Source organism: Ictidomys tridecemlineatus, chromosome X, assembly GCF_052094955.1.
Source record: "Ictidomys tridecemlineatus isolate mIctTri1 chromosome X, mIctTri1.hap1, whole genome shotgun sequence".
Lineage (NCBI taxonomy): Eukaryota > Metazoa > Chordata > Mammalia > Rodentia > Sciuridae > Ictidomys > Ictidomys tridecemlineatus.
Window position 1 is genome coordinate 76196835 of NC_135493.1, and position 72089 is coordinate 76268923.

At 37.8% G+C, this 72089-nt stretch overlaps 1 pseudogene; it reads left to right on the forward strand.

The window, feature by feature from the left end:
- Nucleotides 1–19399: 19399 nt before the first annotated feature.
- Nucleotides 19400–40603, forward strand: LOC101969999 (WW domain binding protein 1-like pseudogene; annotated as a pseudogene).
- Nucleotides 40604–72089: the final 31486 nt, after the last annotated feature.

A 72089-nucleotide genomic window follows, 5' to 3' on the forward strand; every position in this document is an offset into this window, starting at 1 on the left:
TACACTTATCAAAAAATATATACATATATATACATATGTGTGTGTGTGTGTGTGTGTGTATACCCTATTGTCATGTATGTCTTAAAGGAACCAATAAAACAAAGCAAAAAAAAGGACCATGCAGTACAAATTGCCAGGTGGGCATACTGAGTTTGGAGATATCATATAAAACAAATTAGAATGTGTTGGGATTTTACAATCTGCCTATGGTGCAAAACCCTGTCTCGCCAGTAAGAAATTCAGACAGAACTTTGAGAATGACATTAACTATAGAGAGTTAAACAAGGTGATATCTCCTCTTTATGCTGTGGTGCCTAACATTACCCAAGTACTGAAAAAATTCACATCCTCCCTTGTTTCTATGTATGTTGTTCTGAATTTAGCTAATGCCTTTTCCAGCATTCTTCTAAAACTACACCCACAAGACCAGCTCACTTTCATGGGAGGAAAGGCAATGGGTATTCCCTGCTGAAATTATCTGGTTCTGTTATATTAATGATACCCTGCTAACTGGTAAAGAGTATAGTCTATTAGAGGACACAGAAAAACCATGATCTCATCTGTGCATTAGGAGATGGGCTGTCAATCCCAGTTAGAGGCCCTGGATCATCAGTGAAGTTCCTAGGGGTGGTCTGGTCAGGTAAGACCCATTTGATTCCAGGCACAGTATGAGATAAAATGCAAATCTTCCCCATTTCTGGGAAGAATGTATAAGCTTTTGTAAGGTGTCTTGGTTATTGAAGGGCTTTTATTCCTCATCTATCTCAATACCTATCCCCAATATATTGGCTCATTAATAAAGGATCCATATGGTGCTGGTAAATTCCCCAGCAGAAAGCATTTGAAAAAAAAGATTTTGATAGCCCAGGTGCAGGCTCTAAGCACCCCTCTATCATGTTCACCAATGCAAATAGATGTCACTTGTACAGCAAATGTCACAAGTTGGGCTCTCTGGTAAGAACGACAAAGATAAAAAACCTCTAGGTTTTTTGTGGATGGCCTCAATCTGCTATAGTGCAGACCCTGACTCTAAATAAGTGGCTTGCATATTTTCAATAATGTATTGTCCTGTATGACAGCTTATTGACTACCAAGCTATTGATAGTGTTACACTTGGTTCCCTATGAAACTGCCTCAACACCTCAAGTGGCTGCCCCAGTGCCTATGATCTCCCAAGTGCAAGGCTTGATACATAGATGGACTAGAAGGAAGAACTCAAATGTCTGGACTGCTGACAGTACAACCTGCCTCTGATACTCTGATTTGAGATAGGAGAAAATCAGAGCAGCCAATGCACAGAACTGTGGGCAGTGTAGTTGGTAGTAACTCATGAACCACGGTCTGTGGTTATTTGTACTGAAATTGAGTAGTGTACTGAGGCCTCACATTGTAGATGACAAGTCCAACAATAGTCTATACTAGAAAGGGCCCTCTGTGAAGTAGTGATGTCATAACAAATGTGAGAATGGTTATACAAATCAGAGGCACAATTAACTTTGTAATGTTCCCACTCACATTAACACCTCCACTTCTAGAAATAAGGAGGCAGATGCTTTGACTTAGGTGTGGGTCATGACCCTAGCCCAAACAGCATTTCTTCCCTGTGAGTACATAAAAAGAATGGACAAGGTTTGCCCCTAAAAGAATGACTTGGTGGTGGCTCCAACCGAACATCAGGTGTGCTCCCAGTTTTGGTCCTGTCACTTGCCCTGCATTTAAGGACATATATACTAGGCTGTACAACCAGTACAAGACTGGAAGAGGATTACATTGGCCCTTTGCCAAATACTAAAGCACATAAATGTCCTTTAACTTGTATAGATACAGCTCCTGGCCTTATTCATGCCTTTCCCAGCAAGAGAAAACCAAACTGCCACTATCAAAGGGTCTTGAAAAGTTAAACAGAACCTGTGCCAGATTAACAGGGACTGGGGCACCCATTCCACAAGACATGCTACTATCCAGGCTTGGGCACAAATACCTATTGTCACTTTCATTTGATATACAACTCTCTAGCAGCAAGTGGGTGGAAAGAAAGGCTTATAAAAGCAACAGATATGGGTCCTTACTAGGCAAACTGATCTTTGCTAGTTGGACTGAAATCCTTAAAGCATTTATAAATTTGAATACTATATGGCTGGCATACTTGCTCCTTATGAGTACCTTAAGAGCTCTGGCCCCTGCCATCTATGTCCAAGCTTTGCATGGAGACACTATGCCTCCAGAGTTGGTACGTGGACAGAAAGTGCTACTGTTTCACACATAACAAGCATTAAATTCAGGGAAGAGGACAATTCGGTAGGGGCTTCCCCCCAGATGTCAGCTATTTCTTTCCATAGGGTGAAGAGCCTCTGGCCCTCCTAACTTCAGCCTCATTGATCCTGCTGGACTCTGGACCTGTATATGGTTATGGTGTAGGCCCTGAGTGAGCTAAAAGAAGCACCTCAGGGCACTACAGTTGGCCTCCTTGTCTGGCATACATTTCAATATTCATTTTTTATAATGAATTTTTTATAATGCATTTGGGGGATTTTTCACCTGGAGAATTTGACCTGATACTTGGAGCTGACATCATATATTTAGAAGAGACATTCACAGATCTTCTTCAAACACTGGAACATCTCTTAGCAACCACTCAGTGATTCTTTTAGCTTTCCAAATGTGCTATGAATGGGATAACAACTTCTTAGTGATGCTGGAGAAGCGATTTAGTGTGAGTAAGGTTCACTATGATCCTGAAAAAGATGTACATATTTACAAAGCACAGAAAAGAAACCCAAAGGAGGACTTATAGTTGGCTGTGCTTATAAGAACATTGTCATTGAGTGTGTCAGTTAAGGTCTTAGACTGGGAATCTAACCATACTTAAATGAAATGGTTGTTATACTCATCTATGTAACCAATGGTTGTCAAGGGACAAAGCACATAAGCAGTTTAAAAACAAACTAATGCTTTGTTCTATTGCTATGATTTTAGTCCTATCTTACTCTGAAATTCCATCAACATTAAAGGAAAGTGAGATTGTCATTTATGCTGTTTCTAAATCCTGTGTTTCTCCTTCTTGGTCTCTGACATGATGAAGGGCTGATATAAAGGTGACTTTAAACCAGCTGGGTTGTTTTTGTCAAGGTTAAATCATGTAGGCTTATTTTAAACATATTTGGAGATATATAATGTTTATTCCAGTTTCCTAATTTTTTGAAGTTTAACGTACAATCCCTGGACTATGATGCTGTTGAAATCTTTTGTCCATTTGGATTCTAAGCACTTTTTTGGCTGTTTGAAATTAAGTTGCGAGTTTTCTGCAGGGTCTTATATCCTGCTTTTTAGTTTAGTTTCAGGCTTAGGTATATAAACAAAGGAATAAGTAAAAATAAAATCTTTTTTAATTTTTGGAAGTACCTGAAGTCTTGAAAGATTTGCTGAAGTTGTCTTCTCCAAATTGAAACTTGTGGCTCCCCTTCAGCTTTGCCATTTCTCATTCTTTTGTTTATTTATTTCCTAGGCTTTTCATTTTCCTTGTGCTATTATAATGCATAAAATGAAAGTTGAAAAAAAAATTTAAATCTCATCAATTCATAAGAAGGTAACTTCTGTCTTGTACCTATAATTGCTCATTCAATGCCAGTATTCCCCAAAAGGTGACAGCTTCTGGAGGGCCAGAAATATTTCTGCTTCTTTCATTGTTGCTTCCCCAGTATCTAGTATGTCACAGCCAAATTAGAGAGTATTGATCTTTGGATTACATGGTTGCTACATTTGTTTTATGATTATCTTTGTTATACTTTATGGATGAAGTCACCATACATGAACTTTTAGCTTAAACAAATTTAGACCACAAGACTATTATAATTTCAATATGGTATTTGGCACTAGAGGTAAATTCATTTTACGAAGTATTATAAATCAGATCTTTTTTAACCTTTTGATGAATGTTTGGATATGAAAAATACCAAGAATACATTAGTATCTACATATATTTAAAATAAAGATTTTAATTTAATAAAAGTAAAAAAAAGAATGAATAAGGACCACAGGAAATATAGGACAACATTAAACAAATGGACCTTCACATAATTGAATTTTTTCCCTCCTTTTTTCTTATTATTAGTTGTTAAAAACATTACAAAGCTCTTGACATATCATATTTCATACATTTTGATTCAAGCGGATTATGAACTCCCATTTTTACCCAGTATACAGATTGCAGAATCACATCGGTTACACATCCACTTTTTTACATACTGCCATACTAGTGTATGTTGTATTCTGCTGCCTTTCCTATCCTCTACTATGCCCCTTCCCCTCACCTCCACACCCCCATCTTCTCTCTCTACCCCATCTACTGTAATTCATTTCTCTCTCTTGTTTTTTTCCCCTTTCCCCTCACTTCCTCATATATGTAATTTTGTATAACAGTGAGGGTCTCCTTTCATTACCATGCAATTTCCCTTCTCTCTCCATGTCCCTCCCACCTCTCATCCCTGTTTAATGTTAATCTTCTTCTCATGCTCTTCCTCCCTGCTCTGTTCTTAGTTGCCGTCCTTATATCAAAGAAGACATTTGGCATTTGTTTTTTAGGGATTGGCTAGCTTCACTTAGCATAATCTGCTCTAATGCCATTCACTTCCCTGCAAATGCCATGATTTTGTCATTTTTTACTGCTGAGTAATACTTTATTGTGTATAAATGCCACATTTTTTTATCCATTCATCTATTGAAGGGCATCTAGGTTGGTTTTACAGTCTAGCTATTCTGAATTATGCTGCTATGAACATCGATGTAGCAGTATCCCTATAGTACGCTCTTTTAAGGTCTTTAGGGAATAGTCCGAGAAGGGGAACAGCTGGGTTAAATGGTGGTTCCATTCTCAGCTTTCCAAGGAATCTCCATACTGCTTTCCAAATTGGCCGCACCAATTTGCAGTCCCACCAGCAATGTACAAGTGTACCCTTTTCCCCACATCCTCGCCAGCACTTATTGTTGTTTGACTTCATAATGGCTGCCAATCTTACCTGGAATGAGATGGTGTCTTAGGGTGGTTTTGATTTGCATTTCTCTGACTGCTACAGATGGTGAGCATTTTTTCATGTACTTGTTGATTGATTGTATGTCCTCCTCTGAGAAGTGTCTGTTCTGGTCTTTGGCCCATTTGTTGATTGGGTTATTTGTTTTCTTATTGTTTAATATTTTGAGTTCTTTGTATACTCTGGATATTAGGGCTCTATCTGAAGTGTGAGGAGTAAAAATTTGTTCCCAGGATGTAGGCTCCCTATTTACCTATCTTATTGTTTCTCTTGCTGAGAAAAAAAAAAAAACTTTTTAGTTTGAGTAAGTCCCAATTTTAACTCTTGTGCTATGGGTGTCCTATTAAGGAATTTGGAGCCCGATCCCACAATATGTAGATTGGAGGCAATATTTTCTTCTATCAGACACAGAGTCTCTGTTTTGATATCAAGCTCTTTGATCCATTTTGAGTTAACTTTTGTGCATGGCGAGAGAAAGGGATTCAGATTCATTTTGTTGCATATGGATTTCCACTTTTCCAGCATCATTTGTTGGAGGTGCTATCCTTTCTCCATTGCATGTTTTTAGCCCCTTTGTCAAATATAAGATAATTGTAATTTTGGGGATTGGTCTCTGTGTCCTCTATTCTATACCATTGGTCCACCCGCCTGTTTTGGTACCAGTACCATGCTGTTTTTGTTACTTTTGCTCTGTAGTATAGTTTCAAGTCTGGTATCGCTATACTTCCTGATTCACTCTTCCTGCTTAGAATTGCCTTTGCTATTCTGGGTCTTTTATTTTTCCACATGAATTTCATGATTGCTTTATCTATTTCTACAAGAAATACCATTGGAATTTTGATTGGCATTGCATTAAACCTACAGAGATCATTCCTAAACCAGACAAAGACACTTCAAAGAAAGAAAACTACAGACCAATATCTCTAATGAACATAGATGAAAAAATCCTCAATAAAATTCTGGCAAATCAGATACAGAAACATCAAAAAGATTGTGCATCATGATCAAGTAGGATTCATCCCTGGGATGCAAGGCTGGTTCAATATACAGAAATCAATAAATGTTATTCACCACATCAATAGACTTAAAGATAAGAATCATATGATCATCTCAATAGACACAGAAAAAGCATTCGACAAAGGACAGCATCCCTTTATGTTCAAAACTCTAGAAAAACTAGGGATAACAGGAACATACCTCAATATTGTAAAAGCTGTCTATGCTAAGCCTCAGGCTAGCATCATTCTGAATGGAGAAAAATTGAAGGCATTCCCTCTAAAATCTGGAACAAGACAGAGATGGAAATGAGGACAACCACCCCATTCACAATATCCTCAAAAAAATAAAATAAAATACTTGGGAATCAATCTAACAAAAGAGGTGAAAGACTTATACAATGAAAAGTACAGAACCCTAAAGAGAGAAATAGAAGAATATCTTAGAAGATGGAAAAATATACCCTGTTCATGGATAGGCAGAACTAACACCATCAATGGCGATATTACCAAAAGTTCTCTATAGGTTTAATGCAATGCCAATTAAAATCCCAACGGCATTTCTTGTAGAAATAGATAAAGCAATCATGAAATTCATATGGAAAAATAAAAGACCCAGAATACCAAAAACAATTCTAAGCAGGAAGTGTGAATCAGGCGGTATAGTGATACCAGACTTGAAACTATAATACAGAGCAATAGTAACAAAAACAGCATGGTACTGATACCAAAACAGGTGGGTGGACCAATGGTACAGAATAGAGGACACAGAGACCAATCCACAAAATTACAACTATCTTATATTTCATAAAGGTGCTAAAAGCATGCAATGGAGGAAAGATAACGTCTTCAACAAATGGTGCTGGGAAAACTGGAAATCCATATGCAACAAAATGAATCTGAATCCCTTTCTCTCGCCATGCACAAAAGTTAACTCAAAATGGATCAAAGAGTTTGATATCAAATCAGAGACTCTGCATCTGATAGAAAAAAAAGTTGGCTCAAGTCTACATATTGTGGGGTCAGGCTCCAAATTCCTTAATAGGACACTCATAGCACAAAAGTTAATAACAAGAATCAACAAATGGGACTTACTCAAACTAAAAAGTTTTTTCTCAGCAAGAGAAACAATAAAAAAGGTAAATAGGGAGCCTACATCCTGGGAACAAATTTTTACTCCTCACACTTCAGATAGAGCCCTAATATCCAGAGTATACAAAGAACTCAAAAAATTAAACAATAAGAAAACAAATAACCCAATCAACAAATGGGGCAAGGACCTGAACAGACACTTCTCAGAGGAGGACATACAATCAATCAACAAGTACATGAAAAATGCTCACCATCTCTAGCAGTCAGAGAAATGCAAATCAAAACCACCCTAAGATACCATCTCGTTCCAGTAAGATTGGCAGCCACTATGAAGTCAAACAACAACAAGTGCTGGCAAGGATGTGGGGAAAAGGGTACACTTGTACATTGCTGGTGGGACTGCAAATTGGTGCGGCCAATTTGGAAAGCAGTATGGAGATTCCTTGGAAAGCTGAGAATGGAGCCATCATTTGACCCAGCTATTGCCCTTCTCGGACTATTCCCCAAAGACCTTAAAAGAGCGTACTATAGGGATACTGCTACATCGATGTTCATAGCAGCACAATTCACAATAGCTAGACTGTGGAACCAAACTAGATGTCCTTCAATAGATGAATGGATAAAAAAATGTGGCATTTATACACAATGGAGTATTACTCAGCAGTAAAAAATGACAAAATCATGGCATTTGCAGGGAAGTGAATGGCATTAGAGCAGATTATGCTAAGTGAAGCTAGCCAATCCCTAAAAAACAAATGCCAAATGTCTTCTTTGATATAAGGACGGCAACTAAGAACAGAGCAGGGAGGAAGAGCATGAGAAGAAGATTAACATTAAACAGGGATGAGAGGTGGGAGGGACATGGAGAGAGAAGGGAAATTGCATGGTAATGGAAGGAGACCCTCACAGTTATACAAAATTACATATAAAAGGAAGTGTGGGGTAAGGGAAAGAAACAAGGGAGATAAATGAATTACAGTAGATGGCGTACAGTGAGAAGATAGGAGAGGAGGGGAGGGGAGGGGGGATAGTAGATGATAGGAAAGGCAACAGAATACAACATACACTAGTATGGCAATATATAAAACAGTGGATGTGTAACCGATGTGATTCTGCAATATGTATACAGAGTAAGAATGAGAGTTCATAACCCACTTGAATCAAATGTATGAAATATGATATGTCAAGAGCTTTGTAATGTTTTGAACAACCAAAAAAAAAAAAACCTATAGAGAACTTTTGGTAATGTTGCCATTTTGATGATGTTAGTTCTGCCTATCCATGAACAGGGTATATTTTTCCATCTTCTAAGATCTTCTATTTCTCTCTTTAGGGTTCTGTAGTTTTCATTGTATAAGTCTTTCACCTCTTTTGTTAGGTTGATTCCCAAGTAATTTATTTTTTTTTTTTTGAGGATATTGTGAATGGGGTGGTTGTCCTCATTTCCATCTCAGATGATTTGTCGCTGATATACAGGAATGCCTTTGATTTATGCGTGTTGATTTTATATCCTGCCACTTTGCTGAATTTATTTATTATCTCTAGTAGTTTCTTTATAGACCCTTTTGGGTCTGCTAGGTATAGAATCATGTTATCCACAAATAGTGATAATTTAAGTTCTTCTTTTCCTATCTTTATGCCTTTAATTTCTTTCATCTCTCTAATTGCTCTGGCCAGTATTTCAAAACTACATTGAATAGAAGTGGTGATAGAGGGCATCCCTATCTTGTTCCAGATTTTAGAGGGAATGCTTTCAATTTTTCTCCATTCAGAATGATGCTAGCCTGAGGCTTAGCATAGATAACTTTTACAATGTTGAGGTAAGTTCCTGTTATCCCTAGTTTTTCTAGTGTTTTGAACATAAAGGGATGCTGTACTTTGTCGAATACTTTTTCTGCGTCTATCGAGATGATCATATGGTTCTTATCTTTAAGTCTATTGATGTGGTGAATAACATTTATTGATTTCCCTATATTCAACCATCCTTGCATCCCAGGGATGAATCCTACTTGATCATGATGCACGATCTTTTTGATGTTTCTGTATCTGATTCGCCAGAATTTTATTGAGGATTTTTTCATCTATGTTCATTAGAGATATTGGTCTGTAGTTTTCTTTCTTTGAGGTGTCTTTGTCTGGTTTCAGAATCAGGGTGATGTTGGCTTCATAGAATGAATTTGGAAGAGCTCCCTCTTTTTCTATTTTCTGAAATAACTTGAAAAGTATTGGTTTTAATTCTTCTTTAAAGGTTTTGTAAAACTCCACTGTATACCGATCCAGTCCTGGGCTTTTCTTGGTTGGTAGTCTTTTGATTGCTTCTTCTATTTCATCCATTGATATTGGTCTGTTCAAATTGTGTGTTTCCTCCTGACTCAGTCTGGGCAAATCATATGACTTAAGAAATTTATCAATGTCTTCACTATTTTCTATTTTATTGGAATATAGGGTTTCAAAATAATTTCTAATTGTCTTCTGTATTTCTGTAGCATCTGTTGTGATATTTCCTTTTTCATCCCGTATGTTAGTAATTTGAGTTTTCTCTCTTCTTCTCTTCATTAGCATGGCTAAGGGTCTGTCAATCTTATTTATGTTTTCGAAGAACCAACTTTTAGTTGTGTCAATTTTTTCAATAGTTTCTTTTGTTTCAATTTCATTGATTTTTCGCTCTGATATTAATTATTTCTTGTCTTCTGCTACAATTTCTGTTGTTTTGCTCTTCCTTTTTTAGGGCTTTGAGATGAAGTGTGAGCTCATTTATTTGTTGTTTTTTTCTTTTTTTGAGGAATGACCTCCAGACAATGAATATCCCTCTTAAAACTGCTTTCATTGTGTCCCATAAATTCCGATATGTTGTGTCTGTATTTTCATTTATCTCTAAGAATTTTTTGATTTCCTCCTTTATGTCTTCTGTAACCCATTGATCGTTCAGTAACATATTGTTCATTTTCCAAGTGATGTAGGATTTTTCCTTCCTTCTTTTATCATTGATTTTCAGTTTCATTCCATTATGATCAGATTAAATGCATGGTATTATCTCTACACCTTTATATTTACTAAGGGTTGCCCTATGGCATAATATATGGTCTATTTTTGAGAAGCATCCATGTGCTGCTGAGAAAAAAGTATAACCACTTGATGATGGTTGATATATTCTATATATGTCGGTTAAGTCTAGGTTATTGATCGTGGTATTGAGTTCTATAGTTTCTTTATTCAACTTTTGTTTGGAGGATCTGTCCAATGGTGACAGAGGTGTGTTGAAGTCACCCATAATCATTGTGTTGTGGTCTATTTGATTCTTGAACTTGAGGAGAATTTGTTTTATGAACATCGCAGCACCATTATTTGGTGCATAAATATTGATAATTTATGTCTTTTTGGTGAATGGTTCCTTTTAACAGTATATGATGTCCTTCCTTATCCCTTTTGATTAACTTAGTCTTGAAGTTGATTTTATTCGTTATGAGGGTGGCCACTCCTGCTTGCTTCTGAGGACCATGTGTGTGGTATGATTTTTCCCAATCTTTCACCTTCAGCCTGTGTATGTCTTTTCCAATCAGATGTGTCTCCTGAAGGCAGCATATTGTTGGATTTGTTTTTTTAATCTACTTTACCAGCCTATGTTGCTTTATTGGTGAGTTTAAGCCATTAACATTTAGGGTTACTATTGATATATGGTTTGTACTTCCAGCCATGTTTGATTATTTATCTTTTTTTAAAATTTGGTTTGTTTCTCCATGATTAGCTTTTTTTTTCTTTTCTCCCCCCACTCTCGCTTTACTGAGGTACTTCCCACTGTTGGTTTTGGTTATTGTTTTTCATTTCTTCCTCGTGTAGTGTTTTGCTCAAGATGCTTTGCAATGCTGGTTTTCTGGCTGCAAATTGTTTTCACTTTTGTTTATCATGAAAGATTTTTATTTCGTTGTCATACCTGAAGCTTAATTTTGCTGGATACAAAATTCTTGGTTGGCATCCATTGTCTTTCAGTGTTTGAAATATGTTGTTCCAGGATCTTCTCACTTTCAGCGTCTGTGATGAAAAATCGGTTGTTAACCTTATTGGTTTACCCCTGAATGTAATCTTCCTCCTTTCTCTTGTAGATTTTAATATTTTCTCTTTGTTCTGTATATTGGATATCTTCATAACAATGTGTCTTGGTGTTGGTCTACTGTGATTTTTTATGTTTGGTGTCCTGTATGCATCTAAAATTTGTACATCCATTTCCTTTTTTATATCTGGAAAGTTTTCTAAAATTATTTCATTCTAACAGATTACTTATTCCGTTGGTTTGGACCTCTATGCCTTCCTCTATCCCGATGACGCTTAAGTTTGGTATTTTTATGTTATCCTATATCTCTTGGATGTTTTTCTCGTGATTTCTTACCAACCTTTCTGAGTTGGCTAGATTCTTTTCAAGATGATATATTTTGTCTTCATTGTCTGACATTCTGGCTTCTACTTGCTCCACTCTGTTAGTGATACTCTCATTTGAGTTTTTAATTTGGTTTATAGTTTCCTTCATTTCTAGGATTATTGTTTGATTTTTTTATAATCTCTATCTCCTCGTAAAGTTGCTAATTTGCTTCTTTTATCTGTTTATGTTTTTCAATGTGTTCTTTCATTGTTTGAATTTGCTGTCTCATGTCCTCTTTAAGATTCCATTCCATCTGTATAAGGTATTCCTTGAGATCTTTCTTTGACCATTTTTCTGATGCCTCTAGGTTCTCCTGTATATTTAGGCTGTCCTGCATTGTTTGTACTCCTTTTCTTCCTTGCTTTTTCATGCTGCTCATATTACTTCCGGTTCTGTTTGACTGCTGAGTTACTGTTTACTCCTATAAATTTATTTGGTTTTGTGTATCTCCAGAGTCTCTCTTTTGTGATGGGAGACTATGACTACAGATGATGAATTTTGTTGCACTTTAATGCAGATTTATTTGTTTCCTATACTGTGTACAGATTCTGATGGCATATAGCGGTCTGCGGTTTGGTCTTGGGACTTATGTTTAGGTCGACTGATGTGATGGTATTGAGGTTGGTATATCTTGGCAACCTTGGAAGATTGCTCTACTGACAAGGGATATTAACAGGAGAATGGTCTGGAGTACTTGGGGGTAGCTAGGGAATTGGTAGCACTATATAACGCCTCGGAACATTTACCTATACACATTTAGTAAATTACACATAAACAGCGTCATGATGCTTGGGAGGAAAGGTATTAGAAGGGAAGGGAAGAAGTCACTAAAGAGAATGAGAGTAAACAGAATTCAAGAAAAAGGGAATAAGGAAATTGAAAAGAAATGAAAAGACAAAAGAAAAAATTTTTTTTAAAAATTTTAAAAATAATAATAAAAAATTTTAAAAAAATTTAAATAATAATTTTAAAAAATTTAAAAATGCAGTCTTAGAGTTCAATTAAATTCTCTTCCAGTAGGTGGAGCTGTGCCCACTGGGCCAAGCTTCTCCTCTCAATACTCAGGAACCTATCACTGTGAAGCGGCTCCTCCTCCCCCACTGGGCAGCTCTCCAATCCTGAGTGTCTATGGCCTTTTCTTGTGTCTAGTCACTTCCCCACTTTTCCTCCAGCTATGCCTCACTCACCGGTGATGCTCACCACAATACTGGCTACACGCTGGGTCTGCTGCTTCCGGGAGCCCTATTTTCTTGAGCGACTGGGCATACTCTGCCTGCTTGCCATTCCCCCAGACCCTAAGGTTGTGGAGCGTGGGGCTGAGAACCATCAGCATATTTTGCCTACCCTCCAGTAGCCACGCCCCAGGAGCTGGTGCAAGAGACCTCCATTGTCAGCGCTGGTGGGAGCGGTAGCTGGGGGTCCCACACCACAGGTCCCACGCTGCTCCTGACTCCCTTGGTCTGACTATTGCACTCATGGGAGAGCTGGGAGGGGCCCTTAAGGTTTCCCCACTGTGTGGAGAGGAAGGGCTAGGGGGTTACACATCTGTAGCCGCCGGTTTCAATGAAGTTATCCCCTCCGATGCATTCTGGTAATGTCAGTTCTTTGCCATGGTGATGTCCCATGCGAATGGCGGCCAATCGTTCCCTTTGCCGGGTGTCCGATGCAACAGGTGGGTCCCGACCAGCTCTACCAAGCCCCATCTCAATTTATTTAAAAAGATAATAGAGAAAAAGTCCTGGAAAACATTTAATGACATAATGTCTGAAATTTTTTTCAAGTGTGAGTTAAGAAAACAATGTCTAGGTAAAGGAAGCTTAGAGGTTGTTAAATCAATCTAAAGAAGAACTTCTCAAGGGACAACATGGTCAAATTATTGAAAAACACAAAAAGTAAATACTGAAAGTTTATCAACAGAAAATTAAAAAGCACAATAAGTGAAACTCTAATATAACTTTCAGTAGATTCCTAGCAAAAATCCTGAAGGCCAAGATAGAGTAAGAGGATATTCAAAATACGAAAGAGAAAACCCTGCCAACCAAAGACTACTGTACCTGCCAAAGCTGTTCTTCACAAATGAATGAGAGATAAAGACTCAAACAGCCAAAACCTGAGGGATTTCATCACCACCATGTCTGGATTACAAGAAATTCTAAAAGAGAGTTCTTTACACTGAAAGAAAATAATGCTAAGGAGTAATATGAGTGTGACTGAAATTAAAAAGTTCACTGTTAATGGTAAAAAATCGAATTTAGCATACTTTAAAGATATAATAAGCTTAGTATGAAGGTTACATACTATATGCTTAGTATGAAGGGTAAAAGATCAAATACCTGAAATAATAATGAATAAAATAATTTGTTTTAAAATATCCATATAAAGTGTAAATTTTGAACTGGGTTCAGTGGTGCACAGCTGTAATCCCAGTAGCTTGGGAGGCTGAGGCAGGAAGATCATGAGTTCAAAGCCAGCCTCAGCAAAACTGATGCACTAAGCAACTCAGTGAGACCCTGTCTCTAAATAAAATAGAAAATAGGGCTGGGGATGTGTCTCAGAGATCGAGTGCCCTTGAGTTTAATCCCAGGTACTCACCCCCCCAAAAAAACAAGGTAAATTATGAAACTAAAATTTATTCTGTAGGAAGAGAATGGAGTTTAAGCATAGACATTTTATCTAGCAAAGTAAGTTAATATCAGCCTAAAATAATCTCTTTTAACTGGGTGATAAAATGTTCTGCAGTTAGGTTCAGTGTTTCTATATTTTATTGGTGAACTCAAGAAAACAATCTCATTTACAGTGTTTAGTCAGATTTTTCACTACTTTGACTAAAGGACCTGACCAAAACAACTGTAGAGGAGGAAAAGTTTATTTAGGGACTCTTAGCTTCTGAGGTCTCAATCTATAGACAGCAGGTTTCATTCCTCAGGGCTTGAGGTAAGACGGGACATACTGGCAGAAGAGTGTTGTGGAAGTAAGTGGCTCACATGATGATCAGAAAGCAGAGAGAGAAGTCTCCATTTACCAGATACAAATATATACCCAAAAGCCACACCCCCAATTCCCACCTCCTCCAGCTACACCCTACCATTTCAGCTACCACTCAGTTAATCTCTATCAGGGTATTAATTCAATGATTGGGTTAAGACTCTCACAACCCAATCATTTCTCCTCTGAACTTTCTTGTATTATCTCACATGTGAGCTTTTGGGGGACACCTCATATCCAAACTATAACATACAGTAACTACAAAAAATAAAATACCTAGGAGGTAAAATATCATTACTCAGAAAATATAAAGGCACTGATGAAAAATTGAAAATGTTTTAAAGCAATAGATGGAAAATACCCCCATGTGTTTGTGCATTACAAGAAATGTCAAGATGCTTATAAGATGTAAAACAATCTATGATTCAATGCACTGCATATCAAAATACCCATTACTTTTTCACAGTTATGAAAAAGAAACAGTCCAAAAATGAATATGAAATCACAAAAGCTCCCAATGATGAAAAACAATCTTTAAGTAAAAAGAACAAAGTTGGAGGCATCACACTACCTGACTTAAAATATACTACAAAACTAAAATAAACAAAACATCATGGCTCTGTCATATAAACAGACACATATAGATCAAGATAACAGGATAGAGAGCCCCTAAGTGAGTGCATTCATTCAGTCAATTGATTTTCAACAAAAGTACCATGAACATACAACAGAGAAAAGACAACTTCCCCAATAACTGGTGTTAGGGAAAAGTGAATATCTACATGCAGAAGAATGAAATTAGGCCCTTTTGTCAAACCATATACAAAAAATGAACTCAAAATGTATTAATGACATAAATGCAAGACCTAAAACTATGAAACTACTACAAAAAACCATAAGGCAAAATCTCTGTGAAATTGTTCTGGCAAGGAATTTAGCATTTCTTATAATCCAATTATGATGGTGATGAAATCCCTCAGATCTTGTCTGTCTACTAAAGTCTTTATCTCCCCCTTATATTTTTAATAAGACCTCAAAAACATGGGCAACAAAAGAATATAACAGACAAATGGGATTACATCAAACTAAAAGTATTCTTTCACAACAAAGGAAACAATCTAAAGAGTGAAGAGACAACTCAGAGAATAAGAGAATATATTTGCAAACTAGACATTTGAACAGGGGTTGATATCCAAACATATAAGGAATATAAAGTGCTGTTGGTGAGGATGTGGACAATTTGGAGCCAATATACACTTCTGAATGTATGTTAAATATACTGAGGAACTTCCATGCTGTATTCCACAGTGAAAAGAATGTCTTGACAAATTAAGAACAAATGAGAAAGCTGAACCAGTAATAAAAAGTTTACCATCAGAGAAAACACAAGAAATGATGACTTCACTGATAAATTCTATCATACACTTAAACACTTAATACTAATCTGTCTCAAATTATCCCAAAAATTCTATGAGAAAGGAATAATTTCAAACTCATTCTATTAAGGCAGCATACTCTGATGTCAAATTGATCAACACTCTCAAAAATTAAGTAAATGGGCACTGGAGGTATGGCTTAGTGGTAGAGCGCTTGCCTCACATGCATGAGGCACTGGGTTTGATCTTCAGCACCACATAAAAATAAATAAATACAATAAAGTTATTGTGTCCATTTACAACTAAAAAATTTTTAAAAATTAAGTAAATGAGCAATATACCTCAATACAATAAATGCCATATTTGACAAGACCACAGATAACATCATGATGAATAGGGTAAAGTTGAAAGTTTTTCCCCAAGACCTGAAACTATTCAAAATATTTCCAGAAGTCCTAGCCTGAGTAGTTAGGCAAGAGATAGAAAGACACTATAACTGATACCACAGAAATAAAAATGATCATAAGAGGCTACTCTGAACAATTATATCACTAAAAAACCTGTATTACCTAGACTGGTAAAATGTTCTGTAATTAAATGTGACAATGGTGGCATATTTTGATAGTACTAAATGTCACTATTGTAAATTTTATATTTATTTTATCTCAGTATAAAATAGCCAAAATGATAGACCTAATTTGTACTATTAGTAATTACACTAAAGGTGATGGATTAAAAACAAATTGTAACATGTAAATAGTGTAAACACTTCAAGGAAAAGCAGAAATTGACAGAATAGATGAAAAGTATATATTCATAACTTTATGACATCTGCCAGTAAATGAATGGAATTAGAGATAATTGTGCTAAGTGAAATAAGCCAGTCCCAAAAAGTCAAAGGATGATTATTTTCTCTGACATATGGAACCTAATCCAAAATAAGAGGGGGGACATAAAAATGAATAAAAGAAAGATCAGTGGCATAGACAAAGGGGAATCAAGGAAAGGGAGGAGGAATGGGATTGGGAAAGATAGTGAAATGAATCGGACCTAACATTCCTATGTACATATATGAATATACTACAGTTAATCTCACCATCATATACATCCACAAGACACTAATTTTTAAAAACTGTAAGTAAATATCAAAAAGATTAGTACAGTAGAGGAAAGGGAACAAGGGGAGGGAGGAGGAGAGGAAAACGGGAAGTACTGGTGACTGAATTAGAACAATTTATATTCCATGCTTTTGTAATTATGACAAAAGGAATCCTTTAATTATATATAACTAAAAAGAACCAATAAAAAAGAAAAAAAAACTATATTCTGTGGAATGGATTGTGCCCCTCTTCAAATGACATCTTGAAAGCCTAACCCCTTAATAAAATGATATTAGGATATGGGGCCTTTGGGAGAGAATTAGATTTAAATGGGGTCATGAGGCTGTGTTCTCATAATGGGATTAGTTATCCTATAAGTATAGACAGAGAGTTCTCATCAGAAATTGAATCAGCCAACACCTTGATTTCAGATTTCTCCCAGAAAGACAGGATATTGTCTCTCATCATTTCCATTGAACTTGGTACTGGAAGTCATATCAAGGCAATTTGGACAAAAAATAAAGAAGTCATCAAGATCAAAATGAAAGGAATAAAATTTTATTCACAGATCTCATGAACTTTAGATTAAAATCCAGTGAAATTCAGAAAAACCTATTGAAATAAATATAGTTCAACAAGGTGATTGAATACAAGATAAATCTGGAAAAATCAATATTTCTCTACACTAAAAATGAACTATCAAAGAATGAAATTCATACAATAATTTCATATATAATTACATTAAAAAATATTTAATAATAAATTCCACAAAAGAAGTCTTAAGAGGAGTGGTATTAGGAATATGGCAAAATAGTATTTTCCAGTGCTCATACGCTCACATAAACATCATTTTAACAACTATTAAAATATTAAAATGTAGTCACAAGAGCTTAGTCAACCAGGTGAGAGATTATAGCACCTGGGTGTAGTAAAAAATGAGAAAAAAGACACTTTGAAGAGAGTATGAAAGACAGCTTCACATTATCCACATAACCCTTTTCCTAACACTGAACAACTGAATAAAATGATCCTAAAATTCATATGGAAATGAGAATGACCTAAAATAATGAAAGAGAGATCTTGGGCAAAAAGAAAAAAAGTAGAAGACATCATAATACATGACTTCAAGATATAGTATAGAATGATCTGGGTTTGAAGCTCAGTGATAGAACACTTGCCTAGCACATTTTAGGAGCTGGGATCGATCCTCAGCACCACAAAAAAATAAATAAAATTTATGTGTTCATCTACAACTTTTAAAAAATCATAAAAATTATATACTATAAAGCCCTAGTAACCAAAATACAATGGTAATGTCATCAAACACACACACATAATCCAATGGAACGGACTACAGAGCCCAGAAAGAAAGTAATGCACCTACAGACAAAGGCATCAAAAAATAAACACTGGAGAAAACACAGTTCCTTCAATAAATTGTGCTAGAAAACTGGATATTGACATGCAGAGTATTGAAACTTGACTCCAATCACCCTATACAAAAATCAACTCAAAATTGATTAAAAACCTAAATGTAAGACCTGAAACTCTGAAACTATTGGAAGAAAACATAAAGAATATGCTTCAAGACTTTGGTAGGGCAATGATTTTCTGAATAGGAACCATAAAGCAAGGAAACAAAAGCAAAAAAATGACAAATAGGATTATATCAAACCAAAAATTACTATACAGCAAAAGAAAGAACAGAATGAAGAAACAACCTATAGAATGGGAGAAAATATTTGCTAACTATTCATCTGTCAAAGGGTTAATATCCAGAATATATAAAGAAGTGGAAAAAAAACTTTAGAGTAAAGGTCAAGTAATCCAGTTATAAAATGGGCAAATAATCTGAATATACAGTTGTCAAGAGAAGAAATATAAGTAACTAACAAAATGTATTTTAAATGCTCCCTGGCTATCAGGGAAATGCAAATCAAAATTAAAATGAGTTTATCACCTCACTGCAATTAAAATGCCTACTATTTTAAAAAACTAACACTGGTGAAGATGTGGAACAAAATAAACTCTTATATGCTGTTGATAGGAATGTAAATTAGTATAGCCATTATGGAAAACAGTATGGAGTTTCCTAAAAAAAAAAAAAAGAAAGAAAGAAAGAAAAACTAAAATAGATCTACCATATGATCCTGCTATCCTACTCCTGATTATTTATCCCCAGGAAATAAAATCTGTAGCAAAGAGAAACCTGCATGCTCATGCAGTTTTCACAATAATTAAGGTATGGATTTAGTATCATGCCATCAACAGATGAATGGATAAAGAAAATTACACAATGTTAAAGATGATGGGCTAAAGAGAGGCTGAATTCCTTGTCCCTCTGTGACCACAGATTCAAGCAGTGGGAATTTCTATTTCTCTGAGAGTTATTAGAGGAACCCCAACACCCATGGCTACACAGAACCACAACTCTGGCATCTACACAGGACCCCTGGCTGCTGTGCCCATGTGGACCCCCATCTACCAATATGAGGCTCCCCTGGTCACCTCCATCTTGGAACACTGCAACCACTGCCATAGTCCCCTCCACATTGTAGGCTACACACTGGACAGAGTCTGGAGACAGGCTCCCACCACAGCACTGAATGCCATAGAGCTGCATCTCCAAACATGCCAACCAATGCCACCGCCCAGCCCACCACAATGCCCCATCTCTGAAACCAGCTGCCTCCATCTTGAGACATTTTTGTTGCCATCTTGGGTTATCTTTGCTACTGCCATCACCATCTTTAGTTGGTGCAACTCCCATCTTGGGACACCAGCTGGGGCCTAGAAGCAATACCAAGGTACCTATAGTCCCCCAACTCCCCACACATACACAGCCTCTAACCCAGGACAGTGCTTGCAGCTATGTGGCCAGCTCATAGCTGGCAAAGCCTGGTCCTGACATGCTTGTACAAACAGCTCTCTGTGATAGTTGCAAAGGCCCCAGAGCACAGCCCACAAGACCCCCAGAGAGAGAGGTTCCTGATTAGGAAGTAGAAAGGGAGGAATTGAGTAAGCAAGTGCAGTAAATCACCTCCAGGAGTTCTACCTCCAAGACTAACCCTCCCACCCTAATAACCTTCACCATCCTGAGACTGGAGATACCAGCAAACAACAGACAACCCCACCTATCAGATGAGAACCGAAGCAGGAAATATATTGAACTCCAACAGAAAAAATCTTTAATTTTCCTTTGAGATTTCCTTTGAGGATGATATAAGTGAGCAAACAAGGGCAAAAAGGGATCTTCTTGATAAAGAGCTACACGAGCAAATACAAGAGGCAAAAGATTACTTCAATCAGGAGATACAGATTGTGGAAAAAAAAACAGAAGTCCTTCAAATGAAGGAAACAATAAGCCAAATTTAAAACTCAATAGAAAGCATCACCAACAGACTAGATCACTTGGAAGACAGAAAACCAGATAATGAAGACAAAATATATAATCATGAAAATAAATTTAACAACACATTTGAAATTGTAAGAAATAGAAGATGCCATCAAAAGCCTACCAAACAAGAAAAGCCCAGGACCAGATGGATATACAGCTGAGTTCTACAAGACCTTCAAAGAAGAACTAATACCAATAATCCTCAAATTATTCCATTAAATAGAAAGTGGGAACACTTCCAAACTCATTCTTTGAGGCTAGTGTCACCCTGGTACCAAAACCAGAAAGGCCACATCAAGAAGACAAAATGTAATACCAATATCCCTGATGAATATAGATGCAAACTTTCTCAATAAAATTCTGGGAATTTGCATACAAAAACATATTAAAAAGATAGTGCATCATGATCAAGTGAGGTTCTTCCTGGGATATAAGGATGGTTCAACATAAGGAAACCAATAAACAGAATTCAACACATCAATAGACTTAAAGACAAGAATCATATGATCATCTTGATAGATGCAGCAAAAGCATTTGACAAAACACAGCACCACTTCCTGTTCAAAACACTAGAAAAACTAAGGATAGTAGGAACATATCTCAATTGTAAAAGCTACCTAAGCCTTTCAATTTTTCTCTATTTCTCCCTAAATAGAGAAAAATTGAAAGCATTCCCTCTAAAAATGAGAACAAGATAAGGACACCCTCTTTCAGGACTTCTATTTAACATAGACCTAGAAACTCTAGCCAGAGCAATTAGACAGATGAAAGAAATTAAAGGGATACGAATCGAAAAAGAAGAACTCAAATTATCACTATTTCTCAATAATGTGATTCTATACTTAGAGGATCTGAAAAATTCCACCAGAAAATGTCTAGAACTAATTAATGATGTGCCGCAGTCTGGCTGGGCACAAATAACCGAGCCGCCACAAAGCCTTGTAGGTTCAAACAGCAACGACTTTATTCCCGAACTCTCACCAGCACTCTACACACACTTCCCGAGAACACACTCCCTCCACCCTCCTCCGTGGGCCAATTCTCCCGGAAGCCCACGAGAACTCAATGGGAACTCCAAAGTAGCAGGCGCCTGAGGCAGCAGGATCCGCCCTAATCCCAGAGCCGCCCTATTCCCCGGAGCAGGGTCACCTTTCAACCATACCCTCTGGCAAAATGCGAGGCATCATTCCCACTTAACTGTGGCTCTCAACAATGATGTCAGCAAAGTAGCAGGATATAAAATTAACACCCACAAATCAAATGCATTTCTGTACACCAGTGAAAGTGGTTGGGATTGTGGCTTGGTGGTAGAGTGCATGCCTTGCATGTGTGAGGCACTGGGTTCAATCCTCAGCACCACATAAAAATAAATAAATAAAATAAAGTTAATGTGTCCATTTATAATTGAAAATACTTTTAAAAAGGAATAACACTTAAATACAATCCATAATAGAAACAATGACAAATTGGACTTTCTCAAAATTAAATATTTCTCTATGAAAGAGACCAAGTGAAAGATGTGGTCTAAAATAAAATATTTACATAACACATTTCTGGTGAAGAATTTGTATCTGGAATATATACATATATCTATATCTATATAGATAGTTAGAACTGTTTTACACATATACATATTATATGTGTATATATAGTTAAAGATATATATAAAATGTGTATAAAGTCAAACACATTAATAAAAAGAAACAATCCAAAATATGAGCAAATTTTTTTAAATATTTGTTTTTTAGTTGTAGTTGGACATTATATCTTTAATTAATTTATTTAGTCTTATATGGTAATGAGGATCAAACCCAAGGCCTCACCCATGCTAGGCAAGCACTCTACCCCTGAGCTACATCCCCAGTCCATGAGCAAATATTTTGACAGCCATCACAAAAAAATAAGCAAATGTTACTTCCAGGTAACTAAGGACAATGGTGACTTCATAGCTATTTGTCTACAAAAATTTTTTCATGAAACAATAAAAAAGAGAGGAATAAAATATACATAAAGAAACCTTCAGTATAACTTGAAGATAGAGCTGCCCAAAATGCAAAATAATTATGAGCAAAACAAAAATACCATTAAATCCCAATACTTAATCTTTTACACTGCTCCTCCCCTCAGCTCACCAAAAAGTTTTGTGGAAGCAAAGAAATACTAAGAAACACATCAGAAACACAGAAGAGTTAGAGTAACTAAGGGAGCTAGGTGTGATTTAGAATTACCACCAAAAATATCAACACTACCATAAATCTGAAAATACTAGTACAGAATCTGAGTTTATTTGAACATGGACTATAGAATCTGGTCATCAAAATATGTGCAATTTAAAGGGACAAATTGTATTGAAATAAAAAATACAAAGGGCAGACATGATTATAGTTCACAATATCTTATGCAGATCTAGAAGAATTCTTTTAAAATAAAGAAGCAAGAAATGTTAAGAAGGAAATGCTAATTACCCTGCCTTGACCAGAGCATTTACTGAAATATTACACTGAACCTCACTAATATATTTTCAATTATTAAAGATCTAAAAGAAAGATAGACTGCAATATAGTAGTAATAGAAGATTTCAACACCCAACTTTCAACAATGAAAATATCATCTAGACAGAAAATTTATAAGAGAACTTTGACTTGAGCTCCACTTTAGACCAAGTAGACCTAACAGACATACAGATGGTTCCTAGCTTACAATGGTTCAACTTTTCATTTTTCCAGTTTACAATCTTGGGAAAGTGAAACACATTCAGTAGAAACTTTACTTTGAATTTGGAATTTTAATCTTTCCCCAGGCTAGAGATACATAATATTGCTGATAATTCTCTTGTACAGCATCAGAAAGCCACAGCTCCCAGTCAGTCATGAAATCAGAAGGGCTAACAACTAATTCATAATTAATTTTTATTGATGTTATTTTTGTTTGTTTTATAGTTTTTTAAATAGTCATGTTTATATCATCAATATTAAAGAATGTCATATGCACAAAAGAAAACAACAAACCTTTTTGGTTAAGGGGTAGGAAAGTTAGCAACAGCATATGGGAAACAAGAAACACATGTGTGAGGATGAGTCTGACTTGTGAACAGGCAAAAAGAATCTGAAGGTGTAGGCTACCTGGGTGGGGTTCAGGAACCCACCCAGCTCACTTCCAGCAGCAAGGCATCAATGAACTTCAGGACTGAGGGCCCATAATTACATGGATTCACAATTTTTTTATTCTCAGCTTAAATTTATCCTTAAAATTTTATTCCAGCACCAATTCAAAGAAGCAATCCTAGGCAGTTTCAATACAACAGCATAAAAACACTATCCTTTACAAACATGCATGTGCCTGGCACACTACAACTGCCACATACACTCCACAGGGAACAAACACACAGTTCCCATTCTGCAGGGGCTCCTGCTTCAGAACCATACAGAAGGGAAACCCTCCATGAACATGACCTGTCAGAATGTACCATGTGAGAGACCTCGGTCTCAAGATCAGCTGTTTCCAGTGATTTCCAAACTGACAAATATTTGAACTTTACCTTCAATAACATTTATGTATAAATAGATATAAGTAAAATCCTCCATAATTTATACTTCAGTGTAGGAAGTCATAACTCACACGGTAGATCATCCAGTCATGAAAAAAGTGTAGTTGCTGTACACAGTTCTCCATTTATTTTTTTTTTGGGGGGGGGGGGTGTGGATTGTGCTTGAGGCCTCAACCCAGGGCCCTGCACATGTAGGGCCAGCAAGTTATCACTGAGCTACATCCTCAACCCACAGTACTCAATTTTTATCACACTCCCACTTTAACAAAGAACACAATGGAAAAGTGTCAGACTGAAAAATTATGGTACATTTATACTATTGACTCAGAATGAAGCGAAGCTCACTACAAAAAAAATCCCTTAATTTAATCTTTAAAAATATGAAACCAGGGGTCTGGTATTGTGGCTCGGCTGTAGAGCATTCACCTAGCATGGGCAGGACCCGGGTTCGATCCTCAGCACCACATAAAAATAAAGGCATTGTGTTGTGTCCATCTACACCTAAAAAATAAATATTTTTTTAAAAAATATGAAACCAGGGCTAGGGATACAGCTCAGTTGGTAGAATGCTTGTTTCGCATGCACAAGGCCAAGGGTTCAATCCCTAACACCACAAAAAACTAAATAAAAATCAAACCACACTGGGCATGGTGGCACATGCCTATGTAACCCCAGAAATTTAGGAGGCCAAGGCAGGAGGATTGCAAATTCAAAGCTAGCCTTAGGAATTCAGTGAGGTCCTAAGCAGCTTAGCAGGACCCTGCCTCAAAACAAAAAGGGAGGACTGGGGAGGGCTGGGGATGTGACTCAGTGGTTAAGTGCCTCTGGGTTTAATCCCTGATACTAAAAAAAAAGAGAAATCAACTGTGATTGTTTGGGCTATTAAAGTTTCTAATGTAATAGCAAAGGATGTTTATAGGAAAAAATACTTCTAACAAAATAGTTGAAAAAAATCTAACTGGGGTTGTGGGTAGCACGTGCTAGGCCTTGGATTCAATCTTCAGCACCACATAAAAATAAATAAATAAAATAAAGATATGAAAAAATCTAGAGAGATAAAGTATAAGAAGCCTAAAAATATATCTTAAGACAAAATATTGCCCCAAACATGTGAAATTTTTTTCAAAAGTCACCTATATAAATTTAAACAGTTGGATGCAACTTTTTCTCACCATCCTCCATGGTGGTTACGGCTATGACACAAAATGGGATGGTTGTCAATTGGCTCAAGGCTGGGAAACCTTCACAGAGAGTTCCCATTTCTAGATGTATTGAGTTTCTTCCCTGGCCTCCCAGAGGGAAGTTGGGAGACAGGGCTGGGGGCTGCATATCCTGTGAATGATAAGCCACTTCCTCAGAATCAACGGACAAGTCAAACAATGCTGGTTGTCTGGCTATTAGTAGCAAGAACACACCTCACAGAATCAAATGCTCTCAGTGTTCATATGGGTCATAAGTACATCTAATAAGTACTCTGAGGCATGGCCTTCTTCCACCATTTAGCAGGAGCCTCCCCCCTTTCACCTCTAAATCATCTGGTCCAGTTAGCCAGGTCTGGAGCTGGAGCTGTGAGACTGGGCAGCTGCAGCAGGTAGCAAAACCTTTAATCCCCTCACAAGGACCCTTACTTGGCATCACTCATCATTCCCACCAATACTGTGCCCAGGTTGTAGTAGGAAATATCCAGTCTGAAAACGGGTCATCAACAGAACTGGGGTTTTCTTTTCCAATATTTCAAATATCTAATTGGTGAAGGCATTCCTGCACCCACTGTCTGACAGGGTCACAATGTGGGGGATGCTGTGGCAGGGCCGCACCATCTGGAAACTGGAACCATCGAGAATGTTAAGTGTTTTGTTTATGATACTCATGATATGGATAACAGGGCATATGTCAATCAATAATAAAAGTACAAATTGCCTGAGATTGCAGGAAAATTCCCAGAATGAGACTAAGGATACAATTGAGACATGCCATGAGGTGCATTTCAATATCCATCAGGATACAAACAATGGTGTTATTCCTCAAGCCTAAACAACAAGAAATATTTATCCCATCATTAAAAATTTACACTAGCCCCCCCAACCCCATCCTAAAGCTACAACCTGTACAACACCTAGATACAGAAAAACAATTGCTGTGCCAACAGTACAAGGACCACCGTATGTAGCTTATGGAATCCCCCTTGAGGACAAGAGGCTAATAAAAATATATTCACCTCACCAACAGACCCTCCTTTGCCTTATACAGAAATTTATGATGAAAATAGGAAACACATAGTTAATATAAATGACAAATGGGTTGAGGTGTAAATCCTGCCCTTTAGTTAAAGATTAAAAAGACATAAGAATTGGTGTGCTTTGACCAAGGATCAAAAAAACTCTGTAAGAAAGCAGTTAAATAGGTCATAAGATAAAAGGAAATTACCTTAGAAATTAAAAATAAAATAATGTAAAATTAACATAGATATATTTTAGAGACACTTCAGAGTAGTAGGCTTTTTAAGTAATAGACTTTCACTATTTTAAGGGTGTTTTACTGGGATTTTAGTTTAAAAGTAAGAAAGCTTACCAATAATCATAAATATGTTTTAAAGTTAAAGGTTAACAAAATAATTATAGTTATTCTTTAAAGTTAGAAGTGAATAATAGGTCAGGAGACATGTAGTTTAGTCGCGTCACCTAGCACCTAGTGATTGAGGTGAAAATGTAAAAGCTTAATCATGACTGACTAAGGTTACAGAAAAATATTTTGAACAATGTACTCTACATCTTAGATAATCAACGTGTGTCAGAAAAGATTGTAACTCTTGAAAATTGTGTAAATCAAAGAAGTTTTGGGCTTTGAAGCTATCCATTAACTACCTGAAAAAACACCTATAAAAAAAGGTATAAAAATAAAGGTCCCTCTAGAGGCAGCAAGATTTCTTCTGGAGGCTGCTCCTAACTTGCAACCTGTCATCCTGACTTTTCTTCTTTCACCATTGCCACTCCTCCTTCAGGACCCCTGGAACCCCACTCCCCCTGCCAGGGCTGGACCCCAGCATCTAATCTAGCAAATGATGAAATTCCCATTTTCTCAAATGTTGTCTATTTCCTAAGGGCTTCTCTGAGAGTTCCTCTGCACCTCTGCTGAATTGACTATGGATGGTTCTGAAGCTGGGCCTTGTGAGTGAATGCCATCTTCCAGGTCAGGAGCAAGGTGCTCTGCCTCCAGCTTCCTTCCCCTGTGACATGGGCTCTTTCCAGGGGCACTAGATGGTCAAGCAGCACTGGCTCCACACTTCTAGGTCTCCACCCTACTATAAGTAATACCCTGGCTTATCTACTAGATCTGGTAACCAGTGCTGACCATGAAGCCCCCAAGGCAGAGGTGGGGCACCACCTGCATGTGCCAGAGCTGTAATTTAACCAAGGACATTTCTAGAAGTAACTACTACTGCAGGTTGCATGAAGGGATGATGCTAAAGCCCAACAGGCTGCCCTCCCTGTATTCCTCATGGTTAACACATTTCCTCTTCAAAGCCTGTGCAAATATTGTTCTCTCCTACCCAAGGTAAATCTAACTGTCATTCACCACTAACATGGCATTCTGCACTATTGATGTTATTTTTTTTCTTGAGAGAGTGAGAGAGAATTTTTTAATATTTATTTTTTAGTTTTATGTGGTGCTGAGGATCGAACCCAGGTCCCGCCCGTGCGAGGCGAGCGCTCTACTGCTGAGCCACAATCCCAGCCCCCTATTGATGTTATTTTAAATACTATCTTTTTAAATTTTTATTTTCTAATTTTGGCTAGAATGACATAAGATATATTTTCATTTTAAAAGTATTTTATCAATTTATCTTTTTGATATTATTTTCTGCAGATCTTATGTACACATCATATTTGTAACTATAGAATTTATATCTCTTCTAATTCTTATAATTTTTCTTTCTCTTGCCTTTTTTCTCTAAAAACTCCAGTAAAATGCTAAATGTAAGATATGATAGATCCTTTGCTTCAATGCAATTACACAGAAAAGGGTTTCCACATTTTTTATTAAGTATAGTGTCTCTGAGGGATACATTTTGTAAGACAATTTATCATATTAGATAATTCTCCTCCAACTCCTAGCTTGTTAAGTATTTTATTATGAGGACTTTGAATTTTTAAAATGTTCTTCCTGCATTTATTCAGGTTAACATTTTCCCTTATTTATGTAATGACTTAATTGATTGCAAAAATTCAACTTGGTTATAATGCATCACCCAGTGTGTATATGTATGTGTACATGCATATATATGTACATATATATAATCATTTTACATCACTTGATTTTACTTGCTAATATTTAGTTGAGGATTTTTGCATCTAGATTCCTGAGTCAATTTGTCCTCTAATTTTTATTTTTTATAATGTTCTCACTAGGTTTTCATGTCAAGGTTTTGATTACCCTATACAGTGAATAGAGAAAATATCTGGGTTTTTTACTATTATCTTGAACTTACTATAAAATATTAATATCATTTATTCCTTTAATATTTGATAAATCTTGGTAATATTGGTAAAATCCATCTGGCCTGGAGTTTTACATGTGGGAAAGATTTGTAGTATGATTTAAATAGACTTTTTGTTAGAAAATGTATATATTGTATTTCTTCTTGGGCCAGTTTGGTCTTTAGCAATTAGGGAAATGCAAAGCAAAACCACATTGAGATTTCATACCACTTCAGCTAGAATGGCAGCCATCAAGAATACAAACAATAATAAATGCTTGAGAGGATATAAGGAAAATGAAATTTGTAATTTGATTTTACTTTAATCAAAATATTAATTTTATTGGGTTATATTTTATTGGTACATATTAATTATACAGCATAATAGGTAGCATTGTATCATATTCCTATATGAATATAACTTCACTCCTCATTACCTCAGCTTATCCTCACCTCACCCTCTCCCTTATCCCCTTGCTCAATTCTAATAGTCTCCCTTTTACATTCAGGATGTCCCTAGTTTCCCTTCCTCTAGCTTCCACATATAAGAAAATATGTGTGTTAGCAACTTTTTGTTGCCATAACTAAAATACCTGACAAGAACAACTTAAAGAAGGAAAAGTCTATTTTGGCTCATGATTTCAGAGGTTTAGTCCATTTTCGGCTAACCCCACAGCTGTGGGCCCAAAGTGAAGCCAAACATCATAGCAAAAGGGCATGTGGAGGAAAATTGCTCAGTTCTTGAAAGAGAGGAAACAGAGAGCTTGAGTGCAAGGAACCTGAGATAATATAATCCCCAAGGGCATGGCCCCAGTGACTTACTTCCTCCAGTCATGCCCTATCTATCTACAAATACCACCCATTAATACATTCAAATTATTAATCTGTCAAATTCATTAATATACTTATTAGTTACAACTCTCATAATAATTTCACCTCTGAATGTTCCTGCATTGTCTCACATATGAGCTTTTGGGGGACAGCTCATATTCAAACCATAATAACATGATATACTTATCTTTTGGCATCTGACTTATTTTCCTTAATATGATAATCTCAACTCCCATCTCTTTTTCTTGCAAATGACTTAATTTCATTCTTTTTGTGGCTGAATAAAATTACATTCTGCATATATGTCATATTTTCTTTATCCATTCATTTGCTGAGGGGCACCTAAGCTGATTTTATAAATTGGCTCCTGTGAATTGTGCCATGATAAATGTGGGTATGCAGGTATCTCAAATGTATGCTGACTTCCCCTAGCACTGGAGCTGTTCCAGAGGCTACATCCACAGGCAGGCATGGGGATACAGGCCATTATTATCTGCCCAACATTGGATTTCACTAGCCCAGAGTTGTTTCAAGGCAAAGTCTTATACTTAGTACCCTGTCCTACCCCCAGTAAGTGGGATCTTGCACCACATTATGTTGCCCAAGGTTGGAGCAGTGTTGGAAAAGGCAATCTCTTGGTCCCCTAGGCTAACACTAAGCTACATCATAACTGAGTCTCACCTCCACAAGGATCTTCAGAATGCTCCTAGAACATGCTGCTGCTGTCAATGTTGCAGGTGGACACACAGTTCCATCCCACTGAACCATAAGTCTCTGCCTTGCACCAGGGCAGTTTTAGAGACCAATCCGCAAGCACTCGGGTAACAATAGCTATGCTGGCTTGATAATAAACAGTATTCCATGTGAGTCTTATAGCCATAGCAATCTGCACAGTCTCCAGACAAGGGCAAGTGTGTCACTGGCACACTCCAAGGCTAGAAGTGATGTAAGTGAAATTTGGGTCTTTCCCACCAGCACACAAGTCTCTGAATAATTCCAGGACTGGTCTTGAGCTCTGTCCGTTCTATGGGCCCTTCAGTTTCTTCTGGGTGCTGCGTCTCATTGCAGTGGACCTGGTAGTGGGCTCCATCTCAAAGACCTGTGCTACTTTTTGTGCCCTGCTTCCCAGAAAGTGGAATCTTAATGCCCACTCTGCCATCCAAGGTTGGAAGAAGAGTAGTAGATGCAGTGAGCCATCTGGTCTAATGCAGTTCCAGCAGCTCAGTCTGGGGTATTAGTCTGGAAGTAGGGGTCATGGGTCTTTCCCAACACTGGGATTGGCTATGGTGGGACTGGTACTGGGTTTCACATGTAAGGTCTGGACTTAATTCACTCTCCCTCCCCTGAGCAGGAGTTGTCTCTCCCCATACTGGACTGCCTAGAGTTGGGGGAGGAGCAGCACAGACAAATCTATCCTTCCTTCTTTAATATGTCACTTTCCTCTACTGTAGTAAAGGCAGGCACTTTAGTCTTTCACCTGCTTTCCTTAGCTCTTGGTAAGGTAGTTTAGTGCATGAATAGCTGTTCAACCTGGTTTATCTATGGAGAGAAAATTAATAGAGGATCTTAATCAGTATCTTGATCCCCAAATTTCTTGATTCTAACTGTATGTTATCATCAGTGCATTGAAAGATTAGGTATTTATTTCAGTGTTTATGCTTATCTCCAGAAGTTCTAAGCTGGCAGCATTTTTTTCTCTGAGCCTATAGTCATTTCCACTATTTCAGCACTAGATGGCATCTGTTGGGGCAGGCTCAAAATGGCTATAGTTAGGCTTCCTCAATGAGACTTCTGGCAATCTATTTTATGTTTTTTTTAATATTTATTTTTTAGTTGTAGTTGGACACAATGCCTGTATTTTACTTATTTATTTTTCTATGGTGCTGAGGATGGAACCCAGGGCCTCATATGTGCTAGGCGAGCACTCTATCACTGAGCCACAACCCCAGCCCCTCTATGTTATATTTTATGTTATGATTTTAGAATGCAGCCAAGGCCATGAATTGGCTATGTTATGGTCACTGTGTAGTTAAAGTCAGAAGTATTTGCTTGTGAGCATGCACCCACTGATATAACTTGTTGGCAGTGTACCTTCTTTGTTTGAACTATACATAAAAAGAGCCTTTGCAAATGGCCCAGGGGGCTGGCTGATAGTTATGGCCATCTCTGAATAAAGGATGACCAATATTCCCATGATGCCTTGCATCTAGTATCAATTGCCAGATCCTCAAACCTTGGTCCCAAGGCCTGAGCCTTGCCTTCACCCTGACAAGTAGTGTAGTCCGCAGGATTCAGTGCAGGCAAGTACTCAACCTCTGAGGGGGAGGCAGAATCTGAAGAAGAGCCTGAGGAGAAACCCTGACTGTGAGCCCACTCTGTGGTGCAGCACATGAGCAGCTCTGGCCCCTGAAGATCAGGCAGTAGGGCAGCCAAATGTTACAGTTACTGGCCATACACCAAGGCAAAATTAGTGGACTTAGGTAAGCAGTTTTGCCAAAAATCTGGGGAGACCCTGGCCACATGGATTTTGTTTCTGTGGGATCTAGGGTGGACAGCATTGTTTGCTCCCCAGAGGAGATGGAGCATCTGGCATCCATCACCTCCCACCCCTCCCTGAGACAGTGATTGCAGAACAGTTCACAGGCATGGGGAAACATAATCATTCACTGATAGCCTGGATTTATGTAGCCATGCAAACTGAGTGGACGCATGCAGGTGAGCTGCCAGAAACTGAGTAAATGGCAATCCTATGCTGATTTGGTTCAGATTCTACAAGAGCTTGGCATGCATCAGGCAATATTTAATCTGAACACACGAGGACCAGATGATGAAAGATTTACTAGTGGAACGAGATTTGATTTTGCCGAATGCTTCACCCCCCTACTTTTGGGTCCTTGATGGCTAACTTAGCCCCATATGTTGGGCGCCCCATTAATGAAGTTACTACTAAGATGGCTAGCCTGGAAGAAGCCGAGAGCAGACTGCAGTTTTAAAATGTTCAGAGAGTGAAAAGGGCCTTGAAGTGAGATAGACAAATGAAAAAGGGGCCTGTTAGAATCTAGAATCACTCATGAGCAGATGTGCGCAATCAGCCTAATGCAGTTCTTCTTGAGCTGTGGAAGCAGCTACACCTAGAGAACAATGCCTAAGAACAGGCAGAGGTAAACAAGGACTTCAATAAGCCCAACCTGTGCAACTGAAAGACTATTTGCTTCTGGGGGGGATGAAGGCACTTTGTTCCAGTACAACTAGGAATCATCCAGAGTGTCAGCCCTGCGGGGACAGGCAGAGACCAAAGGCCACATATGGAACTTGCTATTCACTGATCCATACTGGAACTGAGTGCAGCTTGGTGTTTGGGAACCTGGATAAGTTCCCAAATCCATATGCTTATATTGATGTCTAGGAGGGCAGAAATTAAGGCAAAGGCAGTGTCCTTACCACTGAAAATAGGTCATTTGCCCTTGCAAGTATATGTCTTCTATCCCAGAATACAGCTTGGGTATAAATGTGCTCCAAGGACAGTGACTGCAGACCACAGCAGGAGAGTATGGCCTCTGTATGAGTTGTAAAGGTGGTTGTGAGAGGATACGAAAAACACCCACCCCAGGTCTTGCCACAACTCCAGAGGACTGTGACAGTGAAGCAGTACCACCTCCCAGGGAGACATGCACAAATTAGAGCTACTATCTTGGAACTGGAGAAGGTGGGCATAATTCAGCCCACATATAGCCCCTTTAACTCTTCAGTGTGGCCAGTGAAGAAGCTTGAGGGCACTTGGAGAATGACTATGGATTACCCAGAACTGGATACAATGCATGCAGCAGTTCCCTCAGTGCATGATCTCATGGACTGACTGACCTTGCAGCTGGGCACATATCACTATGTATTGGTCTTGGCTAATGCTTTCTTCTCTATTGCTCTGGCTCTGGAGAGCCAGGACCAGTTGACCTTTACATGGGAAGGCTGAAAGTGGACATTTCATGTGTTGCCACAAGTTTATTTGCATAACCCGACCATATGTCATGGTTTGGTGGCCAGTGATTTGGCCCAGTAGACTCAGTTACCCACTCTACATATGTTTCATTATATCGATGATGTGTTGTTGACTTCTAACTCTATTGCAGATTTAGAGCTTGTAGCCCAGATCTTAGTGACCCATTTGGAGGCATGGAACTAGGCAATAAATACCACCAAGGTTCAGAGACCTGGCTTGTCAGTCAATTTCTTGGGTGTTGTTTGGTCAGATAAGACAAAAGTTATGCTGGAAGCTGTTATTGATAAAATTCAGGCATATCTACAACCAACAACAGATGTGCAATTGAAGACCTATATGGGCTCATTGGCATATTGGTGGGCCTTTATTCCCCATTTAGCCCAATTGTAACATTTCCTATATGCCCTAGTAAAGAAAGGGGCTTTGTGGGACTAGACCAAAGCAGCTGAACAGGCCTTTCAGGCCACTAAGATGGCCATTAAGCAAGCTCAGGCCCTACAGGTGGTAGACCCAGCTTGCCCCTTTTAACTGGCTGTTCTTGTAACCCAGGAGGGTTTGGGGTGGGATCTGTGGCAGCAATATGAATGGTTGCAGAGACAAGTAGGCTTCTGGTCACAGTTGTTTGAAGGGTGCAGAGGCTTGCTACACCCTGATAGAGAAGCAGCTTGCAGCTGTGTATGCAGCCCTGGTGGCCTTGGAGGGTGTCACAGGTGCTTCTGAAGTTTTGCTGTGCACCACATATCCTGTGGCGGGATGGATGTGGAATTGGGCAGTCACTCTGAGTACAGGGGTAGCCCAGTGAAGAGGGAGGCATATTTGGAACAAATAAATACTATGTCTACTAGTTCCTTGTCCCATAAACTTCAACAGATTCTAGGGCTGGTGCAATATACAACTGAGGAAGCACCAGACCGTGCTAATACACGTGAGTCAGTAGAGGTATTGCCCTTGAAGGAAGGAGCATCCTTGGTGGGCTAAAGTGGTTGGTGCACTGAGGCATCCAGTAGAGGGCCTTTGGCTCATTGGACTGCTATTCTTACACAGCGCTCTACTGACACCTTGTGGTGTGATGAGAGAATGGGACAAAGCAGCCAGTGGGCTATTAAATGCCATAAGGATGGTGGTACTGCATGAACCAGAACCCCTGATTATCTTTAAAGACAGCTGGGCTGTTTTTAAGGAGTTAACTTTGTGGATTACTACATGGAAAGTAGACAATTAGATAGTAGGGCATAGGCCTTTGTGGGGTCAAACCATTTGGCAAAACCTTTGGGCCATAGACCATGAAAAAGAGTGCATGTTACTGGCCAAGCCCCTCAGATTAGCCCAGGGGATGATGAAGCAGATACTTTGGCTAGGATGCAGTGGTTAGAGCAGTTACCTCCCACATACCTGGCGGCTTGGCTACATCGCCACCTACAGCATGCAGGTGTGAAAACTATGTGGAATGGAGTCAAACAGTGGGATCTGTCTTTAATGTGGGATACCCTGACAGAGGCCTTCCAGGCATGTGTGGTTTGTGCTCAGGAACATCCATACCCCCAACACCTTGGAGCCACAAATGGTTAGGTAATGCAGGGATGCATCCCTTTGACACAATGGCAGGTTGACTACATTGGCCTTTTACCGAAGTCAGAAGGGTCATATTTGCCTTGATGGCAGTGGATATGGCTACACACTTGTTGTTTGACACAGTGATCAATCTAATCAGCATACAATCCACACCTTGACAGTGTAGACAGCCTTGTATGGCTTGCCCATCACAATAGAAAGTGACCAAGGTACTTATTTTACAGGTCAGAATGTGCAACAATGGGCAATTCAGTTACAAATTTAATGGAAGCTGCACGTCCCATGTCACCCACAGGCTGCAAGTAAAATAGAGAGATATAATGGCCTGCTTAAGCAAGAACATAGGACGGCAGTCAATCCACCTTCCATGAAGGTAGCTGTGAGAGCTCTGAATGAGCAGCCCTAGTGAGGAGGACCAACACCTGTGGAGCCTTTGCTGCACAGCACAGCAGCACCATTACAAGTCCAGGTGACAACAAAGGATGTCATACTTAAGCCTGGGTTTAGGAAGCAAGAGAATGTTCTTTGCCTGCTACCACTGGACTGAATAAAGGCCCCCACCTTCACTGGGTACCCCTGTTAATCCCAGGGGAAAAGATTTGGAGTATGATCTCCTTGTGACACCATTGGTAACTAGTGAATGGGCCCCCAGGTACATGTGACTTTGTCAAGTCCCATGGATGGGACCCAGATTTTAAAGGGTATGTTTGTTATTTCCCTTTGGCCAATTATGAGTTCCCTTGTGCTGGTGCACACTGAGCCTGCCAAAGCACAGGACCAAGCTGTATGAATGTGGTATTACCTCCCAGGGAAGCCACTACAGGAGACCCAGTATTCAAAGCTGGTATGCATTCTCCTGGATGGTTGTGATATACCTGTGCTAGTGCCTGTAATCGCCTTGTCCTTTTGACCATAGGTATGTTCTCGCTAACACCATTGTGGACTAGGCACACACCTATGCCTACTGGGTATGCACCAGAGTGCCTGTGAGTTCTGCTAATGGACTGCCTTGGCAAATTCAGACTATGACACTGGACAATTAGACATGGATGGAAAAGACTTTTGCTACTACTCCAATGTGGAATAAAACTAAGATAATGATTGTGACAGCAGTCTGGGCACAACTTAATGCCTCTCACCTATGGCTGGGGTACTCCATTTGGGATGGAATGGCCTGGCTGTCAGATGAAAATTTTTGTAGAAAACAGGAGGTACAAGACCTGTAGGTTGGGTCCCTGGAAGCTTTGTCAGACTATCCAACCAGATATCAATAGAACAAGTATGACTGTTATTCTACTGTCTCATGGCACACTGTGGGTTTATGGCACTCATGGATGGCCATACTTCCCACAGAACCAGACAGGGCATTGCACCCAAGGTTGCCCATATCTCTCAGCAACCATAAACCAAACACTGCCTCAGATGCCTGCTAATTAGAAAACTGTACCAGCCCATTACAGAATGTGGCAGACACTTTGGTGGTATTATCCTTTGGCATTGTTCCTCCCACAAGGGACATCATTGATGGCTGAAATGCAAATAATTGCCTTGGCTAAGCATACAGCCTGACCCTTAAATCAAAGTAGGCTCTTTCTCTCTGAATGAAGAAATGTGTCAAATGTGTAAAGTTGTGCTGCAAAATCATATGGCACTTGATTTGTTAACAGTAGCACAGGGACAGGTATGTGCCATGCTTAGTACTAAATGATGTATATACATCCCAGGTCACCAAAAGAATATTAGTATGGCTTTAGCACAAATTACTTCTGAATTAACAGCCATACAGCAGCTAACTGGTGATCCTTTGCAGGAATGGTGGGCTGGATTAGGCACCACCTGGAGGTAGCTCCTAGTAATACTAGGTGGTAGTACTTGCTTCCTGGTTGTATGTTGTTGCAGTTTATATTGTTATAGCCTAGGGTTGCTGGACTCTCCCCTCCTTACTAAGGGATCATTGCAGAAGACTTCAGATGTGTAGATAGTACTATGAGGAATCCTAAAGGGGTGGATTTGGGGAGCAGGCCCAAACTAGCTATGGTTAGGCTCCCTTGCCAAGACTTCCAGAGGGCTATGTTATGTTTTATGTTACGTTTTTAGTATGTAGCCAATCTCTTATTTCCATTACTCTCTTGAGATTTTTCTACTTGTTCTTAAGTATGTTTGGGTATGTTTCAAAGTTTTTCCCATTTTTTTTCTAATTCTAGATTTGTTTGCTCTTCTTTTGCTATTACCTTAAGTTACACAGTTAGTTTATTAAGACCTTTGTTCTTTCTTGATGTAGACATTTACAGCAATATATTTCCCTCTGAGAACTACTTTCACTACATCCCATAAGTCTTACTATGTTGCCTTTTCATTTTCCTTTTTCTTTATGTATTTTCTAATTTCTTTCTTCACCCATTCTATTTAGAACATGTTGTTTATGTGCCCACTTTCACAACTATTACTGAACATAGTTCTGGAAATCCTAGCCGGAGTAATTAAGCACAGCAAAAAAAAAAAATCTTTATATTGGAAAAGAAGTCAAAATGTCACTGTTCTCAGATGACATAATCTTATATAAGAAACCACCCAAAACTCCATAAAATATATTGGAACTAATAAATGAAACTTTCAGCAAAGTTTCAGGATACAAAAAATATACAAAAATCAGTAGTACAATTACAAATCAAAGGAGCAATCCCATTTTGATAGCTACAAAAAAATACTTACGAAAAGTTTAACAAAACAGGTGAAAGATCTCTACAATGAAAATTATAAAACGTTAATGGAAAATTAAAGAGGACACAAAGGGGGAAAACAACCCATTTTGATAAATTGGAAGAATCAATACTGTTAAATGTCCATATTACCCAAAACAATTTATAAATTCAATTCAGTCCCTGTTAAAACACCAATGACATTCCTCACAGAACAAGAAAAAAACAATTATGAAGTTTATATGGAATTATGAAAACCCTAAGTAGCCAAAGCCATCTTGAGCAAAAAGAACAAAGCAGAGAGTGTTACACTATCTCACTTGAAACATAATACAAAGATATAGTAATGAAAACAATAACATAAAAAACAATTCACAGAGCATTGGACAAGAACAGAGAGCCTAAAAGTAAACCCACACATCTATATCCAACTGATTTTTCAACAGATGCTGAGAACATGCATTTAGACAAAGGACAGTCTTTTCAATAAATAGTGCTGGAAATATTGGATAGCTACATGCAAAATGATGAATCAAGACCCCTATCTCTCACCAGTTACAAAAGTTCAACTCAAAATGGATTAAAGATTTATATATAAGACCTAAAACTATCAAAGTACTATACGAAAACAGGGGCAATTATTTAGGACACTGTAACCAACAAGGAATTTGGGTGCAATACCATAAAATCACAGGAAACAAAAGCAAAAACAGGCAAATAGATTATATCAAACTAAAAACATCTTTGTATGTGTGTGTGTTCCAATAAAACCTTATTTTAAAAGCAGGCAGCAACTCCTTTTCTACCATACTTGAGTTTATAGGAATGAGGTGACTTGGAATGAAGTCTTTAGAGTGTTTTAGGATTTGGGCTGGCCACCAGAAAAAACAAATAGATTAGATAGAGGAAACTTTCAGCCTTACCCACTGAGCTATGAAAATTTGAAACAGTGAGATTGAGGGAGCTTCTGGTTGTCAGATACATTGATGCACTGGAAAGATGGCTCACCTGGAGGGGCATGGAAGCTCCCAGCACCCCCCCCACACTGCCATACCTTGCCCTGTGAATCTCTTTCATTTGGCTCTTTCTGGGATGAATCCTTTGTTTTTTCATTTTTAATAGGAATAAATTTTATTTTTAAGTTTAATATTTTTTCTTTTTTTATATTTTTAGCTTTAGATGGACACAATACCTTTATTTTATTTTGTTTATTTTTTATGTGGTGCTGAGGATTGAACTTAGAGCCTCATACATGATAAACAAGTGCTCTACCACTGAGCCACAACCCCAGCCCTTATTTTTTTTCTAAAAAACATCTATACACACACACACACACACACACACACACACACAAATCTTCACAGCAAAATAAACAATCCTTTGAGTGCAAAGACAACCTACACAATGGGAGAAAATATTTGAAATCTACATCTGACAAGGAGCTAAGATCCAGAATATATAAGGAACTCAAAAAATTACCCAACAGCAAAACAAAAACAAACCAACAAAGACAACAACAAAACACAAATAACCAAACTAAAAATTAGGCAATAGATCTAAATAGACATTTCTGAAATCACACATGCTAAGCAAGTGCTCCACCACTGAGCCACAACCCCAGCCCCTATTTTTTTCTAAAAAACATCTTCATAAAAAAAAAAAATCTTCACAGCAAAATAAACAATCCTTAGAGTTCCAGAAGGTACATGAAAAAAATGTTCAACATCACTAATAATCATTAGGGAAATGAGAATCAAAACCACAACATCACCTCACCACAGTAAAAACAGATATTATTGGCCATATTACCAAAAGTGACCTACAGATTCAATGCAATCTCTCTCAAAATATCAGTGAACTAGAAAAAAATCCAAAAATTCCTGTGGAGAAACAAATACCCAAAATAGCTAAAGCAATCCTGAGCAAAAACATCAATATTTAAAACATCACAACACCAGATTTCAAATTATACTACAGAGACAGACTAACTGAAACAGCATGAAAACAGCATAAAAACAGACATGTTGACCAATGGAATAAAATAGAAGACATAGATAAAAACCCACAAAACTAGAGCCATCTGATTCTTGTCAAAAGTGTCAAAAACATACACCAGAGAAAGAGGCCTCTGCTCTTTGGGAAACCATGGGCTGGCCGGCCTTTTTTGATTCTCTTAGGGACAGTGTTGGGTTCTGGCTTGTGTGAACCACTGCTGTGTCTGCCACCACCGCCAAGCCAAGCACCGCCTTCAGGCCCAGCAGCAGCAACATAAAATCAACCTGATTGCCTACCGGGAAGCCCACAATTACTCAGCACTGACATTTTATTTCAGATTTTTGCCAAACTATTTACTACCTTCTTATGAGGAAGTGGTGAACCGACCTCCAACTCCTCCCCTGCCATACAGTGCCTTACAGCTACAGCAGCAACAGCAGCTGCCTCCTCAGTGGGGCCCTGCAGGGGGCAGCCCTCCAGGTGCTGATCCTACCAGGGGCTCCCAGGGGGCACAGAGCAGCCCCTTGTCTGTGCCCAGCAGAAGCAGCACAAGACCCCCAAGCATCGCTGATCCTGAGCCCTCTGACATGCCAACTGACCAAGCAGCCACCAAAGCCCCCCCCCAATGGAGCCCAGTGCCTCACTGGTTGGCCTGGGGGAGCTAGACCCAGTGGCCTTTCTGGACAAGGATTCAGAATGTAAGGAGGAGCTACTGAAAGATTCCAGCTCTGAGTATGGCAGTGTGCTCCCCGATAGCAAAGACAAGACACCTGGCAGACCTTGCCACTTCACAGGTGACTCAGGCATTGAGGTGTGTGTGTGCAACCGCGGCCATCATGACGATGACCTCAAAGAGTTCACCACACTCATTGATGATGCTCTGGATGGGCCCCTGGACTTCTGTGATAGCTGCCATGTGAGGCCTCCTGGTGATGAGGAGGAAGGGCTCTGCCAGCCCTCGAGGAGCAGGCTCAAGATCCTGGACATTCCCACCTGTCTCAGCCACCCACGTGCCTGCTGCTCAACACCATCAATGAGCAGGACTCGCCAAACTCCCAGAGCAGCAGCTCCCCCAGCTAGAGTAGGCCCTGCCTGTGCCCAGGAAAGCCCACAGGTGACCAGTGTCCTTGTCCATCCCTAGCACATGGTCTGCAGGACTTTGTATCTCCTTGTATTTACCTTGGCAAAGCAACCAGGGTAAGGGAGACTCACAAGAGAAGCATTAAGTGACTTTCAGAGGAAGTGGTACAGCCACTTTTTTACCCTTCTCCTCTCCTGCTTTTTCCTACATCTCTAAGTACAGTTTGGGGTGTGGGTGCCTCTCCCTCACAAAAGCACAGTATTGTGGAGGGATTCTTCCCTCCTTTCAAGTCATATCTCACCTACCTGCTTTGGTCAGAGAGATGTGTTTTAAAGCCCCCAAAGAAGGGGACTGGGACTGTGTCCTGAGATGATTCTTGGTGATGTAGTGGATTTATGCTCTGGTTTTAGTTTAAGAGAACATTGTTGTGTCTCAGTTCAGCAGAAGCAACCTATCTTAGCCCTGGTTGAAGAGGGAAGCCCACAGAGGCCTAGGTATTGTCAGCTGTGGCTGCCAGTGTCTGCACAGCCAGAATTGAGCTAATTCTGGGGGAGGATGAGAGCTGGTGGACAGGTTGGTAGGAAGCTTGTTGATCTCTCAAATTCCAGGTAACAAGAAAATGTACCACTGTGCATCCTGGAGGGGCCCCTTCCTTCCCAGCAGGTTCAGGTGTGGAAGAGTAGACTCCCTTCTCTCTGTTTTTTTCTTTTTAAAAACAAACAACAAACACCAGCTAGAAACAAGAACCTTACCAGTGGGCTTGCAAGAATTCTCTTCTGGACAAGGGAAGTTTGTGCTTTCCCAGGTTGGCCTTCCACGAGTGTGGCTGCAATTGAGCCAGAGGGAGATGTTTGTGTGTGGGCTTGGAGTGGGTTAGCTCTGAGCAGTAAGCCCTAAATCTGGGAGTGGAGAGAAGTGCAGTTTCCTGCATCTCTGCCCTTTGGTCTATGCCCACAGGTGACCAGTGTCCTTGTCCATCCCTAGCACATGGTCTGCAGGACTCCTTGTATCTCCTTGTACTCTTATGAACAGATGGTCTGAGGAAGCTATGGGTCCTGGGAAAGGAACCCCCATAGTCTGGTTTTCACACAGTATTTTCTCTTTGATTCTGAATAAGTCTTTTGTTTTCTGTGTTTGATTGTTTGTTTTAAACTGACCACTTGGAAGAAATCCCTTGGTTATCTGTGGTTCTCATGCTCTGTCCCTGTCTCTAGCCCATTAGGATGGGGTGACTCACTTTTCTGGAACCTATGTAAGGAATTTCGGTGGCCCAGGTGGGAGGGTGGAGGCAGCCTCCTTATTATTGTTGTCTGGTTTTGGATAACCAGTTGAGCCTTGATAGGAAAACTCTGAAAGGAGAAAGCAATTAGCTGAAACTAACACTCCCCATCCATCCCTGTTCATATGAAAAGTTTGGTTCTTCTCCCACTTTTGAATGATGATATTCAGGCTAGGCATTGATGTTATAGTAAAAAAAAGGAAAAAAAAAAACATAGATAGATAGTTAGGTACATAGATAGATAGAGGCAAATCCAAGGCTGTGAGGTGAATGAGTGTCTGTTTGGATTCCACAAAACCAAAATTTATGTCCAACAAAGTGAAGTCTGTAGATAATGACTTTGAATGACCTGTTGTGTGTGTGTGTCTCTTGTGTGTGAGCCCCACACCCTGTGTTCCTGTGAAGATACTTTGAATGGCAGCCATCCTGCTCATGTTAACCACATGTCTGAAGCAAACATGGCCCTCTCAAGGTAATTTATTTTATGCATTTACTGTTTACCGAACAAATGTCTGACTGTGTACTCAAGTGTATTTGGCAGCATTGTCGACAGCGCCCCCCTGTGTTTGCCTGAGATACTGTGCTCAAGGTACAGGTTCCACTGCAATTTGTACATTGCTCCATGGATGCTCAGAGGCCTGTGTTCTGTCCCCTGTTAATGGAAGCGTGCTCTGAACCTGTTTGCCTCCTTCCGCTACTCCTTGCCTTCGGTCTCAGCCCCCAGAGGCTGTCCACAACCACTTGGGACCGAAGGCAAAAGTGGAATTCCAGACAGAAGCTTGATGGCTCTTCAGTGACAAGCTTGGCCTTGTGTAGCCCAGACATCAGCCTGCCCAGAATTGCCAGGAGGCTTTGGCAGACTCCACAGTGCCACAGCACAGTCCTTCCTTTGCTGAGTTCAGTGGATACAGGCAGACCGGCGTGTGGCCAGAGGGGTGCCACAGCACAGCAGCCCTCAGATGCCTACCTTCCACCTTCCTTTTGAAATCACAGACAACTCACTGAAGTGTCTCCAAGGAGAATGAGTTTTACCAAAATGAATCCTTCTTCATTTAACTGATCAAATGGATGAATCTGACCCTCTAAGCTGGTCTGAGTATTGACTGTTGGCTTCACTGAAGCATCTTACCCTGAAGGCCTGAGAAGAAGCACAGTGGCCAAGCTGGGCTTAAATAGTAAGCCGCAGTTGGCTACAGCTGCTGGAGGCTTCCTGCTCAGAGAAGGAGATAGGGAACTGAAGGAATAGTCAGTAGGTCAGAGAGACTTGGTTGAGTCTGGTTTTCCAAATGAATGAGAAGGAAAGGGTTTGTGGAGGGTTTGGTGCTATGGTCAGAAGATTTTCAAATGCTAACACATTCCTGTGTGAGGCACATCACCATTTGTCAGTTATTGTGAATATGCATATTTTAATCAATAAGATTCAGCTGGTAAGATTTTTCTGGGTGGTCTCGGTGACACATTTCCTGTTCTGAAGACAGAGTGGCTCTAACCACTGTGAGAAGCCCAAATAACAATTCATCCCTCCAAAAAAAAAAAATTAGGGGAAGTACTTCAACATATAGATACTGGCAAAATCTTCTTGAATGATACCCCTATATCTCAGGAAATAAGATAAAGAATCAACAAATGGAATGGCTTCAAATTAAAAAGCTGCACACAAAAGGAAACAACAGAGTGAAGAGACAACCAACAGAATGGAAGAAAATCTTTGCCAGCTTCTCTTTCAACAGAGGATGAATATCCAGAATATATAATGAGCTCAAAAAATCAACATTAAAATACCAAATAATCTAATCAATGGATAAGCAAATTAAGTGAATAGATACTTCCCAAAATAAGAAGTACAAATAGTCAACAGTTACATGAAAAAAATATTCAACATCTTTAGCCATAAGGGAAATACAAAACCACAGTGAAATTCCATCTCACTCCAATTAGAATAGCTAGCATCAAGAATACAAATAACAATAAATGCTGGTGAGTGTGTGGGGAAATAGAACCCTTATATACTGTTGTTGGGAATACAAATTAGTATAGACAGTATGGAAATCAGTATGGAGGTTCCTCTAAAAGCTAAAACAAAATCTACCATATGATCCAGCTATACCCTTTCTTGGTATTTATCCAAAAGAATTAAAGTCAGCATGTTTCAGAGATATATGCATACATATGTTTTTGCAGCATAATTACTAAAAGTTTTCATAATTGCTGGCTTAAAATAAAAAATTACTCAGAGTTAATTTTGCATTGCATCCTGAACATTTTGGAGTTTATGGTGTGCTTCTGATTCCTATTTAGTTTTTTCACCCATGAAATCACCCTATTGATTATAACGTGTGTCCAAGTTGGGATGGATGCTCAACTATAAGTTATGCCCTGCTGACACTATTCTTACAAAGGCACACAACCTTTTTAATGATGGCCAGAGACTTTTTTTTTTTTTTTTGGTACTGAAGATTTAAGTTAGGGGTGCTTTACCATTGAGCTACATCTCCAGCCTTTTATTTACTTGTTTGTTTGTTTGTTTATTATTTATTTAATACCTTTATTTTGTTTTATGTGGTGCTGAGGATAGAACACAGTGCTTCACATGTTCTAGGCAAGCACTCTACCACTGAACCACAACCCCAGCCCCTATTTTTATTTTGATACAGGTTCTCACAAAGTTGCTGAGGCTGACCACAAACTTGCTATGATCCTGTCTCAGCCACCACACCCCGCTCAACTTTCTTCTTAGCCCTACTTATACCTCCCTGTAAACAAAAGATCACTGACTGGTCTCATTGCTAAACCATACAGGTAGAAGATTAGCTTTCTGCTAGGCACCACTGATACCAGAGTTGGAGAAAAGCATAGTATGGAATAGCTTTTTTGAGTGACTTATTCTATTTTTTTTCTTCTACTGCTGCTGACTGGGAGTGGAAGTTTATATTCTTACTTATCTTTACTGACATTAGTAGAGTGGAAGACTTAGTGGCAGGTAGTACCACTTTATACCACCTCCTGCCTTGTTGCTGCTATGTGAGAGTGCAAGATCAACATCTTCCAGGTTCCATTGATATCAGAGTAGGGGAAATTAGAGTGCAGACCTCCAGTGCTTTGCGTGCCTCACACCACCTATTCCTGGGAAGGTTGATGGTGAATCTCATCTTCCAGCTAGCCTCTATTGACACCAGGTCTGTGGAAAAGCAAAGTGTCAAGTAGAACCACATCACAACACTTCATTACTGCTAGGTAAGAATGGAAGGTGAGCTTATAGCTTGGCCCCACTGACACTACCCCTGCAAAAGCAGAGCTCAAATTTACACCCCTTTGCCCTGCCCCATTGTTACCTCTTTGACACCTCATTACCACTGGGCCAGTCTGGATGTTCTATCCCCCACTGGGCCACACTGACATTGGAGGAGGTAAGTAAAGTGCTGACTAGCACCATCTCACGTAACCTATTGGTTCACAGTTAGCTTCCCACTGGCCCTCAAGAAACCAAGGATTGGAAAATCACCTTACCAACTAAGTATTACCTTGTTGGTGTTGGTGGGAATGTAAGTTTAGTTCTTTGTTAGGACTCACTTTTACCAATCCTTTTTTTTAATACCTCTATTTTATTTATTTATTTTTATGTGGTGCTGAGGATTGAACCCAGTGCCTCACACATGCTAGACAAGTGCTCTACCACTGAGCTCAGAAAAATTCTAACACACCATCTGTTGCTTCTGGGTGGAAGTAGCAGTTTGGCTCCTCATTGGATCCTGCTAGCACCAAAGATTTGGAAAACAATGTGCTGAATGGTAATACCCCATTACTATCTCATGAGGGTGGAATCTCAGCTCCCCACTGGGATCCACTGACATCAGTAGGGAAACCAAAGTGCTGACCAACCCTGCCTTACACTGTTCATTATGCTTTATTACTGCTGAGTAGGGATGGAACCCCAGGTCCCTGCTTGGTCCCACTGACACCACACAGGTAAAAGTAACCCCTACTGTCACCAAGCAGGGACTGAAAGTTTAATTCTCCCATAAAGACCCATTGACACCACTGTTTTTCTGTGCCTGTCCATAATTCTGAGTCACAGGTTTCTCCAGTGCCACATCCAGGATTATGGAAGGAAAAAAGAAAACAGGAAGCTCACCAAGTTCCTAAAGTTTCAAGGTACCTAAGCAGTCCACCATTTTTTGTCCATTCTTTGAAGGTATTTTATGTTTTGTTGTATCTATGTTTTGGAGTTGTAAGAGAAAGGAATAGAGAAAATAGGGGTTATTCCATCCTGGCTGCAATCCAGTAGTGTGTGTGTGTGTGTGCGTATATATATATATATAAACATTCAACAAATATTTATTGAACAGCACCTACTAAACACCAGATACTGTGCTGAGTACTGAAGCATCACTCTTCATATATTCCATCAAATGTACTGATGTAATGCTAACATTTAATTCCATTTCATGGCAAGCTCTTTTAGCCCCAAAAGATATATAGCTTGGTCTATAAGCCCACAGTTACTTAAAATTGCTCATTTATGTTTGCATTCAATAAAAGAAGTCCACTTTATCTGAGAATGGAGACCCCTGCTTGTTTATGCATACCATGTGCATGATATGTTTTTTCCCAGCCTTTCACCTTCAGTCTGAATGTCCTTTCCTAGGAGGTGAGTCTTTTGAAGACAGCATATTATTGGATCTTTTTTTTTACTCCAGTCTTCTAGTCTATGCCTTTTCATTGATGAGTTCAGGCCATTAACATTGAGATATGATTTATATTCCTGGACATTTTGGTTTCTTTTGGTTTTTAACTTGTCTTTGATGGACTTTTCCTTTAGTGTATTTCCTCCCTTTGCATGTTTTTTTTTTCATTTTTTTTCCTTATTGGACTATTTTTCTGAGAATGTTTATAGTGCAAGCTTTCTGGTTGTGAATTTTTTTAACTTTTGTTTATCATGGAAGGTTTTTATTTCATCTTCAAATCTGAATCTTTTTTTGCTGGATATAAAATTCTCAGTTAGCATCCATTTTTTTTCAGAGCTTGATATGTTATTCCAGGATCCCCTGGCATTGAAGATTTGGGTTGAGAAATCAACTGAGATCCAAATTGGTTTCCCCCTATATGTAATTTGATTTTTTTTCTCTCTCAGACTTTAAAATTCTATCCTTATTCTGTATGTTGGTCATTCTCATTATAATGTGCCTTGTGTGGGACTGCTGTAATTTTGTATATTTGTGGTCCTGTAAGCCTCTTGTAGTTGACTTTCCATTTCATTCTTTAGATTTGGGAAATTTTCTGATATTATGTCATTGAAAAGATTATACATTCCTTTGGTTGTATCTCCATCCCTTCGTCTATTCCAATAAATCTTAAATTTAGTCTTTTCATGTTATCCCATATTTCCTGGAAGTTCTGTTCATGGTTTCTTACCATCTTCTCTGCATGGTTGACTTAATTTTCAAGAGTGTATATTTTGTCTTCATTGCCTGAGGTTCTGTCTTCCAAGTGGTCTAGTCTGTTGGTGATACTTTCCATTGAATTGCTTTTAAGTGTAGTCCTTATTTATTTATTTTTAATATTTTTTAGTTGTGATGGATCTTTATTTTATTTATTCATATATGGTGCTGAGAATCAAACCCAGTGCCTCACACATGCTAGGTAACTGCTCTTCCACTGAGCCAAACCCCAGCCCTCCTTTGAATTTTCAGTTTGTTTTATTGTTTCCTTCATTTCAAGGATTTCTGCTTGCTTCCTTTTTATAATCTCTGCCTCTTTATTGAAGATCACTTTATTGAAGTGATCTTTCCCTTCCTGTATTTTCTCTCTGATACCATTCTTTATTTTGAAGATCAGTCTAATTATGTACCTCTAAACTCCTTCTCTGACATTTCTTCTACTGTGTTGTCTATGGATTCTATTATTGAAACATCTTGGTTTTTTGGAGGCAAGTTCCTTTGTCTTTTCATATTGTTTGTGTGTCTTTCCATCTAGTGGTATGGATCTGAGGCAGTGCAGTTTCTACCCTGTAGTCTTAGTGTCCCTTTAGGCTTCCAGTACTTCACCTTTAAGTGGGAGAACAATATTAACAGCACCCTCTGCAAACAATATACAACCTTAAACCAAGTAGCTCCTATTAAGGCATCTACAGGTTTGTCACAATAAACAGAAATGATGTATTCAATTATTGTCTACAATGTAAACAGTAAGTTTGCTAAAAGGGCTTACCATTTCAAATGACGGGCAAAGAGGGAACAGAAGTAGTGAAAGATATGATGTTTATGAAGGAGAAAGAGAGAAGATAGAGGTAAAAATTTATAGTAAGAGTAATGGAGGAAGTAATAAAGGTTGGCTATTAGCATGAGAGAAGTGAGAAAGAGAATCCAGAGAGACAGATAAGTGAGAGAAAAAAATATATACAGTTTTTTTAAAGGCAAAAATATAATAATATATAACATGACTCTAATATACTATTCAGACATCCTATTCCTCAATAAATTGATGCATGAAAAATATTTGAATTCAAAGATGGTAGAGATGTGAGAGAGAGGGCAAAAAAAATGGGGGGGTGTCTCAATAGAAAATTAAAGGATTGCTTCTGTTGGCTTTCAAAAATTTTCTCAGCTTCCCTTCTGCACCAATAGGTGAGGTTGTCTGAAGTTTGATGGTAGCTCTAGTCCAGTGGGTGCCGGACCCATTAGCTGGGCCAGCTGATAGCAAGATGCCCTCCCAATCTCTTTCAGTCTTCCCACCTATTGTAGCAGGCCCCTTTCACTCCCGTGCACTTCAGAACTCACTAAGCTGGAGAGAGTCTGGTTTTCTCCAGTTTCTCCAACCTGCTCCCTCTCCCCAGGGAACTGACCCCAGTCTCCAGCTTTCCACAGGTCTGCTAGCCCAGACTGGCCCACACAGACCCAGCTGCAATCTGACAGATCTGGGATTCAGATTCCTCAGGCCGTGCCTTCCTGCAGTCCCAAGATCTCAATGCCACTTCAATTTACAGAGAACACCAGGGATATGCTCACACAAAGGAGTGTGACCTTGCAAAGAGGTAATCAATTGGTGGCCAATAGCACACCCAGCAAGAAGACCTCAAGTGCAACCAGACCTGCAGTTACCCCTACAATATATCTCCAGGGCCTAGCCAGTATCCCTAGACTGAAGCAGCCACGCTTGGAGATAGCAGCAGTGGCAGCAGCAAACCTGAAAGCCCCTTGGCCCTGTACTCCCAGGCCCTAGCTGGTGTTCCAAGATGGCAGCAGCCATGTGTAACCAAACCTGAAGGTCCTGACAATGGACTTCCTGGCAGCAGCAAGCAGCAGGCAGCAGGCAATCCACAGGTGGTCTTCAAGCAAATGGCAGACAATAGGTGGGTGGACATCAGGCAGTGGGCAGTGGGCAAGCAAAAGGGCAAATGGAGGGCAGTCAGTATGGTCAGCGAGCCCCAGTAGTATATTTTTGAATTTAGTTTTCTTCTTACAATTAGAAGATACAATTAGTGTTTGTATACTGATGGTGTCCAAAGATCTTACTAGATTGACACAAATTTGCATAATCCACTTATAGATTCTTTTGGACCATACATGAACACAATTTTGTCATCTGTGAATAATGACAGTTTTTCATTTTCCTTTATAATCATTATACCTCTTGTGACTTTTTACTATTTATTTTACTGCCAAAACCTCCTTTTCAATAAGGAATTAAAGTGATGATAGTGGACATATTTATCTTGTTCTGAAGTCCCATAGGAATTAATTTAATACTTTCTCTCTGAGTGTCTATTACCTATTGGGATTTTTTAAATATTTATTTAGTTGTAGATGAACACACAGCATCTTTATTTATTGTTTATGTGGTGCTGAGGATCAAACCCAGTGCCTCATGCAAGGCAAGCACTTTACCACTGAGTTATAGTCCCAATCCCACCTATTGGGATTTTTAACATATTCTTCTACTAATGGAGTTCCCTTCTATTCCAAAATTTCCAGCATGTAATGAAACATTATGCATGTGTACTAAATGTTACCAAATACTATCTCTCTCTCTTCTTTCCATTAGTATGAGTTCCACTCATTTTTTAATTTACATAACATTTTATTATATTTTAATAAATTTTGAATCTGTTGAGGTGGCCATTTTTTCATTAATTATTTTGGTAATTGGTAATTTACTTATACTTTTATCAATTTTTTCAAATAACATTGGTTTTGCTAGTTTCTTTTATTATAAATCTTTTTTTAATACTTTTAGTTGTAGATGGACAGAATACCTTTATTTTGTTTCTTTATGTAGTGCTGAGGATTGAGCCAGTACCTCACATGGAGAAAAGATAAGTGCTCTACCACTGAGCTACAACCCCAGCCCCATAAATCTATTTTTATTGTATTTATTTCTATCTTTTATTGTCATCTCATTCTAAATTTTTGGCTTTGTTTTGCAGTTCATTTTATTGATTATAAGGCAAAAACTTATGTAGTGGCAGACAAATGTTTCCATTGAAGATGTCTGCATCCTAATCCCAGGTGCCAATGAATATGTTACCTTACATGACAAAATTAAATTAAAAGTCTTGAAATGGTGAGATGCTGCATTATCCAAGTGAGATCAATGTAATCACAATGGTAATTTTAAGATGCAGACTAGAGAGTCAGAGTCAGAAAAGGGATGAGAAGACTGAAACAAAGTGATTCAATTGCTGGATTTGGGGGCTGGGGACATAGCTCAGTTGGTAGAGTGCTTACCTTGCATGCACAAGGCCCTGGGTTCAATCCCCAGCACCACAAAAACAAACAATTGATGGAGGAAAGGGCCATTAGCAAAGGATTATAGACAGCATGAAGAAGCTAGAAAAGAAAACAGGTTCTCAAATGATACATTCAGAGGAATGTATTTCTGCTGACACTTTGATTTTAGTTCAATAAAATCTATTTTATATTGCTGATGTTCCAAAGAGATAAATAAATTTGTCTTGTTTTAAGTCCCTAAGTTTGTGGTAGTTTACTATAAATAACAAGATAAACATAACATCATTTTTATTATTTCATTTAATTGAAGCTAATATATTTTAAATGCAACATTATTCATACTTATATTAATATAAAATCAATAAATTTTTGGTATCTGTAAGTGGAGTGTTGCTCTAAAAAAATTAGAAATGTGGAAGTGGTTTTTCTAATCAGAAAACGGGAATAATCTGATAAACTTTTGAAGAGCATGATAGACAAAACAGACTGCCTTGAATAGACTTTTAATTAAAATATGAATTTTAACAACTCTACTATGAAAACATGGAAGGAAGTGGAAACGGGGTAGAGAAAAATACATCATCTTAGAGTATGCCTACATCATCACTAAAAGACTGTGACTAGAATTATGAATGATAAGGCACTGCTGGTGAGCACTCAGATGAAAATTATCAATGTTATGGAAAATGAAAGCTAAGTGAAATAATACAAGTACGGAAAAACAAATAGCACATGATCTCCTGTATATGTGGAATCTTAAAATGTTGAACTGATAGAAGTAGAGAATAGAATGAAGTTTATCAGGTCTGGGAGATGGGGAATAAGGAGAGAGGGGAGTGTTTATCAAAGAGTACAAAATTTCAGTTAAGCAAGAAGAATAAGTTTTAGCAATCTATTGAACAAAAAAGTGATTATAATAATTGATATATTGTATATTTCAAAATTGCTAAAATAGATTTTAAATGTTTTCACTACAAAAAAAGGTATATTTCAAAATTGCTAAAATATATTTTAATGTTTTCACTACAATGGTATGTAAAGTGATATATTGATTTGATTGTTATAATGCAAACATGTCAAAACATGAGTTTGCACCCCATAAAACACACCATTTTATCAATTAAAAACTAAATTTAAAAAAGTAAATAAGAATAAGTAAAAGTAAAAAAGAATATACTGCTAAATGGAACATTAAATTGTGCAATCAATTTAGAAAATAATTTTGTGCTTTATAAGAGACTCGTTTAAGTTAAAATGCACTTATCATACAATCCAACATTTTTTAATGTTGTTTATTTGAAGTTAGGAGTTTTTTGTTTTGTTTTTATTTTTGTTTGGGGGGTTACCAGAGATTGAACTCAAGGGCACTCAACCACTGGGGCACATCCCCAGCCCTTTTTTTTTTCTTTTTTGTATTTTATTTAGAGACAGGGTCTCACTGAGTTGCTTGGTGCCTTGCTTTTGCTGAGGCTGGCTTTGAACTCGTGATCCTCCTACCTCAGCCTCCTGAGCTGCTGGGATTACAAGTGTATGCCACAATGCCCAGCTGCAACCTTTTGATTAGTATTGTTTAAGAGAAATAAAGCATTTGTCTGCCCTAATATTTTTACATGAATACTTAAAGAACATTCATTTGTGATAGCCAAAAAATGTCTATCCACAGGTATATAGGAAAACAAATAATGGAATATGCAAGCAATGTTCTACTACTTGGTATAAAAAAAGAATAAACTAATAACACACATGAAAATATCAGTGAATCTCATAATATTTATGAAGCATGAAATAAGACAGAAAACAAAAGTTACTGAATCGTCCCAGTTATTAACACTCTAGAAAATACAAACATATATTATTACAGAGAGCAGTTTTGTAATTGAATGATGATGTGCTAGAGTGAGAAATTTAAAAAGACAGCATGAGGAAATCTGGGAAGTTAAAATTTGTTCTAATCTGAACATGATGATGATTTCAAGGGTGTTTGCATATGTCAAAATTCATAAATTGTACACTTGCGCCATTCAAAATTTAATGTATATCAACTATCCCTCAATATAAATGTAAAAATATCATTTATGAAAGTATCAAAACCAAAAAATACCTAGTAGCAATAAGTCCTTTACACTGAAAACTATTGATTATTGCCAAGATAAATTAAAGACTTGAAAAAATGGTGCTATGTATCATGTTCATGGATTCTAAGACTAAATGTTATTATATCAATATTCTCCAAATTGACTTATAGATTCAATGTAATTACAAATAAAATTTCAGTATGATTACTGTTATTAATGTTGACAAGCTGGTTCCAAATTATATATGATGATAATTTTAGCCATGACAAAGTTAAAATGAACAATTTTAAGGAATTATACCATAAAATCCTGAGATCCAGACTCACATCGGAAATCAGCTACTGTTGAACCCTAAAAACTGGAGATCTAATCTCTCCAAAGCAGACACCACCCAACAAAAAGCCCTTGAAGCCTGATTAGACCTAAGCCTCAACTGCTGAATGTCCCTTCATACAACTCTGCATAAACTTTACTCATGGAGTGCACTAATATGGCCCAACACCAACCAACAGAACATCCTAACCCATCCCCCTTCATACTGGTGAGAAGGGAAGCTGAGTCTTATATCAAAGAACTTTAATTTTAGGCAGCACCAATTGGCAGTCAGAGAGCAACACAAAAACAGGAAGGTGTTAACAACCCTAACCCCTTGCTCTCTTAGTACATAGCTCATGAAGAACTGAAAAGAAATACTATTGGGCATAGATAGTGACCATCCATTCTGGTCAACTGTTTTGATCACCTCAGTGGAGACGGTTCCTTCACTCTTCATTAATAATCTTTTTTTTTTTTCTGTGTGTGTGTTTGTGTGTGTGCATGTGTGAATTCTTGCTGTGCTGATTGGTTCAGGGACATTTATACATATACTTATTTGTTTCTTTTTCTTGTTTTTAGTGTTTTTTTTTAATGTAGTTATTTTTCCTTGCCTTGTCTATTGAATGCCAAGGGTTTTGGTTTACATATTTTGGGTTGATTTTGTATTGTCTTCATTTTTTTATTTATCTTGTTTTTTCTTTCTTTTATTCTCTGTTAATTGCCAGATTCTATTCTTCTCTCTTCCTCTGTCCCATTACTTTACTTCTCCTATTTCCCCCACTCTTTCCTTATAAACATCTGCTGCTACATCTCTTCTGCATTCTCTCTGTTCAGTTTTTGAAATCATAAACTTTCTTCTATCTGCCTAGAACATTTTCTTTTCTCCTAATTAACTGCATTTTTACCATCTTTCAGAACTAATTGGTTTATATAACTCCTGCCCCCACCATTAATGCTGATGCCATCATTACTACTATGGATTACATAGTTGACACCTACTGTTTGCTTTAAAGCTAGGTCTAATTCATGGTTGTTTTTTACTATTGACAATTGCTTAACCCACCATTTCTGGGTTTTGTTGGTAATAAATGTTGAAGATGTCATAGTAGGAATTAGGTATTTAATGCTTAGTATCATTTGCAATGATTGGTACAACCATTGCAAAGAACACAAGGAGGAACAATTTAGAGGGACTTCAGGTCCCACACCTTGACATTTAAAACAGACCAAAGATCCAAAACAAATAAGAGAATTATGCACAAAAAGACATGTATAAAAAAGAGGTAGGGAAATTAATCTCAAGTGATGTGCAAATCCAAGACCATTGAAAACATGAGGAAACAGGAAACCAAATCTCCCGACCAAAATCCACAATCCCTCAACAAAGGATCCCACTAATAGTGATATGGACAAAAGCCCAGGGAAAGATTATTTAAAAAATAATTATTATTAACGAGTTCAATGAACTAAAAGAAGATCTAAGGAAGTAACTAAGAGAGCAATTACAGGAAATGAAAGACCACTTTAATAAAGAAATAGAGTGAAAAGAAGCCAAGCAGAAATCCTAGAAATGAAAGACACAATCAGCCAAATTCAAAATTCACCTGAAGGCATCACTAACAGATTAGATTTCGTGGAAAACAGAACCTCAGACCTTGAAGACAGAACTTGAAGCCTTAAAACAAGGTGTATGATCTTGAATACACAAAATGGAATAAAGGGAAAATATCTTAGAACATGATCAGAATGTACAAGAACTCTGGGACAACATTAAAAGACCAAACCTGAAAATCATTAGGATAGAAGAGAACATGTACATACAAGCTAAAAGCATAAAGAACCTTTTCAGTGAGATAGTTATGGAAAACTTTTCCCATATCAGGCATGAATCGTAATACCTGATCTGAAATTATACTACAGAGCTGTATAGTAATAAAACCATCATGATATTGGCATTAAAATAGACATGAAGACCAATGAAACAGAATAAAGGACACAAAGATAAATCTACATACTGAGTTATTTAACAAGACTTCTAAAGCATAATAAGTAAAATCAAAAATCAATAAATAGGAGGCTGGGGATATATCTCAATTGGTAGAGTGCTTGTATCACATGCACAAGCCCCTGGGTTCAATCCCCAGCAGCACAAAAAAAAAATCAATAAGTGGGATAGTATCAAACTAAAGGGCTTCTTCACAGCAAAGGAAACAACAGTATAAATAGAGGGAGAAAATCTTTGCCACCTGCTACTCAGATAGGGCATTAATATCTAGTATATACAAAGACCTGAAAAAAACTTAACACCAAAAGAACAAATAATCCAATCAATAAATGAGCAAAAGAACTAAATACGAACTTCTCAAAAGAAGAAACACAAATGGCCAACAAATGTATGAAAAAAAATTCAACATCTCTAGCAATCAGGGAAATGCAAATCAAAACTACACTAAGACTTCATCTCACTCCAGTCAGAATGACAATAATCAAGAATATTACAAATAATAAATGCTGGCAAGGTTGTGGGGGGAAAGGTATACTTATATATTGTTGATGAGACTGCAAAGTAGCAGAGTAGTACATTTACTCTGGAAGGCAGTATGAAGAATACTTAAAAAACTAGGGATGGAACCACCATATAACCCAGCTATCCCACTACTTGGTATTTTCCCAAAAGATCTAAAATCAGCATACTATAGAGACACACCCACCTCAATGTTTATAGCAGCAAAATCACAATGGCTAAATTATGGAATCAACCCAGGTTCCCATCAATAGATGAATAGATTAAGAAATCATTATTCATGTCATGTGATTTTATATATATATATAATATTATACATTATATATTATATTGAGCCATTTAAAAAGAACAAAATAATGGCATTTTTCAGTAAATGGATGGAAATGGAAATGTAGAATATAAGGCTAAGTGAAACAAGTCAAACTCAGAAATTGAAAGGTTAAAATGTTTTCTCTCATATATGGAAGCTAGTGTAAAATAAAGGAAAGGGGGAGGGAAAGGATGGGATAACATAAAGATAAAGGGAAGATTAGTAAAGAAGAATGAGGTAGAGAGGCAGAGTGGAGGTATGGAAAAAGGGAGGCAATATGGAATGAATTCTTTAAAAAGTATGTTATATGCATATATAAATATATACCACAGAGAATTTCACCTTTATGCATTAGTAGAAAGAACCAAGCAAATATAAATTTAAAAATGAGTGAAAGGAAGTCTAGCAGAGTGAGGAAGGAGAACCAGGAGGAGAAGGAGAATTGGAGGGGAAAAGGGTGAATCATGAACTGAAGTCAAATTTCATGCATGTATGAGTTTGTTGGGATGAACCCAGCTACTATGTAAAACTATAAAGCTCTAATATAAATAAATAATAAAGAATCTACAAGTGGTCAATAAGCATGAAATATATGAGGAAAATCATAATAAACTCACAATATACATATACACAAGAACGCACATATGCAAGAGAGGATAAACTTAGAAATATGAGAGTACTAAGTATTGGCAAGTGTATAGAACAGCTAGCAGGTTGCTGGCAGAAGCATAAATTGATAAAAGAGCTTTGGAAATCTGCTTTTGATCCAGTAAATTTCAATATATGCACTCACAATGACTCAGCAATTCCCTTCCTAGGTGTATTTCTGAGAGAAATTAATGCATATATCCCCCACGAAATGTACACAGAATTTTTATACAACTTTATTCATAATAGCCAAAATCTGGGAAAATTTATCAAAAGAAGAATGAACACACATATTTTGTATATCCATATAGTGGAATAATACTAATTAATTAAAAAAGAATAATTGACTATTATACTCAGTAAGAGGGATGCATCTCACAAAGACTATATTAACCAAAAATATATATGTACAGGACTTATTTCCTATATGATTCCATGTAAGAAATGACAGAGTTTATTTATGATGACAGAATTCATCACTAGCTTAGGTATTAATTATGCAAAGAAGCCTTCTAGGGTGATAAAAAAAATCTATACTTGATCTGAGTGGTATTTATACTGGTGGATACTTATATAAATAATTCATCAAACTGCATATTTGTGATTTCTGGACTTTAAGATATATCATAATTTGAAATATGACAAGATATTAAGAGAAGAAGGGGTGAGGATAAAGTAGAAGTTAGGGATATTCTAAAACAATATAGAGCTCTAATCTCTGCAATCAAGTCTCCAAGACAGGAAAAAGTGAAGAAATGGTGACTGTCTCTCCCCAGGTGAACTATATCTAGATAACATTTTGTTTTGGATACAATGTATCACTTGGCTAGCTTTCAGGACATAACCACAAAAGCTACAGTTGTAGCTATTTCTGAAAATCTTTTTCCTCAGGAACACAATTCTTAAACACATTTCTAAGGAACCTTATTCTTAAAAACATTCTTTCTTAAAATACTGATTCTGGGAGCATTGTCCTTGAGAGCACTGATTCTAGGAGCATTATTCCTAGAAGTTGAACTCCTAAGTTGTTGGGAGCCTTGTCCCTGGAAACATTTATTCTAAGAGTTTCATCCTCATGAGTAGTGTCCCCTATGGTTGTTGATACAGAAGAATAACCTAGAGAGCTTTCTTTCTAAGATTGTTGATGCTGGGATAAGATTACCAGATAAAATACAAGATACCCAGTTAAATTTTAGATTTTCATAAGCACATTTCTGAAACCAGAATTTCATCTGTACAGAAATGGGAAACACAGCTTGCTCGCGGTGTCTCTGGTTGTTCCCCTAATCCAAGAAAGACTGCAGAGACAGAGAGCAATATAATATGTTGTTTGGGATCTATTTTTTAAAGTCAGAGCCAGGCAAGGTGACGCATGCCTGTAATCCCAGCAGCTCAGTAGGCTGAGGCATGAGGATCTCAAGTTTGAGGCCAGTCTCGGCAACTTAGCGAGGCCCTAAGCAACTTAGTAAGACCCTGTCTGAAAATAAAAAGTAAGAAGTATTGGGGAATTTGGCTCAGTGGTCAAGCACCCCTGGGTTCAATCTCCAGTACCCACCCACCCACCCCCCAAAAAAAGCCAGAGTTTCAATTCACTGGGGGCTGAGGTAGGACCTAGGAATTTGTACTTTTATAAAACTCACCCTACCAAGTTTAGGAACTCCAAATCCCTCATCACAAAGCATAGTGTGTATATGTATGAGCTGAGGATTAAGCTCAGTGGTAGAACACTTCTGTAGCAAGCATTGAAGCCTTGGATTCAATCCCCAGCAGCACATGCACCACATACACACACACACACACACACACAGAGAGAGAGAGAGAGAGAGAGAGAGAGAGAGAGAGAGAGAGAGAGGGAGGAAAAAATAGCACATTTATGTGAAGAGAAGAAAAAAAAACAGAGCACATATAAATTTCCCAGAGAAATAGGAATCTTTTTAAATGATTCTAAGAAAGAGTCTACACTGTACTTCAATTTTCACTCATGTTTTAACGTATTTAAAGATGGCTATTAACTTCTTCCCCCTGCACTAATCTTCTGCTAATTCCCTGATGGGAAAAAATACTGAAAGAAAAATCCTGTTTTTACCCCACCAACTTGTCAGTAAGCCATACAATAGTAACTAATTAAGTCTTCCTTAGTCAAGTAATATAGTTGTAGAAAAATCTTTCTTTAGTTTTAGTCTCTGATATCTTGTGTAGACAATCCATATGGAAAAGTAGGTACTTCTTCATTTTTAACATACTGTTTTTATTCACCCTGATTTCTCATTTTTTTCACTTAAAATATACCATATTGAGAAACACAAGTTAACAGAATATCTAATTTAAAATGTCTCTTAAAGTTCAACTTTATTACTTTATAGATGAGAAAACACATTTTGCAGAAAATGTAAGTGTCCAAGTGACAGAACTTGAATTAGACCTTTCTCCTCAAAGGATTGAGAGGAAACTCAAAAAACTGAACAATTTTCCTAACTTAAAATTGAGATAAAAGGGGGCAAAGAAGAAAAACAAACAAAGCAAAAGTAAGCAAAGTAATGGGGAAAAGGAAAGATAATAGAGAACACTGAAAAAAAAAGGATTATAAAATTGGAGAGCCAAAAACCCTTGCATTAGAATGGATGACAACTCTTCTATTACTTTCTTTGCTTTTCTTCCTTTCTTTCTCAAGATGTTAATATGTGAATCTCTTTCAGATTACTAAGGAAACAGTGCAAGAAAAGTACAGTATTAAGTTTTGAGCCACCTAGCTAAACTGTCAGACTCTTCAAGTCCTTGAGAATATAGTTATTTGTTTAGCATATGGTCACTGGGGGAGTTGTATTGCTTCTTTGGATTACCCCACCCCCATCCCACAACTCTTGATTGAGGGGAAAACTTATTTTGAATTAAAATCTATTATCTTTATCCCCAATCTCTAAATTATATCTCAGTTTTTAATGATGTATACATATCTTTAAAAGCATACAAGTCAGAAAATGAATCACAAAACTCATTTAAACAGGCATAATTCATCAATTTCAAACCCCTCCTCACAAAAGGACAAAGATAAGAATAAATGAGAGTTCTGAATATATGGCAGATAACATTGCTATCCAGCTCTTTTCCTCACTAATCTGAGGTGCTTCCTCCCAAACAACCCATTCTCCCTCCTTTCTGTTCTCATCAGATAAAAAAGAGGAGAGTCCACCTCTCCAAGAAAGATTATTGGACTCTCCTCAATTATATATCCACCGGAGGCCAGACCGAAATTGATGAGAGAAAGGAACTAGTGTGGTTTATTCCAATGTAACCCATGGGTCATAAACACCTCCCTTCTAACAGTTTTTTTCCCCTGAAAACAATAAAGACTAGGATAGCCCTTTTTATTTGCTGTGAAAATCCTCACCTTTTCCTGCAATATAACCTCTGAAGAAATGAGGGTTGAAGAGGATCCCTGCTGCATATCAAAGCCATGTGAAATGTTAAAAGGGTCTGTTGCTCCAGTATGACAGATAAGACCTCAAACCCCTAGACAAAATAGGAAGCTACTTTCTTTTTCTTTTGTTTTTTTTTTTTCAAAAATTTTTTGGCGTTGATGGACCTTTATTTTTGCTCATTTATTTATATGCAGTGCTAATAATCAAACTCAGTGCCTCACACATGCTAGGCAAGGGCTCTACCACAGAGCCACAACTCCAGCCCCAGGAAGCTATTTTCTTAGTCCTTATAATTTCAGGACAAATAAGGAAAGCTCAGCATTCAAGAGAAGCTTAGATTTGGGTTTGTCTTTCAGATATCTTTAATGGGCACAGATGAGTAAGAGTGTAACCTTCAGGTTGATTAAATGAGAAAATAAGAGGGGCAGGATAATGAAGTAACATCCCAGTGGAGAATGTACCTTCTTACCACCAGGGGCCACATAGTGATGAACAGTCTCCTTACATCAACTCCTGGAAATTTTAATGGAGAATACCCATTTTGCAGCTCAGGAAGCTGAACCCTAAGGAATAGATGTATCCTGTTGCCAGTGGAAATTGAGATGAGCAGCCAGTTCTCCTGAATCTAAAACTAAAGAAATTTAGCTCTGTAAATGGGAGACCAGGACTGTAGATTCAATCTTCAAACATACTTACTGACTTTATACTGTTCCAAACCCACTCCAAACTTGGGAAAGACCTTATATAATCTTGGGTTTGGGGGAATGTCTTAAAATTCCTCTAGCTTGGCTGAGGTTGTGGCTCAGTGGTAGAGCACTTGTCTAGCATGTGCAAGGCCCTGGAATTGATCCTCAGCACAACATAAATTATAAATAAATAAAGATATTGTGTCCAACTACAACTAAAATATATTTTTTTAAAAAATTCCTCTAGCTGGAGAACTAAATAGGAAAACTACTCAGTAAATTAATGATAGTACACTTTGGAGTTGAACATTTTTTTTACAATTGTTTTTTAAAATCAAATATTTCTGCACAAACAAAGGAATACTCAAGAGCACAAAGTCCTTCAGGATTAGAAAACAATATTTGAAAACTGTGCATCTGACAAAGAGTGTATATCCAAATTATATAAGAAACAGAAACAACTCAATAGAAAGAAAACAAATACTCTTGTTTAAATGTGGGCAAAGGGAACTGGGGTTGTAGTTCAGTGGTAGAGCTCTTGACTAGAACATGTGGGGCACCACATAAAAATAAATAAATAAAATAGATGTATTGTGTCCATCTACACTTAAAAAAAATTAAGTGGGCAAAAGACCTGAATAGACATTAATCAAAAGAAGGTATATGAATAATGTTAAAAATAAAAAGTAATGTTTATATGAAGAATTAAACATCATTAAACATTAGATGCAAATAAAAACCACAATGAGATATCACCTTATTTCTGTTAGAATGCATATTATCAAAAAGACAAAAGATAACAAATGTAGCCAAGGACATAGAAAAAAAGAGAATCCTTGCACAGTGTTAGTGAGAATAGAAATTAGTACAGCCATTATGAAAATAGCATGGAGGTTCCTCAAAAAATTAAACAGAACTACTATATGATCCAGCAATCCCACTACTTGACATGCATCCAAAGGATATAAAAAATCAGTATTTTGAAGGAACACCTGCACTCCAATGTATTTTTTATAATTTTATTTATTTTATATTTAGTTTTTTTATTAACATGTTTGGGGTTCAGTGCAATATTTCAACACATAAATACAACCTACAGTGATCCAATCCATCCTACCTCAATCCTCCCTCCTTTCCTACTCTCGCAATCACTTTTCTATATTCAATTAGAATTTTTAGTTCACACATGAGAACATGCAGTATTTGTCTTTCTTTGTTTAGTTTATTTCACTTAATTCGACATCCTTCAGTTTCATCCATTTGCCACACATGATAGGATTTCATTCCTCTTTATGACTAAATACATTGTGTGTATGTATACTCCATTTTCTTTATTCATCCAATGATGGGCACAGCAATGGGTCAGTTTTGTATCATAGCTGTTGTGAAGATGGGACAACAAATGTGATGCAAATACCTATTTGGTATGTTGATTTCATCTCCTTTGAATATAAACATATGAGTAGGGTAATTAGATCATATGATACATCTAGTTTTAGTTTTTATAGGAAGTTCCAAAATTTTTTCTATAATGACTGTACTAATTTCCACGCCCACCAACAGTGTGCAAGAGTTCCTTTTTCTTTACATCCTTGCCAACATGTGTTAGTTTTTATAATGGTCATTCTATGAAGTGAAATGATATCTCATTATAGTTTTGATTTGTATTTTCCAGATGGCCAATATTATTGAGCATTTTAAAATATATTTGCTGGCCATTTGTATTTCTTCTTTTGAGAAATATATAGTCAGATCATTTGGTCATTTTTAATTGGATTAAATTGGCTTTTATTGTAAAAATTTTTGTGTTTCTTATATATCCTGGATAATAATCCTTTGTCAGATGAATAGTAGGAAAACATTTTCTCCCATTCTATAGGTTGTTTCTTTGTTAATTCTCATGTTATGCAGAACATTACAAGGCATCCTCCCAATGACCTGCTTCATCCAGCCACACCCTAGACGCTTACACTTATCACCCAGTTAATCCATTCAACTCTATTAATCCACTGATTAGGTTACAGCTCTCATTATCTAATTGTTTTACCTCTGAACATTTTTAAATTATCTCACAAATGAGTTTTTGGGGGACACTACATATCCAAACCACAGCACTCACTGTTATTGTATTGGAATCTATCTTGAGTGTTTATTGTATAAAATTTGGGACACCAGCATTAGTTGCATATCCATTTGCAATTGTTATATCTTTTAGTTAATTCTATCCCACATAGGACAAGTTAGATCCCTACATATTAGTCTACAAAAGTACAGGAAGGTATTTTCTTCAAATTTACGCAAATGTTTCAAAAAATCAGAAGCTGAATATATGGTATGAACAGAATCATGGGATAACCTTAACAACTAATAAAAAAGAAATCTAGCTGGGCTTGGTGGTGCACACCTGTAATCCCAGCAGCTCAGGAGGCTGAGGCAGAAGGATCATGAGTTCAAATCCAGCCTCAGCAAAAGTGAGGCACTAAGCAGCTCAATGAGACACTGTCTCTAAATAAAATACAAAATAGGTCTGGGGATGTTGCTCAGTGGTTGAGCACCTCTGAGTTCAATCCCTGGTACTCCCCCCAAAAAAATCAAAATCAATAGCTGGGCTTGGGTCATAGCTCAGTTGTAGCATTAGTCATAGTAGCCCTCAAATAGAAAGTGTCCATCAACTAATGAGTGGATGTGAGTGGATAAAGAATATGTGGTGTATATGCACAATGAAATGCTATTCATCTGTAAAAATAAGGAAGTCCTATCATTTGCAACAACATATATAGAATTAAAAGATCATAGTAAGTGAAATAAGCCAGGCACAAAAAGACAAATGTTGCACAATTTGATGCATGTATAGATTCATAGAAAGCTGAAACTCATGGAAGTGGAGTGTAGAATAGAACAATGGTTAACCAGAGGCCAAGGAGGATGAAAAAGAGATTGGAAAAGATTTGTTAATGGGTACAAAAACATAGGTAGAAAGTAGGAATAAATTCTGCTGTACTATTACACAGAGAATAGCTATAGTTAATAATATTGTATCATATAAGTCAAAATATCTAGAAGAAAGGATTTCAAACGTTTTCATCATAAATAAATGATAAATGCTTAAGATGACAAATGACCTAAATATCTTGGGTTGATCATGATATAGTGTACATGTGTAGTAAAATATCAATCATACTCCATAAGTATAGACATTTATTATATGTGAATTAAAATAAATTATTTGGAACATAAAACAGAAGCCTCTGGAAATTATTCTAAGAATTTATATCCATAGTGGAATATTTATTCAAGAATATCTACTAAGAAAAAAAAAAAGAATATCTACTAAGGGCTGGGGATGTGGCTCAAGTGGTAGCACGCTTGCCTAGCATGTGTGAGGCACTGAGTTCAATTCTCAGCACCACATAAAAATAAAATAAAGATATTGTGTTGGGCTGGGGATGTGGCTCAAGCGGTAGCGCGCTCGCCTGGCATGCGTGCGGCCCGGGTTCGATCCTCAGCACCACATACCAACAAAGATGTTGTGTCCGCCGAGAACTAAAAAATAAATATTAAAAATTCTCTCTCTCTCCTCTCTCACTCTCTCTTTAAAAAAAAAAGAATATCTACTAAATCTCAATAATAACAGTGATAATCTGTGGTGTTTGAACCAAGACTTCCAGCTCACTGGGAGCTACACTCCAGGATCCCTACTTAATGTGGAAATAGCCAAAAAGATAGGGGTTTCCTGTCCCTCCAAATATCACTCTAGGGATATGGTTTCATATGTGGAGTAGAAGTCTATCATACTCACTTATACATCCAATTACATATTATAACAACTTAATTCTGGGTGGGCACAGTGAAAAGTATAGGGGCTCCCTTCTACCTAACCCCAACTTGTAGGTATAAAGGTTTATCCCATGCATTGTAAGACAATAATACTGATGTTTTCATTGCCTTAACCAAGTTTCTCATAAAGTGGAGAATAAATTCTAAGAAAGAAAAGCCAAGATGGCCAGGGGTTACAATATTGGCCCAATGCCCATTCATTGAAGCATGGATACCAATCTATTTAGTCAGTTTTTTTTGTTGCTGTGACTAGAAGACCTGACAAGAACAATTGAAAATGAGGAAGTTTATATAGGGATTCATAGTTTCAGAGGTATCAGTCCACAGACAGCTGGCTCCATTCCAGTGGTGGAATTCTTACCTAGTACACACAAGGCCCTGGGTTTGATCTCTAGCACTGAAAATAAAAACTGAAGATCTTGGAGGACAACAATTTTGGAGATGTGGGCTGGTTGTGTGGCTCAATGATAGAGTGCTTTCCTGGCATGTGTGAGGCCCTGGGTTTAATCCCCAGCACTGAAAGAAAAAAAGAGAGAGATTATGTCTTTATAATATTGTAACAACAACCCAAATGGCAGAGCAACCAGAGTTTAACCAAGAGAGCATGAAAGAACTTAAAAGGACTATACTAAACCTGGGAGTCAGGAAAGCTCTAAACATATGCTAGTCTTCACACACTCAAAAGGAATCAGAATTGGAATGTGAGGAAAACTAAATCTTTTCACATGATACCCATATCCATAAGCAATAGCAGCACATAGAAATCAAGATTTAAATTGCACTTATCCTAGAATACTGGAAAGCTACATACAAGCACAGTCTCAGAAGTTAGAAGGGGAAACATTTGAGTCATTGTTCCCTAAATGAACAATGGTCAAAACTGAAAATTCTCGGAACTATCAACCACCAGGGTGACCCTGTTTTTAACTAAGCTAAGAAGAAACAGAGAAGACAAATAAGTGGAATCAGAGATGAAAAGTAAGACATTACAGCTGAAACCACAGAAAAGCAAAGGATCTTTGGGGAATATTATGTATAATTACATGCAAAAACATCAGAAAATCTAGAAGAAATAGAAATTTTCTGAACACCCATAACCTAGCAAAATTGAACTATGAACACATAGAAAACCTGAACAGACCAATAACAAGTGACAAGATTAACGAAGCTTTTAAAAAACTCCCTTCAAAGAAAAGTCCAGGACACATGGCTTCACTACAGAATTTTACCAAATTATTAAATAATTCTTCTCAAACTATTCCAAAGTACTGAAAGAGAAAATTCTTCCAAACTCATTCTGTGATACAACTATCCTGATACCAAATCCAGAGGACACTATAGAACAATACCCCTGGTGAACATAGATACAAAATTTCTCAATGAAATACTAAAAACCCAAGTCCAAGACCACATTAAAAACATTCACCTCTGGGCTGGGATAGTGCCTCAGTGGTAGAGTGCTCACCTAGCACAGGAGGGACCTGGGTTCTCAGCACCACATAAAAAAAAATAAAGTCATTGTGTTGTGTCCATCTACAAAAAGGATTTTCTCTCTCTCTCTCTCTCTCTCTGTCTCTCTCTCTCTCTCTCTCTCTCTCTCTCTCTCTCTCTCTCATCTCAAAAACAAAACAAAAACATTCACCTTAATCATCTGAAATTCCTCCCAGGATACAAGAATATTTTGACATATACAAAACAATAAATTCAATGTACCACATCAACAGAATGAAAGACAAAACCCATATGATCATTTGGAAACATGCCAAAAAAGCACTTGATAATTTAACATTCTTTCATAATACAAACCTAAAAAAGATAGTTATAGAAGAAATATACCTCAACACAATAAATACTAACATGATGAACATAAGCAAAAGCTTATATCCTAAAAGTAAGACATAGAATATTGGCTAGCAGAGTTTAAGAAGGGAGTAGTGTGGAGATAATGAATGGAGAGGGGTGCAAATGGATAGGAAAAATAACATCTAATATTCTAAAGCACAGTAGGGCAACTAAGGTTAACAACAATTAATTGAATATTTCAAAATAGTAGAGAGGAGTTTGAATGTTCCCAATACAAAGAAATTATAAATGTCTGAGGTGATACATATGCCAATTATCCTAATCTTATCATTACACTTTGTATACATATAGTAAAATGCCACACCATGCCCCATAAATGCATGCAATTACTGTGTCAATTAAAAATAAAATATACTTTAAAAGAAAAAGTATGAGATATGTAAATAAATAAGAAAATATAATCCAAAGACAGGAAAAAATAAATTTTCCTTGAGCATGAATTGGTTTTAAACTGAGCAAATATAACTAAAAGTAAACTACTATAAATTTATTTGAAGAACTTAAGGAAAATCATGTCAAATGAACTAAAGAAAGGCATGATGATAATGTCTCAGAAAATATAGATTATTAAGAAAGATGTAGAAGTAATTTAAAAAGAGTAAGTAGAATATTTGAAGTTAAAAAACTGTAATAACCAAAATGAAATTTCAGTATGGGTTGATTTATAAATCAAGTTAGGAGGTACCCAGGCCTGGAGATTTAGGAGAATGGGTAAATCATTCTTTAACTAATACAGACTTTCTCTTTGATCTGGTGTGGTGGGGGGGGGCGGGAATGGAAGTGTTGATAGTTGCACAATGCTGTGAGAGTATTTAATTTTTATGTGTGTGAGTGAAATGCTGGCAATTGAACTCAGGGCATCATACATGCTAAGGTAAGCATTCTAACACTAAGCTATACTCTCAAGGGTGCCAGGATCATTCAATGACAAAGAATAATCTCTTCAATATTAATGGACAAGTTAAAAATTAAAGGTAGTTGCTTAACTCACAACATAAAATAAATAACTCAATAAGGACCAGTACCTAAACAACAGAACTAAAACTATAAAATTCATTGAAAAATTCATAGAGGTAAGTCTTCCAAAATTTGGATTTGAGGGCTGAGGTTGTGGTTCAGCAGTAGAGTGCTCACCTAGCACGTGCAAGGCCTTGTGTCGATCCTCTGCACCCCATAAAAATAAATAAATAAAATAAAGGTATTGTGTCCAACTACAACTAAAAAATAAATATGAAACTTAAAAAAAAAGAATTTGGATTTGACAATGGTTACATTCACATGACACCAAATCCACAAGAAACAAGAAAAAATAGATAAAACCTTGCTTACCAAAGACATTCTTAGACAGTAAAAAGACAACTCACATAATGGGAGAAAAAATACTTACATTTCATATATCTGGTAGGGGTCTATAGTCCAGAACAATATTAAAAATCTGATGTGATACAGCAATCTGTATACGGGGTAAAAATGGGAGTTCATAACTCACTTGAATCAAACTGTGAAATATGATATATTAAGAACTATGTAATGTTTTGAACGATCAACAATAAAAAAAAAAATCTCACAGTCAGAGATCCAACATGGTGGCGGGTGTGGAGAGATCAAGTCTCTGACCTCTTCAGCTGCGTGGGCATACAGAGTCGTAAACCGTCTAAATGCTGATTGCTCGGGATCCCTAGGCAATGCTGAGCTGACATGGATCTGGAGCGAATAGTCTGGGCCTCTCAGAACACACATCGAGCCCAGATCGGCTGAATTCAAGCTCCCATTCGCCTGCTTCTTGCAGACAACTGCTGTGACTCAACACTAAACAATCCCGCTGAAACAACTGGTCGGCCCTTTCAAATCTATGGAGGTTAATGCCAACTGAGCCTTCATAGGCAGTGTCCACAGGATTGAGATGGGGCTTGGGAGAGCCAGTCAGGACCCACCCGTTGCATTGGTCACCCAGCAAAGGGAACGAACTGTCGCCATGTGCATGGGATACCACCATGGCAGAGAACTGACATCACCAGGATGCAGTAGAGGAGATAGCTTCATTGAAACCAGCGGCAACAGGTATGTAACCCCCTACCCTTCCCTCTCCACACAGCGGGGAAACCTTAAGAGCCCCTCCCAGCTCTCCCGTAAGGGCCCCTCCCAGCTCTCTGGTGAGTACGATAGCCAGACTGAGGGAATCAGGAGTGGCGCGGGACCCGCGGCGCGGAACTCCGGGCCACTCCAACCAGTGCTGACAACTGAGGTCTCTTGCACCAGCTACCGGGGGCGTGGCTACCAGAGGGCAAGGAAAACTCGCAGAGGGTTCTCAGCCCCAAGCTCTACAAACTTAGGGACTGAGGGAATGGCAAACAGGGAGAGTGTGCCCAGTCATTCATGAAAATAGGGCTCCCGGGAGCAGTAGACCCGGCGTGTAGCCAGTATTGTGGTGAGCGTCACCGGTGAGCGGGGCCTGGCTTGAGGAAAAGTGGGAAAGTGACTAGACACAAGAGAAGGCCCCTAGGCACTCAGGATTGGAGACCCGCCCAGTCTGGGAGGAGGAGCTGCTACACAGTGATTGGTTCGCGCGTATTGAGAGAAGCTTGGCCCGATAGGCACAGCTCCACCTACTGGAAGAGAAGTTAATCAAACTCTAAGACTGCATTTATTAATTTTTTTTATTTGGGTTTTTCTCATTTTCATTTTTTGTTATTTTTTAAATTTTTTTAAATTTTTTTATTATTTTTTATATTAATTTTTATTTTTTATTATTTTTTTAATTCTTTTCTTTTTTATTTTCTATTTTTTCTTTTGTCTTTTCATTTCTTTTCAATTTCCTTATTCCCCCCTTCCTTGAATTCTACCTGCCTACTCTCATTCTCTTTAGTGACTTCTTCCCTTCCCTTCTAATACCTTTCCTCCCAAGCATCAAATAAATTTATAGGAGTAAACAGTAACTCAGCAGTCAAACAGAACAAGAAGTAACATGAGCAGCATGAAAAAGCAAGGAAGAAAAGGAGTACAAACAATGCAGGACAGCCTAAATATTCAGGAGGACCTAGAGGCATCAGAAAAAAATGGTCAAATAAAGAACTCAAGGAATACCTTAAACAGATGGGATGGAACCTTAAAGAGAATATGAGACAGCAAATTCAAACAGTGAAAGAACACATTGAAAAGGAATTACATAAACAGATAAAAGAAGAAATTAAGCATCTTTATCAGGAGCTAGAGATTATAAAAAAATCAAACAATAATTCTAGAAATGAAGGAAACTATAAACCAAATTAAAAACTCAAATGAGAGTATCACTAACAGAGTGGAGCAAGTAGAAGCGAGAAGGTAAGATAATGAAGACAAAATATATCATCTTGAAAAAAGTCTAGCTAACTCAGAAAGGCTGGTAAAAAAATCACGAGAAAAACATCCAAGAGATATGGGATAACATAAAAAAACGAAACTTAAGAGTCATTGGGATAGAGGAAGGTATAAAGGTTCAAACCAAGGGAATGAGCAACTTGCTGAATGAAATGATTATAGAAAACTTTCCAGAAATAAAAAAGGAAACGGATATGCAAATTGTAGATGCATACAGGACACTGAGCATACAAAATCACAGTAGACCAATGCCAAGACACATTGAAGATATCCAATATGCAGAACAAAGAGAAAATATTAAAAGCTACAAGAGAAAGGAGGCAGATTACATTCAGGGGTAAACCAATAAGGTTAACAACGGATTTTTCATCACAGACGCTGAAAGTGAGAAGATCCTGGAACAACGCATTTCAAACACTGAAAGAATATGGATGCCAACCAAGAATTCTGTATCCAGCAAAATTAAGCTTCAGGTATGACAACGAAATAAAAATCTTTCATGATAAACAAAAGTTAAAAGAATTTGCAGCCAGAAAACCAGCATTGCAAAGCATCTTGAGCAAAACACTACACAAGGAAGAAATGAAAAACAATAACCAAAACCATCAGTGGGAAGTGCCTCAGTAAAGACAGAGGGCGGGGGGAAAGCTAATCATGGAGAAACAGACTAAATTAAAAAAAAAGATAAATAATCAAACATGGCTGGAAGTACAAACCATATATCAATAGTAACTCTAAGCGTTAACAGCTTAAACTCTCCAATAAAGCGACATAGGCTGGTAACATGGATTAAAAAAACAAATCCAACAATATGCTGCCTCCAGGAGGCACATCTGATTGGAAAAAACATACACAAGCTGAAGGTGAAAGGTTGGGAAAAAATATATCACGCACACCGTCTGCATAAGCAAGGAGGGGTGGCCATCCTCATATCAAATAAAATCAACTTCAAGACTAAGTTAATCAAAAGGGATAGGAAGGGCATTATATACTGTTAAAAGGAAGTATTCACCAACAAGGCATAACAATTATCAATATTTATGCACCAAATAATGGTGCTGCGACATTCATAAAACAAATTCTCCTCAAGTTCAAGAATCAAATAGACCACAACACAATAATTATGGGTGACTTCAACACACCTCTCTCACCATTGGACAGATCCTCCAAACAAAAGTTGAATAAAGAAACTATAGAACTCAATACCACAATCAATAACCTAGACTTAACTGACATATATAGAATATATCAACCATCATCAAGTGGATATACTTTTTTCACAGCAGCACATGGATCCTTCTCTAAAATAGACCATATATTATGCCATAGGGCAACCCTCAGTAAATATAAAGGGGTGAAGATAATACCATGCATTTTATCTGATCATAATGGAATGAAACTGGAAATCAATGATAAAAGAAGGAAGGAAAAATCCTACATCACATGGAAAATGAACAATATGTTACTGAATGATCAATGGGTTACAGAAGATATAAAGGAGGAAATCAAAAAATTCTTAGAGATAAATGAAAATACAGACACAACATATCGGAATCTATGGGACACAATGAAAGCAGTTTTAAGAGGGAAATTCGGGCTGGGGCTGTGGCTCAAGCGGTAGCGCACTCGCCTGGCATGCGTGCGGCCCGGGTTCGATCCTCAGCACCACATACCAACAAAGATGTTGTGTCTGCCGAGAACTAAAAAATAAATATTAAAAATTCTCTCTCTCTCTCTCTCTCTCTCTCCCTCCCTCTCCTCTCTCACTCTCTCTTTTAAAAAAAAAAAAAAGAGGGAAATTCATCGCCTGGAGGTCATTCCTCAAAAAATGAAAAAAAACAAGAAATAAATGAGCTCACACTTCATCTCAAAGCCCGAGAAAAGGAAGAGCAAAACAACAGCAAATGTAGCACAAGGCAAGAAATAATTAAAATCAGAGCAGAAATCAACAAAATGGAAACAAAAGAAACTATTGAAAAAATTGACAAAACTAAAAGTTGGTTCTTCGAAAAAATAAATAAGATTGACAGACCTTTAGCCATGCTAACGAAGAGAAGAAGAGAGAGAACTCAAATTACTAACATACAGGATGAAAAAGGCAATATCACAACAGACACTACAGAAATACAGAAGATAATTAGGAATTATTTTGAAAACCTATATTCCAATAAAATAGAAGATAGTGAAGACATCGATAAATTCCTTAAGTCATATGATTTGCCCAGACTGAGTCAGGAGGATACACACAATTTGAACAGACCAATATCAATGGATGAAATAGAAGAAGCAATCAAAAGACTATCAACCAAGAAAAGCCCAGGACCGGATGGGTATACAGCGGAGTTTTAGAAAACCTTTAGAGAAGAATTAATACCAATACTTTTCAAGTGATTTCAGGAAATAGGAAAAGAGGGAGCTCTTCCAAATTCATTCTATGAGGCCAACATCACCCTGATTCCGAAACC